The 72,089-nt window shown below is 43.9% G+C and overlaps 1 protein-coding gene across 1 annotated transcript; it reads right to left on the bottom strand.

Moving 5' to 3' along the window:
- Positions 1–28,241: 28,241 nt before the first annotated feature.
- Positions 28,242–57,217, bottom strand: jkamp (jnk1/mapk8 associated membrane protein). Its single transcript, XM_080750688.1, has 7 exons — positions 57,061–57,217; positions 55,297–55,379; positions 51,649–51,803; positions 47,369–47,575; positions 34,415–34,596; positions 32,168–32,244; positions 28,242–28,681 (listed from the first exon to the last, which is right to left on the bottom strand). Exons 1-7 carry the CDS (start codon positions 57,062–57,064, stop codon positions 28,463–28,465), a joined length of 927 nt encoding a protein of 308 aa, XP_080606814.1. The 5' UTR covers positions 57,065–57,217; the 3' UTR covers positions 28,242–28,462.
- Between the last annotated feature and the right edge of the window lie 14,872 nt (positions 57,218–72,089).

Raw genomic sequence — 72,089 nt, 5'->3', positions numbered from 1 at the left:
ATTTTGTGTCAAAATAAAAACTAGACTAAAACGTTATTTTATGTTTGGTTGCTCTCAGGTGTTGCGTGCTGAAAATAGCAGATCTACAAGCTCAAGCGTAGTGAGCTTGTAGATCGGCTATTTTCAGCATGCAACCAAGTGTAAAATCAGCCATTACGATGCCATCAAGGCCTGCCAAAATACAATTCTACAGTAAAATTAGACTAAAACTAAAACTTTTCAGGTGACTAAATTATGACTAAAACTAAAAGACATTTTATTCAAAAAACGATGACTAAAACTAAATCAAAAATTTGCTGTCAAAAACAACACTTGGCGGCCACAACACAGAGCAGGCCTGGAATTTCATCGTTTTAGGGGCCACTTGGCCTTTGGGGTTGTCCATTTTTTTAGTGCACAAAGGCCAAATGCCAGGGCAGGAAGGCCATCAGATAAAACAAGATTTTAGTCCATTGATATAATTAATAGAATTTAAGGATTACATTTAATATGTAGAATATATGCTGTGAAATAAATAAATGGGTCTTTACAATCTGAAGCTCTGCGCCCTGCACAAATCAAAGGCGAAAGGGCCTTTCTGTGTGGAGTTTGCATGTTCTCCCCGTGTCTCCTAGGGTTGATACCCTCACAAAAACATGCAGTAATCCTGGTCTCAATAATGCCTCCCCCTGGCCAGCCGGGGCGCTTGATAGAGGGGAAAGGAACTGGTTGGAATAACGTGTTCCTTCCACGCGTTACTTCCATCCCGCGGAAATCCCCCCTGTCAGGTGAAAAGAAACAACTTGGACTACTCATGCATTGAAGGAAGCATGAGGTCAGTCCGTTGTCTCCCCAGGCGCGGCAGAAGGAGAGCAGAGCCCAGGATTACATAGGCAATTGGCACTGGGTGAAAATGGGTTGCAAAATGACGGGATAAAAATTATAAAGAAAAAAAATAAAAATAAATGGGGACTCAACAAGACACTGGTGTCCACATGACCAGAAAGAGACACTGGTGTCCACATGACCAGAAAGAGACACTGGTGTCTACATGACCAGAAAGAGACAGAGCTGAAAGTGGTCCAGTCAGCTGGGGCATTAAGGCCACTGTGGCCTCAGGTCATGCCATTGGTTTGAGGGGCATTAAGGCCACTGTGGCCTCAGGTCATGCCATTGGTTTGAGGGGCATTAAGACCACTGTGGTCTCAGGTCATGTCATTGGTTTGAGGGGCATTAAGGCCACTGTGGTCTCAGGTCATGTCATTGGTTTGAGGGGCATTAAGGCCACCGTGGTCTCAGGTCATGTCATTGGTTTGAGGGGCATTAAGGCCACTGTGGTCTCAGGTCATGCCATTGGTTTGAGGGGCATTAAGGCCACTGTGGCCTCAGGTCATGCCATTGGTTTGAGGGGCATTAAGGCCACTGTGGTCTCAGGTCATGTCATTGGTTTGAGGGGCATTAAGGCCACTGTGGCCTCAGGTCATGCCATTGGTTTGAGGGGCATTAATGCCACTGTGGTCTCAGGTCATGCCATTGGTTTGAGGGGCATTAAGGCCACTGTGGTCTCAGGTCATGCCATTGGTTTGAGGGGCATTAAGGCCACTGTGGTCTCAGGTCATGTAATTGGTTTGAGGGGCATTAAGGCCACTGTGGCCTCAGGTCATGTCATTGGTTTGAGGGGCATTAAGGCCACTGTGGCCTCAGGTCATGCCATTGGTTTGAGGGGCATTAATGCCACTGTGGTCTCAGGTCATGCCATTGGTTTGAGGGGCATTAAGGCCACTGTGGTCTCAGGTCATGTCATTGGTTTGAGGGGCATTAAGGCCACTGTGGCCTCAGGTCATGTCATTGGTTTGAGGGGCATTAAGGCCACTGTGGTCTCAGGTCATGCCATTGGTTTGAGGGGCATTAAGGCCAAACTGAGGGGCAACGACGGCCATGGCCTTCATGACCTCCATGACATTCCTGACAAGCTATCAAGACAATCAATAGGCAAAGACACTTGCAATTTCCAATTGCATCTTTCTAGTTACTTTACACCACTGCACTGCTTGATGGTGATGTGCTTACTGCTGGCTGTACTACAAACAGCCCTTCTGGGTCATTAAACATAATGCTGCACCTTGAACACTGAAGAGGAGCTTCTATGTGTGTTCTAAGCTGACCCTCTGATGGCCTGGATACAACAACTCTATGATAAATGCATGCACTTCAACTAGATCTAAATATACACTACACCTCTCTGATAGATGCATGTATTTATAGATCTAAATACACTCCCACCGCTTTGAGGACAAACTCCTGCTGCTCTCTTGTTTTCTTGTAAAACTACACTAACAATTGCAGTAGATTAGAGTTTATCATGATTGATTATGTATGACGTTAGATCATGTATTCATTCATTATATTAATATCTAGGTATGATGATACTAATACTTGATAGTTAGGAGTCGAGAAATCTTCAGTGGGCCTCAGTAACTATTGTTTTGGTAAAGCCTATCTTGTTATGGTACAACTCGTTCCAGAGGCCTTGAAGCCACAGTATAACTCTAGTGTTTGACCATTCTTCTTGGCAGAACTCTTTTACCACTGCCCAGAGTATTAATTGTACTTCTGTCCATGATATCATGTTATATATAAACTTGCCCACACCACCACCTAATATGAATTGTCTTGTCTCCTCATTTTCTCATGATTATTGATTGATCTGAATTCCACCACACTCTCCTATTTTGCATTGTGTTTTACAACATTTTTTAATGATATCTTCTTCATAGTACTGAGTTCTATATGTCTGTCATTCAATGTTATGTTAAATGTTAAAAAAGGAAAGCCATAGGCTTTTCTTTTGTTCATCCTTTTAGTTGAACTTGTACCAGTGAACTGTACTGCCATGAAACTGTACCTTTTCCTATGCAAACTGACAATGAAGTCACTACAGAGGGCAACGTGGCCCTCTGGAGTGAGTGTGGAAATATAGTGGTCCTCTCAAACTGTGGGTCGGGACCCCCAGGGGGGTCCCCACATTATTTTGAGGGGTCCCCAGATGATTAACTTAATGTGCAACATTGTTTTCTCACTCAACAGTAAACAAACCAGCTTAATATTTAAGTGTACATTTCTAAAGTTACAAGTGAGGACTTTTTAATCCTCTAATGACAAATTGAACTTTGTGAAAATAGCAGATCTACATGCTCACACCGCCTCGCGTTGCGAGGCGTTGTGAGCATGTAGATCTGCTATTTTCACAATAGTACCGTGTTATACAAAATGTAATGCCTCAATTCTTAGTGCTCGTCTGGGGGGGGGGGGGGGGGGTCCCCAGTTCAAATATGATTATTTTGGGGGTCACGGACTGAAAAGGTTGAGGACCACTGCTCTGGAGTGAGTGTGTAAATATAGTGTCCTAGTGGACGTCTCCATCATCCAAGCTGCCCTCCCCTGATGTGCAGCGCGTGGGTCAGCCTTACCGTCCTGCGCGGACGCGTCGCTGCTGTATCCGTCGTACACGGCGGACAGAGGGCTGTACATGGGCCGGCCGTCCCAGCCGCCGCAGCCGCCCCGCAGGGCGGGGGGCCGGGGGCGGCCCGCCAGCGCCCCCTCCTGGTGGTACTGGCCCACCATCTCCTCCTCGCTGTCCGACGAAGAGCCCTGCAGTTCCGTGTTGGAGCACGACCTCTCCGTCACCACCGAGCCACTCCCTGCCACGCAGAGGAACACCTTTTAGTTGTACGTTAATACCATGCTCCCTGCCACGCAGAGGAACACCTTTTAGTTGTACGTTAATACCATGCTCTATACCAGAGGAAACACCTTTTAGTTGGACGTTAATACCATGCTCCCTGCCACGCAGAGGAACACCTTTTAGTTGTACGTTAATACCATGCTCTATACCAGAAGAAACACCTTTTAGTTGTACGTTAATACCATGCTCCCTGCCACGCAGAGGAACACCTTTTAGTTGTACGTAAATACCATGCTCCCTGCCATGCAGAGGAACACCTTTTAGTTGTACGTTAATACCGTGCTCTATACCAGAGGAAACACCTTTTAGTTGTACGTTAATACCATGCTCCCTGCCACACAGAGGAACACCTTTTAGTTGTACGTTAATACCATGCTCCCTGCCATGCAGAGGAACACCTTTTAGTTGTATGTTAATACCATGCTCCCTGCCACGCAGAAGAACACCTTTTAGTTGTAGGTTAATACCATGCTCTATACCGAGGGAACCCGTTTTAGTTTTACGTTAATACCATGCTCTATACCATAGGAAACACCTTTTAGTTGTACGTTAATACCATGCTCTATACCGGAAGAAACACCTTTTAGTTGTACGTTAACTCATACAGTGCCAAACGACTTTCAGATCAACTATCTCACTATGGACTTCCCTGCCAGACGACTTTTGGCGACTTTTACTTAGGGGGGGAAAAAAATGTCCATCTTTTTTTTTTTGTTTGAAAGCTGTGAACAGCCTGCATGATCTGTGCACTATAAATTACATGGGAGTCTATGGAGATTTTCTGGCAATAATGCCATTAGAAGGCATATTTAATTTGGCAGTAACTGAGTTAATACCATGCTCTATACCGGAGGAAACACCTTTTAGTTGTGTGTTAATACCATGCTCTATACCATAGGAAACACCTTTTAGTTGTGTGTTAATACCATGCTCTATACCATAGGAAACACCTTTTAGTTGTGTGTTAATACCATGCTCTATACCGGAGGAAACACCTTTTATTTGTACGTTAATACCATGCTCTATAACGGAGGAAACACCTTTTAGTTGTGTGTTAATAATACCATGCTCTATACCAGAAGAAACACCTTTTAGTTGTACGTTAATACCATGCTCTATACCGGAGGAAACACCTTTTAGTTGTGTGTTAATACCATGATCTATACCGGAGGAAACACCTTTTAGTTGTGTGTTAATACCATGCTCTATACCATAGGAAACACCTTTTAGTTGTGTGTTAATACCATGCTCTATACCATAGGAAACACCTTTTAGTTGTGTGTTAATACCATGATCTATACCGGAGGAAACACCTTTTAGTTGTGTGTTAATACCATGCTCTATACCATAGGAAACACCTTTTAGTTGTGTGTTAATACCATGCTCTATACCATAGGAAACACCTTTTAGTTGTGTGTTAATACCATGCTCTATACCATAGGAAACACCTTTTAGTTGTGTGTTAATACCATGCTCTATAGCATAGGAAACACCTTTTAGTTGTGCGTTAATACCATGCTCTATAGCATAGGAAACACCTTTTAGTTGTGCGTTAATACCATGCTCTATACCATAGGAAACACCTTTTAGTTGTGTGTTAATACCATGCTCTATAGCATAGGAAACACCTTTTAGTTGTGTGTTAATACCATGCTCTATAGCATAGGAAACACCTTTTAGTTGTGTGTTAATACCATGCTCTATAGCTTAGGAAACACCTTTTAGTTGTGTGTTAATACCATGCTTTATACCAGAGGAAACACCTTTTAGTTGTGTGTTAATACCATGCTCTATACCGGAGGAAACACCTTTTAGTTGTACGTTAATACCATGCTTAGGAAACACCTTTTAGTTGTGTGTTAATACCATGATCCTTACTAGAAGAAACACCTTTTAGTTGTGTGTTAATACCATGCTCTATACCGGAGGAAACACCTTTTAGTTGTACGTTATTACCATGCTCTATACCAGGGGTCCTCAATAGGCGGACCGCGGTCCATGTCCGGACCGCTAGGCACCGCCGACCGGACCCAGGACGAATTATAGTAAAAAAAATTAAAAAAGTGGAAAAATATCTCCACGTTTTGTTTCCACTTCTCGTTGTATTCATTCACTTTCATTGCATGCGCTCATTGCGCTGAGTGTGTGTGTGTGTGAGACAGAGAGAGAGAGAGAGAGAGAGAGAGACAACGACGCGCTGATTGGCTGATGCCGGGCAACATAGTATTATGGGTTGTCATCTCTATGACAACGATGCGCTGATAGGCTGTTAGCACAGACCGCGGAAGTTTTCGGAGCAGCAGCAACAGCAGCAGTAGCTTCAGACACCAACAACGCAACTAGTTATAAATCAGTGGGGTTTCATTCACGCAAAACATCATCAAGGTGCTCACCTGGCTGCTCCTGGGTGCTCCTGAGGGCCGGCAGACTGGCTGATCTCTGCTGGGACAGCTTGTTGTTGAGGTACACGAACAGGACGATCATTAGGACCAGGAGCACGCCAACGGCTGCCAGGAAGCCCAGAGCCTCTTGGGACACTGCAGAGAAGAACACAAATACATAATATGTCTATATATGGACCTGTCTGGCTCTCTATGGGCTTTTAGAACTGCAATTCCCAGAATTCAGTTCAGAGGAAAACCATGGAACTCTAATGTAAAACCAATGATACGATGATGACCTTATCATTCAGCTATGGGTTCCATTTTGTGTTTTAATTTGTAAAACTATTTCTAAACCTAACCCTAACCTCAGTAAAACTATGCCTAAATCTAACCCTAACCTCAGTAAAACTATGCCTAAACCTAACCTCAGTAAAACTATACCTAACCCTAACCATAAACCTAACCCTAACCAACGTCGGAGTAATAAGATGTCATACTTATGGGCAGTGGGACTGCGTTGTGAGGCGTTGTGAGCATGTAGATCTGCTATTTTCACAATTTCTGCCTCTAATATTTGACAATTTGGCCAATGTTTAATTTGTAATTTTTCTTTAGGTATCAAAAAATCCTTAAATTGTCACTATAGAAATGTGCAGATACCCTCTACTTAAACGTTATGTTAGTTTGCTTACTGTTGAGTGAAAAAAACAATGTTTCACATTAAGCTAATCATCTGGGGACCCCCCCAAAATAATTTGAGAACCACTGCCCACTCCAGGGGTGCCTCAGAATACTTTGACAGAAGAAACGTTACGTTCTCTTCTTCGGACAGACACTGTGAAGACAAAAGGAATTCCAAGAGTTTAGCAGCTGGCTTTGATGTGCAATGTTTACTGTCAGAGAAAAGAGTGACTTGGGGCGATTCTTACTGATCGAGAGAGTTTTTTTTTCCTCTGCTAACAGTGCAATAGGTTGCAATGTTACTCTGTACAAAGACTTGCTACAGTATCTGTGCAGACTAGTGCTTGCTCTGCCATCATATTAACTTACTGTATCGTGATTTTTAATCAGGAACAATTTAACAACAACTAGTTAATATGATGGTGGAGCGAGCAATGCACAGATAGCAAGTCTTTGTACAAGGTTGCAACCTAACTTACCTTGAATATCATTATAGTGGATTTAATCAATCCAGTTACTGTAGCCCTTCTATTTAATCCTTTTGGGGGATGTTGATGTTGTCATCTGCCCATTTGTCAATTGGTCAAAAGAAATTGGTTGAACAGAACTCATATTTTGGGACCATCGCTCCATTGTTTACAATGGTTTGTAATGCAGGCTGCCACCCCATATGGTCATGTGATCCAAGATGGCCGCGGTGTGAATAAGGTCTATTCTGACTTGACTTGACTTTCATTATGAAATACATTTAAAAAATCACACCCAATGTGAAGTGAGCGGTGGTCGTGCTTGCATAACATCTTCAGACTAGGATATAGGTCTAGGATGTGATTGGTGATGTAATACAGGCTACACACACACATTGCTATGGCAAATCGCTGAGGAAAAACACATTGCTATGGCAAAACGCTGAGGAAAAAGTGGCTACAGACACACGCACAGCCACTCTATGGAGCGGTTTACCACCGCTCAAAAATTGTGGAAAGAAAGTAATAAATGTATGGCGGTTACATTGGTTGAAAACGTTTGCGAGATTATCCCCAGACAAACACACACACAGAGAGATCATTCTCCTAGACACATTCAGTTTGTTTTTGATTCATTGAGCGACGAAATGCATACAGAAAAAAATCAAACCTCGGTTCGAAGTGAAGCGGTGAACTTTTATTCTATGTGTTCTAGAGTTATGAACTCTGTGATCTATACATTCTTTATATTCTGAATGCATTAATGATTTTATCTGGAGGGCCGAATTGTCATGTGAAGCTTGACCAATCCTCAAAGTATCCAATCATCAGACCGGGACGGACACTACACACGTACGTACGGACGGACGGACGGACGGACGGACGGACGGATGGGCGGACGGACGGGACAGATAAAACCTGTTCATTCTGGACTGATATGACCATATATGGACATGGGACACACATTTTGTTTTTGAAAAACCCTATTCATTCTGGACTGATATTCTGGACATACGGGACAGATAAAACCTGTTCAAAACCAGACATTTTGTTTTTGATAAAAACCTGTTCATTCTGGACTGGGATGACCATATATGGACATGAAACACACATTTTGTTTTTGAAAAAACCTGTTCATTCTGGACTGAAATGACCATATATGGGCGTGGGACACACAAAGCCACTCATTGGAAGCGGCTTTCACCGCTTCAAAAATAAATCAATAAAATGAATTTTTCACATGAATTGCCAACTCAGAAATACTGTTCCTACGAAACAGTGTGGGCTCGCTCATGACTATACTCTGCAACATGCTAACTGTCATGTGATGCTCAACCAATACCCCAGCTAACACCACTCCCAGATGTTCCACACCTCAATTGCACCTCATTGGCTAAGGGCCCTGCCTTTGTACTGTCATGGCGGTACTCGGTAAATAAATAATGAAGATAACATAGTGTTCTCGCCTTTCAGGCGAGCCCACAATAAATAAATAAATAATAAATGAATAATGGGGGTCCGTGGCCTGATGCCCTGGTCCTGGGGACCACCAGGTGTACAAATGAACCCTACTGGAGGTCCGTAACTCTGAGAGTGTACAATGAGGTCCCAGATATTCTAAAGAAAAAGCTAATTGTATCTAAAGGGGGGTCTGGGACCCAATAATAATGCATAAGAAAAACTTCTTTAAGGGGTGCCCTGGAGTTTAAAAAAAGTTAGAAAACCCCTGTTCCGAGATCACTCCTGCTGTTCTAAAGATCTGCGTTCTACTGTTGCTATTCTCAGTCAGAAACATTTCTCTGTGACTAAAGCCTCGATCAGAGTCAGCTCCGCGGTGGAAGGCTATCCACCGTGGTGTAGTCTTTTTGAGTCATGAAACTACAACGTTACGTCATTCCTCGCGGTGAAGAGCTCCCTCCACCGCGAGTCCCGACACATTTCTCTGTTTTTACTATCAGACAGACAGGCACTTTACCCCGTTCACTCATTGGTCGAACTGGACCAGTCAGTCACGGTGAATAGGACTCCACCGTGACGGACTATGATGGTCTTCACTTATTTTCTGACTTGAGGTGGAAAGCTTTCCACCTCAAATTTCACCGCAGACTCTGATCGAGGCTTTAGCCTACCGTATCTCAGGTGGAAAGATGTGCATGTTTACGTTGCGTAACATGATGTAAGATTCTACCCCCTGTTCCTAGATCCTTCCTGGTGTTCTAAACCTCTGGGTTTTTATTGTTCATAGATCAGGGGTCTTCAACATTTTCAGGCCAAGGACTCGTTTTCAGCACAATCATCAGTGTAGTTTGGATTCAAGTCAATACAGTATGTGTTTTCAGATATTTAACCACTTGAACAGTCAAAACTTCATAAACTTGACCTTTCACTCTGTACTTAGTCTGCTCTTTCCCCCCCTCTACACCAAACCTCTTTTCCGAAAATAGCAGATCTACAAGCTCACAATGCCTCGCTCTGTGAGGCACTGCGAGCTTGCAGATCTGCTACTTTTGGCCAAAGTTATCAGAATATGGACGCTAGGGTTCAAGTGGTTGATATAAAAAAGACAAAAATTCAATTACACAAAGATTTGGAGGACCCCCTGTTGAAGACCCTTGTCCTACAGTAGATCATTCCTGGTGTTCTAAAACTCTGGGTTCCCAGATCATAGACATAGAAAGGTAGACGCCTCCTTCGGCTAGGGGCCGTATGCATTGAGCAACTAAGGGAATCTTCGTCACTTCCGTGTTCATTGCTTCCGCGTGCGTCACACATACGGAAGTCGGTAAGCCAATCAGAGGCAGGTAGGGGCTGGTCTTTAAGTATGCAGCCTATAAGAACAGCTGAGCAGCGCAACATCGGAACTGGCTCTGTTGAATTGAATTGTGGTCCTTGGATAAGTCGCGGAAAAGACACGCTGTGATTGGCCAGTAGTCACTTTGACTGACAGCGTTCCCTTCGTTTTTTCAGGAAGTCCGGACTAGAACTTTAGCACATCGCTCCAATTAACTGCAGAGGAGAACGAGGCATCTAGCTCTTTGTATCTGTGTTCCCAGATCAGAGGCGAACGAGGCATCGAGCTCTTTGTATCTGTGTTCCAGATCAGAGGCGAACGAGGCATCGAGCTCTTTGTATCTGTGTTCCAGATCAGAGGCGAACGAGGCATCTAGCTCTTTATATCTGTGTTCCAGATCAGAGGCGAACGAGGCATCTAGCTCTTTGTATCTGTGTTCCCAGATCAGAGGCGAACGAGGCATCTAGCTCTTTGTATCTGTGTTCCCAGATCAGAGGCGAACGAGGCATCTAGCTCTTTGTATCTGTGTTCCCAGATCAGAGGCGAACGAGGCATCTAGCTCTTTGTATCTGTGTTCCAGATCAGAGGCGAACGAGGCATCTAGCTCTTTATATCTGTGTTCCCAGATCAGAGGCGAACGAGGCATCTAGCTCTTTGTATCTGTGATCCCAGATCACTCCTGGTTCTCCTTGAGTTTCCTCTTCAGCTCGTCGTTCTCCGTCTCCAGGGCGATCATTCCCTCCTGGAGGACGATGTTCTCCTCCTCCAGGGCGATGTTCTCCTCCTCCAGGTCGATGTTCTCCATCTCCAGGGCCACGTTCTGCTTGTCCAGGAGGTCCATCTCCTGCTTGAGGGCCGTGTTGTCCTCCTCGTCCGCCATGGATCTCAGTGTGTATGTTTATCTGTGTCTCTCTGGATGCCCAGATGCAGACGGTCTGAACCAAATCAAATTACAAAAGCTCCGACTCGTATGGCGTGTTGCTGCGTAAGTCTATGCACAGCGCAGGTCCAGGTGTGGATTTATAGGGTCAGAGGTTTTCAGGGCGTGACGTAAGCACAAACCCCTCCCTATACCGCCTGCCAGTGTTTGGTTTATGTCCTCCATTGGCCAATGTGACCCTCTGGGCGTACAACAAACATTGAGCATTTTTGAAGCGGTGAAAACCGCTTCCAATGAGTGGCTTTGTGTGTCCCACGCCCATATATGGTCATTTCAGTCCAGAATGAACAGGTTTTATCAAAAACAAAATGTGTGTTTCATGTCCATATATGGTCATTCCAGTCCAGAATGAACAGGTTTTATCTGTCCTGTCCCGTCCGTCCGTCCGTCCGTACCTACGTCCGTACCTACGTACGTATGTGTGTAGTGTCCGTCCTGGTCTGATGATTAGATACTTTGAGGATTGGTCAAGCTTCACATGACAATTCGGCCCTCCAGATAAAATCATAAATTCATTCAGAATATAAAGAATGTATAGATCACAGAGTTCATAACTCTAGAACACATAGAATAAAAGTTCACCGCTTCACTTTTTGTGAAGCGGTCGTTTTTTCTCTAGATGAAGGCCAGATGAAGGCCAGATGTAGGCCAGATGTAGGCCAGATGTAGGCCACGCTTCGGAGCCCGAAACAAAGCCGGTGATGTTGGAGATTAGCTCCGTTCAAGTGCACTGCTTAAAAAGGTGGTGGACCAATGTGTTTCCTTATAGTTTTAGTAGACAAAATCAACACTGCTGCCAGCTCATAGTCCAGCTGGAGCTCATAGTCCAGCTGGAGCTCATAGTCCAGCTGGAGCTCAAGGCAGGGCTGGCAGGAGTGTGGTAGCCTAGCACAGCTAAACAATCCACCCAAGTTAAAACAAGGTGGGCATCTATCCTGCCGTTAGTTAGCTGCATTGGTATTTAGTCTGGCTATGCAAGGCTAGGAGTGTGGGGCAACGGTTTGTTTGTGCTACGTCTGTGCTTACGCCATGTAGGCTACATAACTACGACCAACCATGTAGAATAACTTCATTAACACTCATCTCTAAGCCCGGCCGAGGCATCCACAAACCGCACCGTACCGGCTATTCTAACAGCATAGACACAATCTAATTAGATTTTTGGTAGATATACATTATAGACGTTCCGTATTTTCTATACTATTTTAAAAGATATATACCGAGATCAAACGATCACAGAGCTCCAATGCACGACGGAACCGAGCAGCACCTGGAGAGGACCCTGGAGGAGCTGATCAGCGCCCTGGAGGAGGAGGACTCTGCGCTGGACCGAGACAACGGCAGCCTGGAGGAGCTCATCGCCTCCATCGAGGAGCGCAACCACGCCCTCGACCAGGCCAACAGCGCCGTGGAGGAGCGCTGCGCCGCACTGGTGGGCGAACGCTACGCCGCGCTGGAGGAGGCCAACGCCGCCCTGGAGCGGAAGTACAGCGCTCTGGAAGAAGCCAACGCCTCCCTGGAGCAGAGGTACATCGCGCTGGAAGAGGCCAACGCCGCCCTGGAGCGGAAGTACAGCGCTCTGGAGGAGGCCAACGCCGTCCTGGAGCAGAGGTACGGCAGCGTGGAGCAGGAGAACGCAGCCCTGCGGAGGGAGATCTGCAGCCTCAGGGAGAGGCTGGAGGAGAGAGGGAGGAAAGACCCGGAGGAGGACCACGAGGTTCTGCTGGACCTCCAGAACCTCTATGTCTACAGCAAGCCCAGAGCTCTGGCCAAAGATCTTTAACTTTAACTAGAAATACTGATAATGAAGATAACAGAATCACTCCCTAGCTTCCATTAGAACTACAGACTCCATAGCTTCACTTAGAAAGTTCTAAGTGAAGCTAGGGAGTGAGTCTGTTGTTCTACGCACTCCCTAGATTCCGCCATGGTCTGAAGACTCACCTCTTCAGACTCCACCTTAGCCCATAGCACTTATTGTAGCTCTCGCCTTCCCTCAATGACCATACATGCAAGCTAGATACAATTATTTAGGTTTTATATAAAGTGTTTTACTGATTAGGTGCTTGGTCTACCTACGTTATTTTGCCTAGATTGATATTTCTATGCATTTGATGCATTGATGTTGATCAGCATAGCTTCTCCTTTTATTTAGTTAGTGTGGTTGCCTACAGGGCCAGCTTTGTTATTATTATTTCATCTAAAGTAAACCCCAAAAGTCCTTTGAGTTCAGTGGACTTTTATCTGTAACCTTTTCTATAACCTTTTATCTGTAACCTTTTCTATAACCTTTTATCTGTAACCTTTTCTATAACCTTTTATCTGTAACCTTTTCTATAACCTTTTATCTGTAACCTTTTCTATAACCTTTTATCTGTAACCTTTTCTATAACCCCAAAACCCAAAAGACAAGGTCATGGATTTGAGGAATGAGGATATAGTCAACAACATCCCAGAATGCACCTTTCTAGTTGTTATTTAGTTTTCCTCAGTGAGAAAAGGTTGTTGACGAAACATTGGTTTTTAGTCGACAAAATCCAGTGTTGGGGAAGTATGTAACTGAGTCACGTAACTAAGTTACATTTTGCTGTAACTTGCTGGTAACTGAGTTACATTCATATTTTCAGTAACTGAGATACTTTTTGGGACACTTTTGGCCCAAGTTACAAGTTACATGCGAAGTTATAATTTTCGATTTAAGTTTTGTTAAGATGGACGATCAAATGTTCTCAACAGATCATAATCTTCTTTTTTGAGCAGTGGTAAACCGCTCCATAGAGTGGCTGTGTGTGTGTGTCTGTAGCCATTTTGGAAGCTATTTCTAGACTTATATCCTAGTCTGAAGACGTTATGCAAGCACGACCACCGCTCACTTCACATTGGGTGTGATTTTTTTACTTTATTTTAGGAACACAGATGTTTACTAAAGAAGATGTCAACCTTTTTGAAATAAAACATAAAACTCAGTTGAGAGGCATATTTCTTCTGGCATGTGACCTTTTTTGTAGGATATAATATTTTGTTTCATGTACACCAAATGTACATTCTCAATTTAACGCTGGAAAAAAAAAGCAACTCAAGTTACTTTTTGAAGCGGTGAAAGCCGCTTCCAAGGTGTGGCTTCGTGTGTCCCGTACCTGTCCCGTGCATCTCTGCGCTGTGATTGGTTAGTTTTGTCTGTCCCGTGCATGTCCAGAATGAAGAATTGAGGATTGGCCAAGCTTCAAATGACAATTTGGCCCCCCAGACAAAATCATTCATTCATTCAGAACTAGAACTAAAGCACATAGAAGGTAGAGATCACAGAATGTATAGATCTAGAACACATAGAATACAAATTCACCGCTTCACTTCGAACCGAGGTTTGATTTTTTTTCTATGTAACTTGAAACTTTATAAGTTACATTTCTCCAGGGGTATACAGTAACTTTAACTTGATCAAGTTACTGCCATGGTGAGTTACTTTCAAAGTAACTTCCCAACACTGACAAAATCAACCCTGATCCCAAAGCTCACTTTGCAAACTTTTGGACCAACAGCAGGGACGTGCTGGCCATTGGGAAAAGCGGGACAACTCCCGAACGGCCGGTTCATTCCAGGCCAGACAGTAGGAAAAAAATAAAAATAAAATGTCGGCCTTCGTTCCATTTTGGGGGCTGGGAGGCCAACAAAGTAAATCGTCACTGTCGGGCAGAAACCTTGTATCTCCAAGTTTCAAATGTGTACATTTTTTTCGCAAAGCAGAGCCCTACAACCACACAACGCCTCGCACTAACAACCACACAATGCCTCGCAGTGCGAGGCGTTGTGTGCTTGTAGATCGGCTGTTTTCACTAGTTTAAATCATTTTTAAATGATAAATACAAAACAAACGGTTTTGGACATACAAGGTTTCCACCCGACAACAAAATATAACTCATGTAAATGGCAAATCTTTGAGTAGCAGCAGCAGCGCTATAGAGATAGATCTCTCTCTATAGCGCGCAATGAGGGCCTCTCCAACTCTTTTTCCCGGGCTGAATCAGGGGCCCAGCACGTCCCTGACCAACAGTAGTTCTGGTCCAGAGTGTCAGCTGCACTGACACTCTGACAGGCAGCTGGCTAAAAGAACTATGGTTTAGTGATGACGAGTCATCACTTTTCACAGTTTTGTGGGGGAAGATTTAGCCCTTTTTCCGATAATGACATCTCGTATGGCCCATGGACTGATACATGGCCACCTGGACAGAGTGCAGTCGAGTACGTATTGCGTTCGTGTCCTACCTTTTCTGACACAGATCAGCTCGTTGACGCCACAGTTACGCTCGCCTCCTGCAAACACACAACACCAGGAAGTTACACACTGCAAACACACAACATCAGGTAGTTACACACTGCAAACACACATCATCAGGAAGTTACACACTGCAAACACACAACACCAGGAAGTTACACACTGCAAACACACAACACCAGGAAGTTACACACTGCAAACACACAACATCAGGAAGTTACACACTGCAAACACACAACACCAGGAAGTTACACACTGCAAACACACAACACTTGGAAGTTACACACATGCACCAAACACACAACATCAGGAAGTTACACACACCATCTGGAAGTTACACACACACCAAATACGTGGCCAAATACATACCAGTAAAACTCCCTAATCGGGAGATAGCGACCGTCAGGTCGCATACACAAACTTTAGAAGGTAATGGTAGCCAATCAGGAGGGAATATGGGAAATGGGACAGATCCATGTTGATGACATAACTTTAGATATACTGTGTACCAATTTGCAAGATTTTAGGGCAAAATCTGTAGGAGCAGTGTCCAAAAATGTGTTTTAAAAAAATCGTCCAGATGGTGGCGCTAAATGGGACAGATGCTTTTTGATGACATGACTGTAGAGATACTGTGTACCGTTTTGCGTGATTTTAGGGCAAAATCTGTAGGAGCAGTGTCCAAAAATGTGTTTAGCAAGAATCTGCCTCATGGTGGCGCTAGGAGATGGCCATGTGAGAAAATGAGGACAGCCAAGGAGTGTGTGTGCAATCATGGGTTGGGGCAACGTAGCGGAGATATGAGTAGGGCAAAAGTGTGACAGACGTGACGGACAGCCGGTGGAGGTTTTGATAGTAACTGCGACCTGACGGCCGCAACAACTCTAGGGTCCTTGACATGAAAAGGTTTGAGAATGAGAACCACCACACAGAAACATGTGCTTAGAATCCTTAGAAGGATTTAGAAAACATTTATAGACATCTATACTCTCTCTCTCTCTCTCTCTCTCCTTCTCTCCCTCCCTCCCTCCCTCTCTCCCTCTCTCTCTCTCTCTCTCTCTCTCGCACCCACCTGCATGTGAGAGAGGGAGAGAAACCCTTAAAGCAACGAGCGAGCAAGAGAAAGGAATGGGATACCTACTGTCTATTTTATTCTATAATTAAGTATTTATAATATAAAATACAATATAATAAGTACCCTTAAATACATTTTGATGACAATACTTTTGTACTTTTACTCAAGTACATTTTGAATTCCTAACTTTTCCTTGCAGTATTGATAGTTTTCCCAGCCCTGGTTTGCAGTAAGTCAGTGTACAGTAACAGCCTGTTCCCTCACAGAGGCCAGGTCCGTGTTTTTCAGGGTTCGTCCCAGTTTCCCTTCAACAGTCTGCAGACTCCAGCCCAGCCCCGCTAAATCCAGGCCACCAGAGTTTGCTGCGTTACCATTGTAGGATTTAGTGAGAGAAACAAGCAAACACGTCTACGAAAACAAGCCCCAAAAAAGTGACTATAATAGGCCGCTAAAAATCTATTTAACTCTATTTACTGTACATCGGCTATTACAATCTCTCAATGGGTCGCGTCTGGTTGTGAGCTTGTAGATCTATTTGAAAAACACAAATCTTATATGCATGTCCCACAACATATTCCCAGATGGGGTCCGACTCCACAGCCAAGTACACATTAATCTGGGGGTCCTTGACATGAAAATGTTGGAGAATCACAGGTTTAAAGTGCCTCTGTAGCAGCCTGGGTAGCAGCCTGCTGCATGCGCTTGATGTTCAAATGATTCAAAATGTCTGTCTTCCATTAAGTACTAGTGTTGTTGCTATAGACAACCAGACTGTTGTCTCCTAAAGCAAACCTGTTTGTTTTCAGTTAATATTTTGTGTTCACCCGTTTTCATAACACAATGTCAACCCAGACAGGATTGGTCATCACATTATATAATATAATAAACTGTAAGACGGAATTCATTTCCCAGTGGATTCCTGGCGACTCGCGTCAGTGCAACCACACTTGCTATTTCCCAGAATTGCACCTTATGAACTTGCCAAACAATGTTACAAAGTACATTAACAAGACCTACTGTACCAGTAAGACTCCCTAAATCGGGAGATAAGCGACCGTCACGTCGCATACACAAACTTTAGAAGGCAATGGTAGCCAATCAGGAGGGAAGATGGGAAATGGGACAGATCCATGTTGATTTTAGAGATAGTGTGTACCACTTCGCGTGATTTTAGAGCAAAATCTGTAGGAGCAGTGTCCAAAAATGTGTTTAGCAAAAATCAGCCTGATGGTGGCGCTAGATGGGACAGATCCATGTTGCTGACATGAGTGTAGAGATACTGTGTACCTCTTTGCGTGATTTTAGGACAAAATCTGTAGGAGCAGTGTCCAAAAATGTGTTTTGAAAAAATCGCCCTGATGGTGACGCTATCTCGGACAGATCCATGTTGATGACATGAGTGTAGACATACAGTGTACCGATTTGCGTGATTTTAGGGAGAATATTGTATTAGTGTGTATCACAAAATAATAATAATAAAACTAGAAATACTGTTCCTACGAAACAGTGTGGGCTCGATCGTGACTATACTCTGCAGCATGCAAGCTCAACCAATACTCCAGCTAACACCACTCCCAGATTGTTTTTTCCACCAATTGCGCCTCATTGGCTAAGGGCCCTGCCTTTGTACTGTCTGCGGCGGAAATATGCGGCGGAACTCAATATATATAAATAATGAGGATAACATAGTGTTCTCACCTTTCAGACAAGCCCACAATAAGGACATGGTGTCATAGTTGTGTACAGATGTATTGCTATTGCTCTACTATTGTATCCTTATGGGGGAGTTTTGCTTCAAGTTCCCTGATGTTGCTTAGTAATCATGTGTACAACATTCAGGGAACATCTCAGAACGCAGAGCCATTTAACGCCAACTGTATTCCATTTGTTGCAATAAATGGTTGAATCTACTTTGACGTGAGTGTTCCTGACTAGATTACAATTACCGGTTGTAATTGTAATAATGTAATCAGTCAGCAGTTCTATTACATTCAGTGGATGAAATACAGCAGCAGCTCAACCATCTACATGTGGTGGGGAAAAGTACTCACGTGTTTTACTTGAGTAAAAGTATCAATATAGAAATACTCTGACAATGCAAGTCAAATTCCATTATTAAAAATGTACTTGAGTAAAGTATTCAAAATGTACTAAAGAGTACCAAAAGTAGAATGTACTCATTCAGAATGTATGCCTATAAGTAAAAGTATTATATATGGATTTGAGATGTAGTGGAGTAGAAGTAAAAGTATTGGAAATTGGAAATACTAAAAAGACTTAACTAATAAAGTATTCAATCATTCAATCAATCAACATGTCACAATGTCATCAAATATTGTACTTTTACTCCACTACATTTATTTGAAAACTTAAAGTAACTAGTTACTTTGTAGATTATGCATTAACGGTTAACCAGTTCAGCCCTATATACATTTCGGCAATTTGAAAATTGCAGATCTACAAGCTTACAATGAAACGCATTGTAAGCTGAGATGTAGTGGAGTAGAAGTAAAAAGTATTGGAAATTGGAAATACTCAAGTAAAATACAAATACCGCAAACGTGTACTCAAGTATTAGTAGGCTACTTATAAGTAAATGTAGGCCTACTTGGTTACTTTACACCACTGGTCATCATCAAAACACATTTAATCATGTCATATCCGTCATCAAACGATAAAACCAGGGAAAACAACATGATGACCACTCATAGGAGAGCATTGATCTTAACGATCTACACTCCACTGTCATGCCTTACATGGATGTCGCTTGCCGAAAACCAACGGCCCTCGATCCTCTCCACCCACAAAACAAACAAACAAACAACGTGTGATGTCAGATCATCATGTTTTCGGCTAGTTAAATCATAAACCTCTATATCAGGGGTCTTCAACAGGGGGGTCCTTCAAATCTTTGTGTGATAGTTTTCTTTTTTATATTCACCACTTGAACTATAGCGTCGATCGATATTCTGAGAGAACTTTAGCCAAAAATAGCAAGCTCACAACCCCTCGCGCTGCGAGTCGTTGAGAGCTTGTAGATCGGCTATTTTCGGCAAAGAGCTTTGGTGTAGAGGGGGGAAAGAACAGACTAAGTACAGAGTGAAAGGTCAAGTTTATTAAGTATTGACGGTTCAAGTGGTTAAATATCTGAAAACACGAACTGACATGAATCCAAAATACACTGATGATTGTGCTGTCAAACAATGAACCTATATGGTATCTATATGAACAGGTTGTGGGGGTCCCTGCTTCATCTCTCTCTCTCAACTAAGGGGTCCTTGGCCTGAGAACGTTGAGGACCTCTGCTCCATATCTCAGGCTGTAATAACAGATGGATTCATTTTATTTACTCTTGTCCTGGTCTTATAGAAAGGTGTCGCGCAGCGCGGCGCCGAAAATAGCCGGCTGTCTGCGTGCACGGAGCGTGCGTGTATATAGGCTATGCACGCGACTCCAAAACAATGCTGCCAGAGGAACATTTGATAATTTGATAATTAGGCTTAAACTCCCATATAATTAGGCTTAATTCTAAATATAGAAACATAGGACAATTATTATTTATGTATTCATCACGTCTGCACCCATTTCAATAACAATGACAATAACCAAAATAAAAACTGTGAAAACAGCAGATCTACAAGCTCACAACGTGTCACCAGCTGAGCTTGCAGAGCTTCTATTGTCAGCTTGTAGATCTGCTAATTGTCACTGTTCTGGACATGTTTGAGGGGAGGAGGTCTGAATTCTACAGCCAAGAGCGAGCGTGCGCGTGTCGCTTTCCTTTCAGCACCATGCGCGCACACACACACACACACACACACACACACACACACACACACACACACACACACACACACACAGAGCACTCCTAAAAACCTGTCTGTCTGTCTGTCTGTCTGTCTGTCTGTCTGTCTGTCTGTCTGTCTGTCTGTCTGTCTGTCTGTCTGTCTGTCAGCATGTTGTTATTGTTAATGATGATGAGAATAAAGGTCCTCTCTTACTCACCCTCCATCGCCATCATGCTCTCTCTCTCTCTCTCTCTCTCTCTCTCTCTCTCTCTCTCTCTCTCTCTCTCTCTCTCTGTGTGTCTGTTGTGTTATTTTTGTTGGATTGAACCAAAGCAGCCTCTCAGCACAGGGTGAGTCCCCACCACATGGTACAGTCCGGCTCTCACTTCAACATGGTACAGTCCAGATAGTTTCCCCCACAAAACGGTGGCTCCCGGTCCCTCGATGGGTCGCGGACCAATATGTAGGGGGTCCGGAATATATACTATATAGAGGGGCTAAATATTTATAGGTTTTTGTTCATAACATTCCCCTAATCCTTTTTTCTTCAAAAACCTAAAATAAATAAATCTAAACTGTTCAAACAATGAAACAGTGAACCATTGTCAGCTTGATCGCCTATTTTTCACTTAATTATTTGCTGGGGGGGGGGGGGGGGGGGGGAACAGACAGAGAGAGGAGGGGGGGGGGGGGCAGTGAAGGACAAGATGCTGTTAATGAGAGATGGCAGCGAACAGCCCCACCCTCCCTGTGTGTGTGTGTGTGTGTGTGTGTGTGTGTGTGTGTGTGTGTGTGTGTGTGTGTGTGTGTGTGTGTGTGTGTGTGTGTGTGTGTGTGTGTGTGTGTGTGTGTGCGTGCGTGCGTGCGTGCGTGCGTGCGTGCGTGTGTGTGCGTGGGTACAGAGATAGCAAGGGGCCAGTTTCCATAGGAACAGGCTCCTACATGTAACACATTACAAACACACACACACACACACACACACACACACACACACACACACACACACACACACACACACACACCAGTGTCACTGTGTAATTCCATAGCTGGGTGAGTCTGGCTTGTTGTAAATACGGCTGACATATTCATCCATTTCTCCACATTAATACTAGTAAGACGCCTCAGGGCGACAAACGACCTCGCCACAGTGATGTGGACATCAGGGATGTGGACACATTAGGGATCTCTATATACGGGCATAAATGGGATTTGTTCCCCTGGCATCACACTAGGGATCTCATCAGGGAACTCCATATATGGGCATACAAGGGATTCTGTTAGTGTGACATCACAGTGAAGCCACGTGTACACATTAATGGAATCCCACCGTCTGTGAGAGAAGCTCTCTGTCTATCAGTTCCATGGAGAGCTCCTACCAACATAACTCTGTCTATCAGTACCATGGAGAGCTCCTACCAACATAACTGTCTATCAGTACCATGGAGAGCTCCTACCAACATAACTGTCTCTCAGTAAACCTGTAGTGTACTGTATACATAATCTGACTATCAATTTACCGGATGTCTGTCTGTCTGTCCGGCTAGATCGGCCATTTTCAAATAGCCGAGGTATGAAATAGGGCTAAAGTTGTTTAATATTTGTTTTATAATATAATCATTTATATCTGCAGTAAGTAACTAGTAACTAAAGTAAAAAAAAAAAATTTGTGCATAAAAGTACAATATTTGGATCCGAGATGTAGTGGAGTAGAAGTAAAAGTAACCCAAACTGCACATAATTCAGAGCACATTATGTTGGAACGGGGCAAGGACTAGTACTACCTCAGTGGTGGAAAAAATACTCACATGTTTTACTTAGGTAGATGTAGTATCAATACCGCAATGCAGAAATACTGGCCGGTGAATTCAAGACTTTACTTGAGTACAGAAAGTATGGGCATCAAAATGTTAAAGTACCCGAGGGGCGACACAAAGCAGGTGCAGTCCTTTGTAACTCATCCTCCAGTAGAACTAAGAGTCTCTACGGACACAGAGACACATTGATCCACTTTCACAGAGTGCTGTTTGTTCCATGTTGTCTGGAGCGGAGATGAAAGCAGCCTTTCCTCCCTTCACGGTTCACTCCTGGAGTGATAAAGCATATTTATTTATTTATTAACATCACTTCCTTTATAGGTCGACTAAAGCATTGGTTCACAAAGTGGGGTCTGGGGACCCCCAGGGGTCCTTGAGGGAGTTCCAGCTAAATGATAGTTAGGAACCAAATGGACCCTTATGGGTATGTAACTCAGAGTGTACACTCTCTGAGTGAAATTAATAAAAAACATATTTTACAATATATATTGGGGTCTCAGAGATTGAAATGAAATGGGGGTCTGCAGCCTAAAATGCATGTCAAATTGGGGGTGCTAGAAATTTAAATGGTTGAGAATCACTGCTAGAGCCGTAAAAACCTTCTCTAATGGGGGTCCCTGGCATCTCTTTTCAAATGGGGGTACACGGGCTGAGAAGTATCAATGTGGGCCATTGTGGGGGTCCTTGACATGAAAAGGTTTGAGAAGCACTATACTAAAGCAATAGTCCATCATCACCATCATCACAGGACAATGCATAGGAGGTAAATAGAAATCTCAATAAGAGACAGTAAATTCTGTGCAAAGCTTGACTCATAGGAGTAATGAACCAGACGTGGTGGATCTCTCAGCCCATCCATTAGCAGCAATAAGTGGTGTTGAACCTGTCCATTAGAAAGGAGGCAAAAACATGTTCAAATGTTACATAACAGATAAACCACACACACACACACGCGCACACACGCACACGCACACGCACACACACACACACACACACACACACACAACACTCTGTGTTGGGGTCCGTTACTCAGAAAAGTAATACATTACACATTACTTTTGAAAAAGGTTAACACCTTACTTTACTTGATTACGCTCTGGAGAAAGTAATTAGTTACACTACTTACATTACTTTTGTGTTACTCCATAAACTCGCCTGTCACTTAACTTATATTGTAATATTTAACATAACCTTACGTATGACAACATATTAGCACAAATCCTTATCCTACTAAGGAGGACATCGGGGGGGGGGGCTCATAGTAACGCAAGTAACGCCTAAAGCGTTTGACCAGTAACTGTAATGTGATAACTCAATTTAGGAGGAGTAGCGTCGTTACATTACTTGTTACCAAAAAAGGTTATCTGATTGCATTAACTCCATTACAGTAATCGTGTTACCCAACTCTGCATACAATGTACACGGTATAGACCAGGGTTCCCCAATTAGTTTTCCCCAAGGGCCGAATCATGTCTAGGGTACCAAGCTGAGGGCCACAACATTGAATCATGTCTAGGGTACCAAGCTGAGGGCCACAACATTGAATCATGTCTAGGGTACCAAGCTGAGGGTCACAACATTGAATCATGTCTAGGGTACCAAGCTGAGGGCCACAACATTGAATCATGTCTAGGGTACCAAGCTGAGGGCCACAACATTGAATCATGTCTAGGGTACCAAGCTGAGGGCCACAACATTGAATCATGTCTAGGGTACCAAGCTGAGGGTCACAACATTGAATCATGTCTAGGGTACCAAGCTGAGGGCCACAACATTGAATCATGTCTAGGGTACCAAGCTGAGGGCCACAACATTGAATCATGTCTAGGGTACCAAGCTGAGGGTCACAACATTGAATCATGTCTAGGGTACCAAGCTGAGGGCCACAACATTGAATCATGTCTAGGGTACCAAAAGCCGAGGGTCACAACATTGAATCATGTCTAGGGTACCAAGCTGAGGGTCACAACATTGAATCATGTCTAGGGTACCAAGCTGAGGGTCACAACATTGAATCATGTCTAGGGTACCAAAAGCCGAGGGCCACAACATTGCAGGGGGCGACGGTGGCGTTCCCGCTACTCCAGTGACAGTTCAGATATCGTCGTTGTCAGGTGAAAATCTTGTATGTCCAAAACCGTTCGTTTTGCATTTATCATTTTGAAAATGTTTTAAACTAGTGAAAACAGCCGATCTACAAGCACACAACGCCTCGCACAGCAAGGCGTTGTGTGCTTGTAGATCTGCTGTTTTCACTACTTTTGTGAGACGGCCTTGAATGATGAAGAAGGGCTTTACTTTGCGAAAGAATGTACAAATTTGGAGATACGAGGTTTCCACCTGACAACGACGATATACTAGTGTTGTTGCTGCTCTTATACCACCATTATTACTGGGGTTGGTGGGGGCCTGACAGTAGCCCCCCGCGGGCAGCAAATGGCCCGCGGGCCGCCTATTGGGGAACCCTGCTATAGACACACATATACATATGGTGCATTCCTGTAATGAGCAACACAGCTAAATGTGTGTGTAGGTAGAGCAGTAGAGCTCCACACTAATTTGCCCAAATCCCCTGCACTATAATTCTGTTGGCATTCACTGTTCTTCTGAGCTTCAAGTGTGTTCATGTCACCTTTGTTCCTTCAGGATAGGGCCTGTGGGGCAATATATACAGACCCATCTAAAAAACAATAGAACATTGTGTAATTGTGTAGCTGGCTGTGTTGCTCATTACACTAACAGTCCTTACAAGTTGAATCTTGTTACTGAACGGGAGAAATAATCAACTAAAATAACGTTTCTGAACTATTTAAGCAATAATACTGTACATGAGTCCATGGTGTGTTGTTATTCTATCACTCAGCATGCTATAGGAGGATCCTGGAGGATGAATGAATGCTGCTCCATCATTTCTTTATCACATCATACATTATATTTATTTACAAAGACAACAAGAATACAGCAATAGATGTGTAACAATAGAACTACAGTATGTACATGCACACGTGTGTGTCTTGGGCGACCAAACATCAAAATCTCAGTCCTTTAGTCCTTAATGCAGTGTTAACTTTGACAGCAAAGCTGCAGGATCGCGCCACGGTGGAGACAACAAACACAATCGTTCTGTGAGTAAACGCCTGGCGGTGTTTCACAAAGATCACCACAATCCAGCTCTTGCTGCCCGCGAGCGCATGCACGAAGGAGCACGTGCACATTAAAACCTGGGGGGAAAAAATCTGTGTAATAAATAAAAAGTAGATCTGCTGTTTCTGAAGATTCTTAAAACAATATATATATAATAAATAAATCTAAAAGGGGGCGGGGGGGTCGGTCCCTTGTCCCTGGCACAAACACATTTTCAGATGGGGGTAAAATATCATTGTCATTTGGGGGGTCGTCTGGGGGTCGCCCTTGGCATGAATAACGTTTGAGAGCCACTGGTTTAGAGGGTCCCTGATCAAGACATGTTTGGCACTGGAGCCAGGGATAGAGGCTTTAAACGGGAAAAGAAAATATGTTCCTTTAACTCTGGGAGAGCCGAAATGTAACCAAATGGACCCGTTGAGGGTGCATTTGGTTAAATCTGTGCGCTGTCAACGTTTAAAAGAACACTGTGGATTCTACGGTGCAAACATTGATTCAATCGTGTACATCACCTGATATTTACATATTTATAATATATTTACAGTTTAATAAACAACAGTTACTGTAAAGAAGCAAGATGAATGTGTAAAACCAGTGGTCTGGGGACCACCAGTGGTCCTTGAGGGGGCTCCAGGTGGTCCCCAGCTAAATGGAGAGTTGGAGAAGAGTAACTTCATTTAGAAGTCTACACAATCAGAGAATTTAGAAGAATTGTTATTTTGATAAATGTTTGCCTGTTATCTCTCCTATGGTACCAACATCAATACAGCATGGAATTGTGGACAAAAATCGGATCTAAATGACAACAAAATATTCTGCATCTTGGGTCTGAGAGGCTAAATGTCATCAAACTGTGGTTCTGTGGCTGCAATAAATAATGGACCTTGGTATGAAAAGGGTTGAAAAGCACCGTTCTGAGACAGCAGGGTGAATAAAACACCTTGGATGACCTGGTTGAGTCTCTGCCTTGATATCAACGTATGGTATCTTATCAAGTGTCTGTTTCTAAAGCAAGGGTCTTCAACAAGGGGTCCTCAGAGTTACTACAGGGGGTCCTCCAAATCTTTGTGTGATAGAAACGTTTTTCTTTATATTAACCACTTGAACCCTTAAGTGTCTGTCCTTATTCGGGGAACTTTAGACAAAAATAGCAGATCTACAAGCTCACAACGCCTCGCGCTGAGCTTGTAGATCAGCTGTTTTTGGCAAAGAGCTTTGGTGTAGAGGGGAAAAAGAACACAGTGAAAGGTCAAGTTTATTAAGTATTGACGGTTCAAGTGGTTAAATATCTGAAACACAAATTGACATGAATCCAAAATACACTGATGATTGTGCTGTCAAACAATGAAACTATATGGAATCTATGAAAAGGTTGTGGGGGTCCCTGCTTCATCTCTCTCAGCTAGGGGGTCCTTGGCCTGAAAACATTGAAGACCCCTGTTCTAAAGGATTATAGGTATAGTAGATAAGTGATATTGCACTATTTTTTACAGTTCTTGTTGTTTTAATACCCTAAAACTAAGATGGCTGATTTGACCCTTTCTTAAATTTTACAGTATAAAGTTAAAGGGTTTTCTGATTGGTCCTGTCTAATGCTCGAGATAATATATGGTACCGTTCTTGTCTCTTTATCGGGCCGGTAATTTTCGTCATTTTAGGGGCAAGGCCACTTGCTATTGTCCATTGTTTTAAGGGCACAAAGGCCAGATGCCAAGACAGGAAGGCCATCAAATAAAACAAGATTTTAGTCCATTGAAAGAATGAATTGAATTTAAGGGGTTTCAAATGTTATAAGTAGACTATCTGCTGTGCAATAAATACATTTCAATCTGATCCATGCTCAGCCCTGCACCAATCAAAGTCACTGGATTGGATTAAAGATGGGGACTCGGGGGGGGTTAAGAATTCAGAATCTCAACAAAAGACACTGGTGTCTACTGTCTACATACTGACTAGAAAGAGACAGAGCAGAAAGTGGTACAGTCAGCTGGGGCATTAAGGCCACTGTGGTCTCAGGTCATGCCATTTTTAAGAGGGGCACAACAAGGCCAAACTGAGGGGCAACGACGGCCATGGCTTTCATGAACTTCCTGAACTTCCTGCCCTGCTCGTTAAGTGTCTCAGAGGAGGGCTGTGCAGGCTAAAAGGTACAAAGATCGCAGCAGTCAACCCCGAAAGATATACCATTTTTTAACAGCAGTTTAAATGAGTTGAGACCGGGAACGCATCTGTGTCACATGACCACTTTAACCATTATTGTTTTTAATACTTTGGCTATTCAAACATAGCAGATCTACAAGCTTATAGCGAGCTTGTAGATCTGCTATTTCTGAAAGACCATGCAAATGTGTGCAAATCTTTGAATATACACTGTACCTTCTTTTAAAGAGAACATTTTTAACTAAAATCTTTGCTTTTTTTGGGGGGGGGGGGGGGGTCCCTAGAACAAAACATTTTGAGATGGGGGGGTCCACGGTCAGGTACATATCATTCTAGAGGGTCCTTGACATTAAAAACTTTGAGCAGCACAGATAAAGAAACGTAGGTTTTTCCGAAAACCATTAAGATTTAGAAGACATGTTTAGGTATTATTCAGGTCAAAAGCATGTGACTGTTCTCCCCTGTAACTGTAAACTGACATGCACAAAGCAGCAGGGAGCCCAGGTTGAAGATATACAGCAACAATATACATTTTATACACAGAGGCATTTATTGTGTGCATGTGTGTGTATTTGCGTGTGCGTGTGTTTGTGTGTATGGCTGTCACGATTATGACATTTCACATAACGATTAATTGTCACTCAAATAATTGCGATTAACGATTTTTAATTGTGTTTTTATCGTTGACAATTACATTCCTGTTTGGCTTTGAAGTTGCACACGGCAGATATGACACATCACCTAAATAATTATACAAAGAAATGACTGACATATTCGGCAACTTTATACCTTAGGAAATAACATCGATAGTGGAAATAGCAGATCTACAAGCTCACAACGCGTCGCATCGCGACGCGTTCTGAGCTGGTAGATCTGCTATTTCCACTATTTTTGAAAATGTTTGAAAATATATGAACATTTTTCAACTTGGAAACGATTATGACGATTATGACAATATGATTGCGATTGGACGATTATGTCATAATTGTGACAGGCCTGTGTGTGCGTGTGTGTGTGTGCGCGTATGCGTATGTGTATGTGTGTGTGTGTGTGTGTGTGTGTGTGTGTATGTATGTATGTGTGTGTGTGCGTGTGCGCGCGTGTATGTGTGTATGTGTGTGTGTGTGTGTGTGTGTGTGTGTGTGTGTATGTGTGTGTGTGTGTGTGTGTGTGTGTGTGTGTGCGTGCGTGTGTGTATGCATGTATGTGTGTGCGTGCCCCTCAGTGCCCGTTGCCCCCCTCAGACAGGATGCGGCTGGGCTCGGTGAACTTGGCTGTTGCCAGGTAGAAGAGGGCGGGGCACGGCACCAGGGCCAATAGCGGCAGGTCCTGCTCCAGCTTGTCCAATCGGGAGATGGAGATGATGCCGTAGGCGTGCAGCAGCCAATGGCTGAAGAGCACCACCAGACGCTTCTTCTTCAGCACCAGACTCTGGAAGGACTGATGGATGGAGGGAGGGATGGAGAGAGAGAGAGAGAGAACAAGAATGGAGAGAATATGAATTCATAGAAGTCACACAACATTAGGGATGGAGCCCTAAACAAGGGTAGCTCCATAACCTGATAACAGATTTATTGAGTACCCGGTATCAATACGCTTTGGGCTTATCAAGCTTGTTATCCAGCATAGCGGCCCAATCAAGACAAGAGGTGATCAAGAAATGATTACAGTATTATCCATAATATAAAGCCATTTAACACTTATTGCACACTAATGAATGATTGTTTTGGTGATATTTAATACTTTTGTCAGTTGTCATCTTCATGGATGGAGCAACAAACTCACATTCGCAACAACTGGCCAATAAAAAAAGATTATTATCCTTTGTTTTGAATTTGTGGTCTCACATCTTTCCACAAAATATTATAAAAGGCTCAACAGTGGGCTGATAAAAGCCCAGATCAATAAGTGGGATCAATAAGGTGCTCTTTATCAATACAAATTAACGAGCTCCATCCCTACTCAAAAGTACAAATGAATTCCGAGGTACATTGTGTCTTTAACACTTAACATTTTTGTTGCCAAGCATTAAAATCTTCAATGTCTTCCATCACCAGAATCTTTAGATTCTTACCTTTTAATGTGCACAGTGTGCACGCATAATGCACGCCATTCACAGCTTCCAAACAAAATAATCCACTTGGAAATTCATTCAGGCATTCAAAAGATATAGGCTATAGTGTTTTCTTCAAATGTAAACAAACATGGCTGCCATGGGCTTCTCTGGGAGTCAAACATGCATTTCGCGATGGCGATCATGACGAAACCGGAGTAGGGAGAGCCTTGTTTTCCCCTTCTACTCCACAGATTATTCGCTTTGCAAATTCACCCCCAGTGTGTAGAGACCTTTAGACGTAGCCATAGTTTTGCCAGAACAAATAGATTACTGCTTTTCCTATTGTATTTACTTGATTTTCGGGGGCTCCGTGCAGGCAGCGCGTTCTTATTGTGAGCACAGGTTTAGAAGAGCTGATTAAAAACTAAGATGACCAAATATATTGACAATGTCGTCAACAAATAAAAACTAGACTAAAATGTCAGGGAGGGACTGCATGGTGGAGAAGAGATCCAGTAGAACTAAAAGACAAGTCATTTTATGTTTGGTTGAGCTGGGGTGTTGCGCTGCAGATCTACAAGCTCACAATCACCACTGCAAGAGACAGAGAACTTGAATCCATACTTATTGGCATCAAACAGCAGACCAGCTCCTGGACACTGGAGACACAGGAGGGCCATCAAAGCATATTAAACCTCATTAACCCATTTAGGCCGAGAATTATCGAATGCTTTAACCAGTGAAAAATAGCAGATATACAAGCTCACAGCGCGGCACCGAGTGCCGCGCTGCGAGCTTATAGATCTGCTATTTTTGAAAAAAGTTGTGAAAATGTACAAATCTTTGAATATATGTATTTACGTTTGTAACTCAAAGTTTGCTTCTGGGGGGTCCCTGGAACTAGATATTTTGAGATGGGGGTCCGTGGCCAAATAAATATCATTTTGGGGGTCCTTCACATGAAAACGTTTGAGAACCACTGACATAGTAGTCTCTCAAGAACAGACTAACTGAGCTCCAGTTAAGTAAAAAGGACCTTTTCTTTGACGATGGCTGGCCAGATTGCTGACATAGAAACGCAGGTTTTTCAAAAAATCTTAGGATTCAAAGATCTTAGAAGGATTATAGAATCGGGTCAAAATTCGAATTTTCACGATTTTTCAAAAATAGCAGATCTACAAGCTTGCAGCGCGACACTCGGTGCCACGCTGTGAGCTTGTATATCTGCTATTTTTCAATAGTTAAAGCATAAAATAATGATACACAATAATGTGTACCCGTTCTAAATGGGTTAAATAGAAATAAAACACAATAAAATAATGTTGCACTGATGATGATGACGATGATGTTTTTAATCATCGTTGATGGCTCTCTGGTGTCTCAGTCTAGGATCTGTGTCTGCTGCTGATGGCAGGAGATCAGTGAAATAAATAACACAACATGAACTCATAACAGGATAAATGTGGGTGGTTTTCACTTCACACCATTAGTGTTTGGTATTTTGTATGTTGTTTTCCGAGGTTATAGTTCAGGGGTGCCCACACTTTTTTGACGTGAGATCTACTTTTAAAATGACTATCTCAACATGATCTACCCATCCACAATGTTTTAGCTGAGGGCCTGAGGGGGGCTTTGGAATAGCAGCACTGGTGTTATATTTTAGACAAACACACTTTCTGTAAGGGGGAAATACATGGGAAATACTGGGGGAAATGTCTTCATCCCATTCTACAGAATGGCAGTGGTAGGTTTTGGGGTTCTTTGTAATGCTACTGACTCTTGAACAAAGTATTGCATTGGAGGTTAGCCTACTTTAGAAGCCACGAAGGGAGATTCTTGATGTCATATTGACATATTCTTTTTATATTTTAATTATATATTTTTATATATTTTTTTTATATATTATATTTTTATATATTTTATCATGTGGTCTACATGCACACCCTTGGTGATCTACTGGTAGATCACGATCTACCTTTTGGGCAGCCCTGTTTAATATAGTTGATATTGTCTGCCATGATGGCTATACTCCGCTTTAGTGCAGAAAATGGCAGATCTACAAGCGAGCGCGAGGCTGTCAGAGTTAACGGCACAAATGATTTTGACGCATGATTAAAGGTCTTTGAACACTGCTGTGTTTTTCGGGCCGAATATCGGAGTGAATTTCGGAGCGAGTGAAGAAAAAAACCAACCTCATGTTATGTCAATCACGTTTGCACACTGCCGCCCGTTTCATATTTATTTTCGGACCAGGGTTGATTTTTTCAGATTTTCGCAACTGTCAACACTGAGTCCTTTGCTCCTTTGCTCTCTCTTCTCTCTCTCCTTGGCCTGAAAAATGCTTTCGAGGATTTCGGATTTCCAAAACGCAACGAAAACACGCAGTGCAACCAGCTTAACGCAGTGATGTTTGAGCCTTGGTCCACTCCGTAGTTTGAGATGCCGCTAGTCGTACAGACAACCAGAGAGCCAAAGAAACTAGATCTGCACTCACTGGAGAGACTGTTGGACACTCAGTAATCACTGTCACCTCGGGGGTCACAGCGCAGTATGTTGACGGGGAGCGGGGACTTGGTTCCAACGCGCTGACTGGTATGAAGACGGAGGAGAGGAACTCTGCACTGTGTTAACGGAGTGAAGTCTGAGTCTAGGGTTGTATTTAGAGTGAACTAAAAACGGATGCTTCCCACTCAAACACACCAGCCTCAATGTTTTATTTATCTGACACGGAGAGTCAGGAAGCATTAGTGTCAACCTGTACGCACGCACGCACGCGCACACACACACACACACACACACACACACACACACACACACACACACACACACACACACACACACACACACACACACACACACACACACAGTACCTCTATCTGGGAGGCAGACATGTACACAGCCAAGGTGACCAGAGACAGAACCAGGATGATGAATGGGAAGGCATAATCTGGAGGAGGAAGCAAAACATCATAAATACACTGTTCTATCAATAAACTGATAAGCAGTGGAATCAGTCACTGGCAATAAAATTGTCACTTACACATGCATCAACCAACTGTACTATTTACAATGTAGACATTTAGCAGACGCGACCGAGTATTTCCCGGTGAACCTGATCGCAACGGTGGGGGCTTGGGAGTGTGGGGAACACGCACCACTGACTATTGCTGATGATGGAGAGGTTATATAGCTTAGCCTTTATGTATTGAGAATGAGAGGCACTCTTGCCGATTTAGTAAGAGACTTGTCGCCAATTGCAAGATATTTAAAAGTTATTTAAAAGTGATGATATCCTTTTCTTCCCACAACTAGACTAAGGATTTATATTGTCTGTGTTATTGTTTACAACCACCATTATTCACGTGTGGCAAGATCGCGGTTCACTAGTTTTTAGTAGGCTATAGTGTAAGCTTAGAAGCCTTTTCATGTTTTCCATTTAATGATTTCCTTTATCCTCATCTAATCATGTGCTAATGCACGCAACTGTTTTTGCCATGTTTTAAGGTCTTAATTTAGTTGTTTCTCATAAGCTCGCAACCCTCCTTGCACATCGGCCCCCACCTTTGCGCACAGGTTCACCGGGAAATACGCGGTCGCTTAGCAGACGCTCTTAATACATCAATATATTAATATCAATACATCAAATGCATAGAATTAGAAATAGTTATCTAAGAAAAAAAAACAGTGTTGGTTTGATTATTATTTCACGTTCCATGTTGTGTTAAAGATCGTTCCAACTTACATCACAGCACAATGAGTGCATCGTTGGAGCGACGCGTTCCCGTTATCCATTGTATCTAAACTTACTGCTTTATTAAAATTAGACTATAGAATAAAATAAGTAGGAACCATTAATTTGATCCTGCAAGAGTGCATTTCTCTGCACCCGTGGCTGGCGCATAGGCAACTAAAAGGTCTTCCTACCCACAGAGGCTGTCTCCCCCTACCGCCTGAATAAGAAGTACAACTAAAGGTTTCTCTACTCAGAGCAGCCCTCCCCCCACAGCCTGAATAAGAAGTACAACTAAAGGTTTCTCTACTCACAGAGCAGCCCTCCCCCCACCACCTGAATAAGAAGTACAACTAAAGGTTTCTCTACCCACAGAGGAGGCCTCCCCCCACGGCCTGAATATGAAGTACAACTAAAGGTTTCTATACTCACAGAGCAGCCCTCCCCCCACGGCCTGAATAAGAAGTACAACTAAAGGTTTCTCTACTCACGGCCTGAATAAGAAGTACAACTAAAGGTGTCTCTACTCACAGAGGAGGCCTCCCCCCACGGCCTGAATAAGAAGTACAACTAAAAGGCTCTACTCACAGAGCAGCCCTCCCCCACGGCCTGAATAAGAAGTACAACTAAAGGTGTCTCTACTCACAGAGCAGCCCTCCCCCCACGGCCTGAATAAGAAGTACAACTAAAGGTGTCTCTACTCACAGAGCAGCCCTCCCCCACGGCCTGAATAAGAAGTACAACTAAAGGTGTCTCTACTCACAGAGCAGCCCTCCCCCCACGGCCTGAATAAGAAGTACAACTAAAGGTGTCTCTACTCACAGAGCAGCCCTCCCCCCACCGTACAACTAAAGGTGTCTCTACTCACAGAGCAGCCCTCCCCCCACGGCCTGAATAAGAAGTACAACTAAAGGTTTCTCTACTCACAGAGCAGCCCTCCCCCCCACGGCCTGAATAAGAAGTACAACTAAAGGTTTCTCTACTCACAGAGCAGCCCTCCCCCCACCGTACAACTAAAGGTGTCTCTACTCACAGAGCAGCCCTCCCCCCACGGCCTGAATAAGAAGTACAACTAAAGGTGTCTCTACTCACAGAGCAGCCCTCCCCCCACGGCCTGAATAAGAAGCACAACTAAAGGTTTCTCTACTCACAGAGCAGCCCTCCCCCCACGGCCTGAATAAGAAGTACAACTAAAAGTTTCTCTACTCACAGAGCAGCCCTCCCCCCACGGCCTGAATAAGAAGCACAACTAAAGGTTTCTCTACTCACAGAGCAGCCCTCCCCCCACGGCCTGAATAAGAAGTACAACTAAAGGTTTCTCTACTCACAGAGCAGCCCTCCCCCCACGGCCTGAATAAGAAGTACAACTAAAGGTTTCTCTACTCACAGAGCAGCCCTCCCCCCACGGCCTGCAGCACGGTGAGGATGGGGAAGAAGTAGAGCGCTGCGTAGATGCTCTTGAAGCGCTCCGACTTCCCCAGGCCGCAGGCGATCCTCTTCACCAGCAGAGGGCGCAGCATCATCATCAGCACCAAGCACAGAGCGTAGTAGATCAACACTATGGTGTAGCTGGAACACGAACACACACACACACACACACACACACACACACACACACACACACACACACAACACACAACACACAACACACAACACACAACACACACACACACACACAGTTATTACGCTTTTATTTTATTTCTTACTTTCATTTGGTGGTCAGACTGGTCACAAGTCAAGACCACCTGCCTTACCTTACCCATCAAAAATGGCTAAAGTGGCTAAAAAAAGAAAAGTCAATGCAGAATGCCAGGTTTTCAAAAAAGAAATTGAACTACTAGGTATTTTTATTTTCTGAAGTCAGAGGTAAAGCTGTGTGTTTAGGTTGCGGGGAGCACTTCTTGCGGGGAGCACTGCCTTTTGGCCCAGCGGCCCTCCACAATATTTTCTGGAGAAGAATAACTGCCCACCCCTGGTCTAAACAGTAAGGCCTCGCAGTGTGAAGTGAGCTCTCTGAAATGGCCTCTGCTGATGTGTGTCCGATGACCAAATACCTGCTGTCACCACAATAAGTCTATTCTGGGCTGCTATGAAATCCCAAGAGAAGACAGACTGTTCACCCTCTGCAAAATGTAGTGAAACAGAGCTACACTTTCTAACCACCTGCACACTATGACTCTACCAAGATATCAGAGACACATACTGGCCACAGATTACACACACCCAAAGTGAGTATGAAACAAAAGAACTCCATAGCTACTAGGGAGAAATACAACAATGTGTGAACACAGCAGCAGGATCTGTGAACTGTTGCGATAAAAGAAGGCTAAGAGAATGGAATTAAACCACCCTAAGGACTACACACCATTGAGTGGTAAATGGCACATTTCTATAGAGCTGTTATCCAAGGCGCTTTACATAGATTGTGCATTCACACACATTCACACACATTCATACACCGATGGCAGAGGAAACCATGCAAGGCACCAACCTGCTCACCGGGAGCAACTAGGGGTTCAGAGTCTTGCTCAAGGACTCTTCCACATTAACTCTGGGGGAGCCCGGGATCGTGTGCATCTCTCCACTCACACATGTCTCCATTCCGACACTAACCCTATCTCGAACCCTAACCCTAAACCTTAGGCCCATGGGAGTGTCGCCACTCCGACAATAAGAAGTCAATTTCGGAGTGGCGACATGTCGGAATGGAGAGAGCCTCCCCCCGGGATCAAACTGGGAACCCTTTGGGAACCCTCCGTGTTCTAATGACGGCAACTCTACCGCAGAGCCATGCCGCCCCTAGGAGCAGTAGGAGGTACTTACAGAGGATACACGTAGGAGGTACTTACAGAGGGTACACTGCCTCCTGGGTACTGTGCAGTGTAGTAACGTAGTCAGGACTGGGGTTGTACAGCATAGTGTACCAGTATATTATACTTACAGAGGATACACATCATGGTGTACCAGTATATTATACTTACAGAGGATACACATCATGGTGTACCAGTATATTATACTTACAGAGGGTACACATCATGGTGTACCAGTATATTATACTTACAGAGGATACACATCATGGTGTACCAGTATATTATACTTACAGAGGATACACATCATGGTGTACCAGTATATTATACTTACAGAGGATACACATCATGGTGTACCAGTATATTATACTTACAGAGGGTATACATCATGGTGTACCAGTATATTATACTTACAGAGGATACACATCATGGTGTACCAGTATATTATACTTACAGAGGATACACATCATGGTGTACCAGTATATTATACTTACAGAGGATACACATCATGGTGTACCAGTATATTATACTTACAGAGGATACACATCATGGTGTACCAGTATATTATACTTACAGAGGATACACATCATGGTGTACCAGTATATTATACTTACAGAGGATACACATCATGGTGTACCAGTATATTATACTTACAGAGGATACACATCATGGTGTACCAGTATATTATACTTACAGAGGATACACATCATGGTGTACCAGTATATTATACTTACAGAGGATACACATCATGGTGTACCAGTATATTATACTTACAGAGGATACACATCATGGTGTACCAGTATATTATACTTACAGAGGATACACATCATGGTGTACCAGTATATTATACTTACAGAGGATACACATCATGGTGTACCAGTATATTATACTTACAGAGGATACACATCATGGTGTACCAGTATATTATACTTACAGAGGATACACATCATGGTGTACCAGTATATTATACTTACAGAGGATACACATCATGGTGTACCAGTATATTATACTTACAGAGGATACACATCATGGTGTACCAGTATATTATACTTACAGAGGATACACATCATGGTGTACCAGTATATTATACTTACAGAGGATACACATCATGGTGTACCAGTATATTATACTTACAGAGGATACACATCATGGTGTACCAGTATATTATACTTACAGAGGATACACATCATGGTGTACCAGTATATTATACTTACAGAGGATACACATCATGGTGTACCAGTATATTATACTTACAGAGGGTAAACAGCCTCCTGGGTACAGTGTAGTGTAGTAACGTAGTCAGGACTGGGGTTGTACAGCATGGTGTACCAGTATATTATACTTACAGAGGGTAAACAGCCTCCTGGGTACAGTGTAGTGTAGTAACGTAGTCAGGACTAGGGTTGTACAGCATGGTGTACCAGTATATTATACTTACAGAGGGTAAACAGCCTCCTGCGTACAGTGTAGTGTAGTAACGTAGTCAGGACTGGGGTTGTACAGCATGGTGTACCAGTATATTATACTTACAGAGGATAGACAGCCTCCTGGGTACAGTGCAGTGTAGTAACGTAGTCAGGACTGGGGTTGTACAGCATGGTGTACCAGTATATTATACTTACAGAGGGTACACAGCCTCCTGCGTACAGTGTAGTGTGGTAACGTAGTCAGGACTAGGGTTGTACAGCATGGTGTACCAGTATATTATACTTACAGAGGGTAAACAGCCTCCTGGGTACAGTGTAGTGTAGTAACGTAGTCAGGACTAGGGTTGTACAGCATGGTGTACCAGTATATTATACTTACAGAGGGTAGACAGCCTCCTGCGTACAGTGTAGTGTAGTAACGTAGTCAGGACTAGGGTTGTACATCATGGTGTACCAGTATATTATACTTACAGAGGGTAGACAGCCTCCTGCGTACAGTGTAGTGTAGTAACGTAGTCAGGACTAGGGTTGTACAGCATGGTGTACCAGTATATTATACTTACAGAGGGTAGACATCATGGTGTACCAGTATATTATACTTACAGAGGATAGACAGCCTTCTGGGTACAGTGTAAGGTGGTAACGTAGTCAGGACTGGGGTTGTACATCATGGTGTACCAGTATATTATACTTACAGAGGATAGACAGCCTCCTGGGTACAGTGTAAGGTGGTAACGTAGTCAGGACTGGGGTTATACAGCATGGTGTACCAGTATATTATACTTACAGAGGGTAAACAGCCTCCTGGGTACAGTGTAAGGTGGTAACGTAGTCAGGACTGGGGTTATACAGCATGGTGTACCAGTATATTATACTTACAGAGGATAGACAGCCTCCTGGGTACAGTGTAAGGTGGTAACGTAGTCAGGACTGGGGTTGTACATCATGGTGTACCAGTATATTATACTTACAGAGGATAGACAGCCTCCTGGGTACAGTGTAAGGTGGTAACGTAGTCAGGACTGGGGTTATACAGCATGGTGTACCAGTATATTATACTTACAGAGGGTAAACAGCCTCCTGGGTACAGTGTAAGGTGGTAACGTAGTCAGGACTGGGGTTATACAGCATGGTGTACCAGTATATTATACTTACAGAGGGTAAACAGCCTCCTGGGTACAGTGTAAGGTGGTAACGTAGTCAGGACTGGGGTTATACAGCATGGTGTACCAGTATATTATACTTACAGAGGGTAGACATCATGGTGTACCAGTATATTATACTTACAGAGGATAGACAGCCTCCTGGGTACAGTGTAAGGTGGTAACGTAGTCAGGACTGGGGTTATACAGCATGGTGTACCAGTATATTATACTTACAGAGGGTAAACAGCCTCCTGGGTACAGTGTAAGGTGGTAACGTAGTCAGGACTGGGGTTATACAGCATGGTGTACCAGTATATTATACTTACAGAGGGTAAACAGCCTCCTGGGTACAGTGTAGTGTGGTAACGTAGTCAGGACTAGGGTTGTACAGCATGGTGTACCAGTATATTATACTTACAGAGGGTAAACAGCCTCCTGGGTACAGTGTAGTGTGGTAACGTAGTCAGGACTAGGGTTGTACAGCATGGTGTACCAGTATATTATACTTACAGAGGATACACAGCCTCCTGGGTACAGTGTAGTGTAGTAACGTAGTCAGGACTGGGGTTGTACATCATGGTGTACCAGTATATTATACTTACAGAGGATAGACAGCCTCCTGGGTACAGTGTAGTGTAGTAACGTAGTCAGGACTGGGGTTGTACAGCATGGTGTACCAGTATATTATACTTACAGAGGATACACAGCCTCCTGGGTACAGTGTAGTGTAGTAACGTAGTCAGGACTAGGGTTGTACAGCATGGTGTACCAGTATATTATACTTACAGAGGGTAAACAGCCTCCTGGGTACAGTGTAAGGTGGTAACGTAGTCAGGACTAGGGTTGTACAGCATGGTGTACCAGTATATTATACTTACAGAGGGTAGACAGCCTCCTGGGTACAGTGTAAGGTGGTAACGTAGTCAGGACTAGGGTTGTACAGCATGGTGTACCAGTATATTATACTTACAGAGGGTAAACAGCCTCCTGGGTACAGTGTAGTGTGGTAACGTAGTCAGGACTAGGGTTGTACAGCATGGTGTACGAGTATATTATACTTACAGAGGGTAAACAGCCTCCTGGGTACAGTGTAAGGTGGTAACGTAGTCAGGACTAGGGTTGTACAGCATGGTGTACCAGTATATTATACTTACAGAGGGTAGACAGCCTCCTGGGTACAGTGTAGTGTAGTAACGTAGTCAGGACTGGGGTTGTACAGCATGGTGTACCAGTATATTATACTTACAGAGGGTAAACAGCCTCCTGGGTACAGTGTAAGGTGGTAACGTAGTCAGGACTAGGGTTGTACAGCATGGTGTACCAGTATATTATACTTACAGAGGGTAGACAGCCTCCTGGGTACAGTGTAGTGTAGTAACGTAGTCAGGACTAGGGTTGTACAGCATGGTGTACCAGTATATTATACTTACAGAGGGTAAACAGCCTCCTGGGTACAGTGTAAGGTGGTAACGTAGTCAGGACTAGGGTTGTACAGCATGGTGTACCAGTATATTATACTTACAGAGGGTAAACAGCCTCCTGGGTACAGTGTAGTGTAGTAACGTAGTCAGGACTGGGGTTGTACAGCATGGTGTACCAGTATATTATACTTACAGAGGGTAAACAGCCTCCTGGGTACAGTGTAAGGTAGTAACGTAGTCAGGACTAGGGTTGTACAGCATGGTGTACCAGTATATTATACTTACAGAGGGTACACATCATGGTGTACCAGTATATTATACTTACAGAGGGTACACATCATGGTGTACCAGTATATTATACTTACAGAGGGTACACATCATGGTGTACCAGTATATTATACTTACAGAGGGTAAACAGCCTCCTGGGTACAGTGTAGGGTGGTAACGTAGTCAGGACTAGGGTTGTACAGCATGGTGTACCAGTATATTATACTTACAGAGGGTAAACAGCCTCCTGGGTACAGTGTAGTGTAGTAACATAGTCAGGACTAGGGTTGTACAGCATGGTGTACCAGTATATTATACTTACAGAGGGTAAACAGCCTCCTGGGTACAGTGTAAGGTAGTAACGTAGTCAGGACTAGGGTTGTACAGCATGGTGTACCAGTATATTATACTTACAGAGGGTACACATCATGGTGTACCAGTATATTATACTTACAGAGGGTACACATCATGGTGTACCAGTATATTATACTTACAGAGGGTACACATCATGGTGTACCAGTATATTATACTTACAGAGGGTACACATCATGGTGTACCAGTATATTATACTTACAGAGGGTACACATCATGGTGTACCAGTATATTATACTTACAGAGGGTAAACAGCCTCCTGGGTACAGTGTAGTGTAGTAACGTAGTCAGGACTAGGGTTGTACATCATGGTGTACCAGTATATTATACTTACAGAGGGTAAACAGCCTCCTGGGTACAGTGTAGTGTAGTAACGTAGTCAGGACTGGGGTTGTACAGCATGGTGTACCAGTATATTATACTTACAGAGGGTAAACAGCCTCCTGGGTACAGTGTAGTGTAGTAACGTAGTCAGGACTGGGGTTGTACAGCATGGTGTACCAGTATATTATACTTACAGAGGGTACACATCATGGTGTACCAGTATATTATACTTACAGAGGGTACACATCATGGTGTACCAGTATATTATACTTACAGAGGGTACACATCATGGTGTACCAGTATATTATACTTACAGAGGGTACACATCATGGTGTACCAGTATATTATACTTACAGAGGGTAAACAGCCTCCTGGGTACAGTGTAGTGTAGTAACGTAGTCAGGACTAGGGTTGTACATCATGGTGTACCAGTATATTATACTTACAGAGGGTAAACAGCCTCCTGGGTACAGTGTAGTGTAGTAACGTAGTCAGGACTGGGGTTGTACAGCATGGTGTACCAGTATATTATACTTACAGAGGGTAAACAGCCTCCTGGGTACAGTGTAGTGTAGTAACGTAGTCAGGACTAGGGTTGTACAGCATGGTGTACCAGTATATTATACTTACAGAGGGTAAACAGCCTCCTGGGTACAGTGTAAGGTGGTAACGTAGTCAGGACTAGGGTTGTACAGCATGGTGTACCAGTATATTATACTTACAGAGGGTAAACAGCCTCCTGGGTACAGTGTAAGGTGGTAACGTAGTCAGGACTAGGGTTGTACAGCATGGTGTACCAGTATATTATACTTACAGAGGGTAAACAGCCTCCTGGGTACAGTGTAGTGTGGTAACGTAGTCAGGACTAGGGTTGTACAGCATGGTGTACCAGTATATTATACTTACAGAGGGTAAACAGCCTCCTGGGTACAGTGTAAGGTGGTAACGTAGTCAGGACTAGGGTTGTACAGCATGGTGTACCAGTATATTATACTTACAGAGGGTAAACAGCCTCCTGGGTACAGTGTAAGGTGGTAACGTAGTCAGGACTAGGGTTGTACAGCATGGTGTACCAGTATATTATACTTACAGAGGGTAAACAGCCTCCTGGGTACAGTGTAAGGTGGTAACGTAGTCAGGACTAGGGTTGTACAGCATGGTGTACCAGTATATTATACTTACAGAGGGTAAACAGCCTCCTGGGTACAGTGTAGTGTGGTAACGTAGTCAGGACTAGGGTTGTACAGCATGGTGTACCAGTATATTATACTTACAGAGGGTAAACAGCCTCCTGGGTACAGTGTAAGGTGGTAACGTAGTCAGGACTAGGGTTGTACAGCATGGTGTACCAGTATATTATACTTACAGAGGGTAAACAGCCTCCTGGGTACAGTGTAAGGTGGTAACGTAGTCAGGACTAGGGTTGTACAGCATGGTGTACCAGTATATTATACTTACAGAGGGTAAACAGCCTCCTGGGTACAGTGTAGTGTAGTAACGTAGTCAGGACTGGGGTTGTACAGCATGGTGTACCAGTATATTATACTTACAGAGGGTAAACAGCCTCCTGGGTACAGTGTAGTGTGGTAACGTAGTCAGGACTGGGGTTGTACAGCATGGTGTACCAGTATATTATACTTACAGAGGGTAAACAGCCTCCTGGGTACAGTGTAGTGTAGTAACGTAGTCAGGACTAGGGTTGTACAGCATGGTGTACCAGTATATTATACTTACAGAGGGTAAACAGCCTCCTGGGTACAGTGTAGTGTGGTAACGTAGTCAGGACTAGGGTTGTACAGCATGGTGTACCAGTATATTATACTTACAGAGGGTAAACAGCCTCCTGGGTACAGTGTAGTGTAGTAACGTAGTCAGGACTAGGGTTGTACAGCATGGTGTACCAGTATATTATACTTACAGAGGGTAGACAGCCTCCTGGGTACAGTGTAGTGTAGTAACGTAGTCAGGACTGGGGTTGTACAGCATGGTGTACCAGTATATTATACTTACAGAGGGTAAACAGCCTCCTGGGTACAGTGTAAGGTGGTAACGTAGTCAGGACTAGGGTTGTACAGCATGGTGTACCAGTATATTATACTTACAGAGGGTAGACAGCCTCCTGGGTACAGTGTAGTGTAGTAACGTAGTCAGGACTAGGGTTGTACAGCATGGTGTACCAGTATATTATACTTACAGAGGGTAAACAGCCTCCTGGGTACAGTGTAAGGTGGTAACGTAGTCAGGACTAGGGTTGTACAGCATGGTGTACCAGTATATTATACTTACAGAGGGTAAACAGCCTCCTGGGTACAGTGTAGTGTAGTAACGTAGTCAGGACTGGGGTTGTACAGCATGGTGTACCAGTATATTATACTTACAGAGGGTAAACAGCCTCCTGGGTACAGTGTAAGGTAGTAACGTAGTCAGGACTAGGGTTGTACAGCATGGTGTACCAGTATATTATACTTACAGAGGGTACACATCATGGTGTACCAGTATATTATACTTACAGAGGGTACACATCATGGTGTACCAGTATATTATACTTACAGAGGGTACACATCATGGTGTACCAGTATATTATACTTACAGAGGGTAAACAGCCTCCTGGGTACAGTGTAGGGTGGTAACGTAGTCAGGACTAGGGTTGTACAGCATGGTGTACCAGTATATTATACTTACAGAGGGTAAACAGCCTCCTGGGTACAGTGTAGTGTAGTAACATAGTCAGGACTAGGGTTGTACAGCATGGTGTACCAGTATATTATACTTACAGAGGGTAAACAGCCTCCTGGGTACAGTGTAAGGTAGTAACGTAGTCAGGACTAGGGTTGTACAGCATGGTGTACCAGTATATTATACTTACAGAGGGTACACATCATGGTGTACCAGTATATTATACTTACAGAGGGTACACATCATGGTGTACCAGTATATTATACTTACAGAGGGTACACATCATGGTGTACCAGTATATTATACTTACAGAGGGTACACATCATGGTGTACCAGTATATTATACTTACAGAGGGTACACATCATGGTGTACCAGTATATTATACTTACAGAGGGTAAACAGCCTCCTGGGTACAGTGTAGTGTAGTAACGTAGTCAGGACTAGGGTTGTACATCATGGTGTACCAGTATATTATACTTACAGAGGGTAAACAGCCTCCTGGGTACAGTGTAGTGTAGTAACGTAGTCAGGACTGGGGTTGTACAGCATGGTGTACCAGTATATTATACTTACAGAGGGTAAACAGCCTCCTGGGTACAGTGTAGTGTAGTAACGTAGTCAGGACTGGGGTTGTACAGCATGGTGTACCAGTATATTATACTTACAGAGGGTACACATCATGGTGTACCAGTATATTATACTTACAGAGGGTACACATCATGGTGTACCAGTATATTATACTTACAGAGGGTACACATCATGGTGTACCAGTATATTATACTTACAGAGGGTACACATCATGGTGTACCAGTATATTATACTTACAGAGGGTACACATCATGGTGTACCAGTATATTATACTTACAGAGGGTAAACAGCCTCCTGGGTACAGTGTAGTGTAGTAACGTAGTCAGGACTAGGGTTGTACATCATGGTGTACCAGTATATTATACTTACAGAGGGTAAACAGCCTCCTGGGTACAGTGTAGTGTAGTAACGTAGTCAGGACTAGGGTTGTACAGCATGGTGTACCAGTATATTATACTTACAGAGGGTAAACAGCCTCCTGGGTACAGTGTAAGGTGGTAACGTAGTCAGGACTAGGGTTGTACAGCATGGTGTACCAGTATATTATACTTACAGAGGGTAAACAGCCTCCTGGGTACAGTGTAAGGTGGTAACGTAGTCAGGACTAGGGTTGTACAGCATGGTGTACCAGTATATTATACTTACAGAGGGTAAACAGCCTCCTGGGTACAGTGTAGTGTGGTAACGTAGTCAGGACTAGGGTTGTACAGCATGGTGTACCAGTATATTATACTTACAGAGGGTAAACAGCCTCCTGGGTACAGTGTAAGGTGGTAACGTAGTCAGGACTAGGGTTGTACAGCATGGTGTACCAGTATATTATACTTACAGAGGGTAAACAGCCTCCTGGGTACAGTGTAAGGTGGTAACGTAGTCAGGACTAGGGTTGTACAGCATGGTGTACCAGTATATTATACTTACAGAGGGTAAACAGCCTCCTGGGTACAGTGTAAGGTGGTAACGTAGTCAGGACTAGGGTTGTACAGCATGGTGTACCAGTATATTATACTTACAGAGGGTAAACAGCCTCCTGGGTACAGTGTAGTGTGGTAACGTAGTCAGGACTAGGGTTGTACAGCATGGTGTACCAGTATATTATACTTACAGAGGGTAAACAGCCTCCTGGGTACAGTGTAAGGTGGTAACGTAGTCAGGACTAGGGTTGTACAGCATGGTGTACCAGTATATTATACTTACAGAGGGTAAACAGCCTCCTGGGTACAGTGTAAGGTGGTAACGTAGTCAGGACTAGGGTTGTACAGCATGGTGTACCAGTATATTATACTTACAGAGGGTAAACAGCCTCCTGGGTACAGTGTAGTGTAGTAACGTAGTCAGGACTGGGGTTGTACAGCATGGTGTACCAGTATATTATACTTACAGAGGGTAAACAGCCTCCTGGGTACAGTGTAGTGTGGTAACGTAGTCAGGACTGGGGTTGTACAGCATGGTGTACCAGTATATTATACTTACAGAGGGTAAACAGCCTCCTGGGTACAGTGTAGTGTAGTAACGTAGTCAGGACTAGGGTTGTACAGCATGGTGTACCAGTATATTATACTTACAGAGGGTAAACAGCCTCCTGGGTACAGTGTAGTGTAGTAACGTAGTCAGGACTAGGGTTGTACAGCATGGTGTACCAGTATATTATACTTACAGAGGGTAAACAGCCTCCTGGGTACAGTGTAAGGTGGTAACGTAGTCAGGACTAGGGTTGTACAGCATGGTGTACCAGTATATTATACTTACAGAGGGTAAACAGCCTCCTGGGTACAGTGTAGTGTAGTAACGTAGTCAGGACTGGGGTTGTACAGCATGGTGTACCAGTATATTATACTTACAGAGGGTAAACAGCCTCCTGGGTACAGTGTAGTGTGGTAACGTAGTCAGGACTGGGGTTGTACAGCATGGTGTACCAGTATATTATACTTACAGAGGGTAAACAGCCTCCTGGGTACAGTGTAGTGTAGTAACGTAGTCAGGACTAGGGTTGTACAGCATGGTGTACCAGTATATTATACTTACAGAGGGTAAACAGCCTCCTGGGTACAGTGTAGTGTAGTAACGTAGTCAGGACTGGGGTTGTACAGCATGGTGTACCAGTATATTATACTTACAGAGGGTAAACAGCCTCCTGGGTACAGTGTAGTGTAGTAACGTAGTCAGGACTAGGGTTGTACAGCATGGTGTACCAGTATATTATACTTACAGAGGGTAAACAGCCTCCTGGGTACAGTGTAGTGTAGTAACGTAGTCAGGACTAGGGTTGTACAGCATGGTGTACCAGTATATTATACTTACAGAGGGTAAACAGCCTCCTGGGTACAGTGTAAGGTGGTAACGTAGTCAGGACTGGGGTTGTACAGCATGGTGTACCAGTATATTATACTTACAGAGGGTAAACAGCCTCCTGGTTACAGTGTAAGGTGGTAACGTAGTCAGGACTGGGGTTGTACAGCATGGTGTACCAGTATATTATACTTACAGAGGGTAAACAGCCTCCTGGGTACAGTGTAGTGTAGTAACGTAGTCAGGACTAGGGTTGTACAGCATGGTGTACCAGTATATTATACTTACAGAGGGTAAACAGCCTCCTGGGTACAGTGTAGTGTAGTAACGTAGTCAGGACTAGGGTTGTACAGCATGGTGTACCAGTATATTATACTTACAGAGGGTACACAGCCTCCTGGGTACAGTGTAGTGTAGTAACGTAGTCAGGACTGGGGTTGTACAGCATGGTGTACCAGTATATTATACTTACAGAGGATAGACAGCCTCCTGGGTACAGTGTAGTGTAGTAACGTAGTCAGGACTGGGGTTGTACAGCATGGTGTACCAGTATATTATACTTACAGAGGGTAAACAGCCTCCTGGGTACAGTGTAGTGTAGTAACGTAGTCAGGACTAGGGTTGTACAGCATGGTGTACCAGTATATTATACTTACAGAGGGTAAACAGCCTCCTGGGTACAGTGTAGTGTAGTAACGTAGTCAGGACTAGGGTTGTACAGCATGGTGTACCAGTATATTATACTTACAGAGGGTAAACAGCCTCCTGGGTACAGTGTAGTGTAGTAACGTAGTCAGGACTGGGGTTGTACAGCATGGTGTACCAGTATATTATACTTACAGAGGGTAAACAGCCTCCTGGGTACAGTGTAGTGTAGTAACGTAGTCAGGACTAGGGTTGTACAGCATGGTGTACCAGTATATTATACTTACAGAGGGTAAACAGCCTCCTGGGTACAGTGTAGTGTAGTAACGTAGTCAGGACTAGGGTTGTACAGCATGGTGTACCAGTATATTATACTTACAGAGGGTAAACAGCCTCCTGGGTACAGTGTAGTGTAGTAACGTAGTCAGGACTGGGGTTGTACAGCATGGTGTACCAGTCAGACAGCATGTGGACGCGACAGGAGCGGATGCTCAGCTGTCCCAGAGGCTCGCTGATGAGCAGCGTCACCACGGCCGCCGCACCGCACTCCAGCATGGCTGTGATGTGCTGGAGTAGAGCACTGGAGCTGTGAGGAGACAAGAGGGGATGGTGTTTTCTGCTGGTGTTTCAGTCCGAGTGTATCAAAGGGGGTGCGTTCGGAAATGCGCACCGGGTGTGTGCTCAGTGTAATGAGTGCCTAAACCTAACCCTAATCCGAACCCTAACCTCAGTAAAACTATGCCTAAACCTAACCATAACCCCTAACCACAAACGGGGAGCATTTACGAACGCACCCTTTCATACACACTGACTGAATCACCAGCAGAAAACACTCTCCCGAGACAAGAGACAGTGTCATGTTATGTGACCAGAGTGGAGGGACATTCTGAGGGCTTGTTGTGTACTCCACTTAGAGCTGGGATCGGGCCTATTTACCGCACGAATCAACGTCCGACCGAATCGCTGCAGCCCGACACCGTGGCTTCAATTATGAAAGCAAAAATTACAAAGGTTTTTACATCCTGCAAGTTTACGCGTCTGGAGAAGAGCCGATCTGCAAGCTCACAACGTGGCACGGATGCAACGCGTTGTGAGCTTGTACATCAGGGAAACCATAGACGAATGCTTTTAAAATGTGGCAACACATTAACTGTGTACTTCAGTCTCAGTGTGTTCCACACAATAGGAAACCACTCACACTAACCCACGCATTAAAAGCTCTCTAATGAATGACCAAGCTGGCAGTCTGTGATGGATGTGTGGACATTACAGCTCCTACATCTACCCATTAGCTGTGTCACCTTAAACACAGCCTCTGCTGTCTTTGTGAAAGGCTTTCAGTGCGTCTGGATGGGGTGTGTGTGTGTGTGTGTGTGTGTGTGTGTGTGTGTGTGTGTGTGTGTGTGTGTGTGTGTGTGTGTGTGTGTGTGTGTGTGTGTGTGTGTGTGTGTGTTGTTTTTATATCTGGCAGCCTATAGGACATACCCATAGACTGTTCGTTAGAGGGTTTCAACAACATGGTATGCCCAAAAAGTATTGTGCTGTGTCTGCCATAATTGGCAGCCGCCACATATTACTATATGGTGGAGATGCCGTTACTGATACCCATAGAGCACTGAGTGACATGCTGTTGTATCATGGTAAATGGTAAATGGTGCATTTATATAGCGCTTTTATCCAAAGCGCTTTACAATGTGCATTACATTCACCCATTCACACATACATTCATACACCGGTGGCGGTGGAAACCATGCAAGGCACCAACCTGCTCACCGGGAGCAACTTGGGGTTCAGTGTCTTGCCCAAGGACACACTAGACAGGAGAAGCTGGGATTTGAACCGCCGACCCATGGATCATTGGCCAACCCACTCTACCTCCTGAGCTACAGCCGCCTCCATATGAAAACGTATGCCATGATTTAGTGAATGTATTCTTGCTGCCTCGATAATATTTGTGTCCCTGTATGTTTCTCCCTTATGTGGACATGAATAAATAAAGTAAGTGTGTGTGCGTGTGCATGTGTGTGTCCTCCCTCCGCGGGGAGGGAGGACTGGGTGTGCAGAATATTGAATGGATCTACACGGCCACCAGAAGCCACCACCTCCTCAACATGCTCAACAGCGATGACACAACTGTTAGAGCAGGGCTGCCCAAAAGGTAGATCGTGATCTACCTTTTAGCCCTAAAAATATATAAGCTATAATGAAACTTGATCTATTGACATCAAGAAGGGTGTGTCATCTCCCTTTGTGGCTTCTAAAGTAGGCAAACCCCCAATGCAATGCTTTGTTTTCGAGAGTTAGTAGCATTACACCCGAAAACCTACCACTTCCATACAGAATGGGTAGAATACTTTTTTCTTCACTATTTCCCCTACTATTTAAGTGTGTTTGACTTGCCGCTATTCCAAAGCCCCCTCAGGTAAAGTGTTTTGGGTGGGTAGATCATGTTGAGCTGGTCATTTTAAAAGTAGATCTCAAGTCAAAAAAGCGTGGGCATCCCTGTGTTAGAGAAATGGACCGACAGTCTCTCCTCATGCACCTGCGGCGACGCAAAATACCACCCGCGGAGGAGAATGACTCGCAATTTCTCGGATTTAAAATAAAAGAAAATGGAAAACTGGACATCAGATCCCCGGGGTTCAGTGTACGCTCCGACTGGATAGACCTAAATGACCTAAATGTCACCGCTCTGGATTACAGCTCAAGTGGGCGATTCGCGACCTACGCGCTGGATGACGGTGCGCAAACAAGAGCTGTCCGTCAAAACTGCGAGAGCCTCAATACTGAGAATGAAGCGATCTCAGAGTGCCCAGCATTGGACTAGCTTAAGCCTGCAAGGAAAGCTGATCACTCTTTGTCACATTCCATCCTCTCAAACACCACCATTGGAGAGGACATTCTCATATTCACCGTCAAGGCCCGCTTACAGGTTCTACCCACTAAATACAACCTGGCAACCTGGTACCCATCTCAACATGAACCACACTGTATCCTCCATACACATCCAACCCCAAGTAATAAAGAGACAGTGGCTCATATCCTCAACGGCTGCAGCTTTTACAGAGGACTGTACATTGCCAGGCATGATGGGCTGGTGGATCTAATCTCTAGTGACATCAGAGAGGTACAGGACATAACATCTCACATGTATTTGCACAGCACTGTTAATTTAGACTAGTCTAACCTAACGCGGCACATTCTATGCTGCCCGGCAGATCTCGCCGGGTCCTCCGACGTCTCGAAATGACGTGGAGGGTGACATGACTACTGCTGCTGTCCTCTTTGAGTAAATGAGGAAGTGATCCGCGGTGGAAAACCAGTGATAAATCATGGCGTTTTTATCATTATAATGGATAATCCTAAACAAACCAGTTCACATGAACAATACTGATCTAAAATAAGATATCTGAACGGCTACATTTATTTAATACAATTTAAATATCATGAACCAGCACAGTTATAGGGGGGCTTGCCGCTTGCCCAGGATTATTTTTCTTCCGATCGCCAAAATAAGCCTGGGTTTCCGAGGCTAATTTAGACTGGTTTGAACACAATTCCACCGATGACAATATGTTTTGTAATATTCCAAATGCTCCAGATATTATTTTCATTCACGAAACAAGTAAATCAGTTGTCATCTTTGAAATAGGTTGTTCTTTCCATCTGTATATGGACACTTGCTTCATATCCAAACTTATGAAATATCAGCCCTTTGGTAGAGCGCATCAAGTCACTTGGTTATAATTGCCAGTTCATTGTGCTGGTGTTTGGAGGTCTGGGGCATGTTGTCCTGTTGTCCACAGACTTGTGCTCCGTGGACTGCAACTCGGAGGACTGCAGAAGATTGCTGCAAAAAGACTGGCCAAGAACTGCTCAGTCTCTGCAGCGATCGGCAGTCTCTCTAAAGACTGGCCAAGAACTGCTCAGTCTCTGCAACGATCAGGAGTCTCTCTAAAGACTGGCCAAGAACTGCTCAGTCTCTGCAGCGATCTGCAGTCTCTCTATCTGGAAGAGGCGATGCTTTGTCTATCCTTGAGTGGACATTTTCTTAGATAGAATATAATCATTGCATTCCACATTATTATTCTGTATGTTAAACATACTGCACACTGCGTCTGGTTTTGACATCATTTGAAGCCCTCTTCAAAAATGTTTGGATCTGGCATGCTAATAATTGTTAGATCCAAATAAAAGTATTCAAGTGTGTGTGTGTGTGTGTGTGTGTGTGTGTGTGTGTGTGTGTGTGCTCTAACCTCTTCTTCCCAGAGTACCACTCTATGAAGAACCAGTGTGTGTGTGTGTGTGTGTGTGTGTGTGTGTGTGTGTGTGTGTGCGTGCGTGCGCGTGCGTGTGTGTGTGTGCGTGTGCTCTAACCTCTTCTTCCCAGAGTACCACTCTATGAAGAACCAGTGTGTGTGTGCGTGCGTGCGTGCGTGCGTGCGTGCGTGCGTGCGTGCGTGCGTGCGTGCGTGCGTGCGCGTGTGTGTGTGTGTGTGTGTGTGTGTGTGTGTGTGCGTGTGTGCGCGTGCTCTAACCTCTTCTTCCCAGAGTACCACTCTATGAAGAACCAGTGTGTGCGTGCGTGCGTGCGTGCGTGCGTGCGTGCGTTCGTTCGTGCGTGCGTGCGTGCGTGTGTGTGTGTGCGTGCGCTCTAACCTCTTCTTCCCAGAGTACCACTCTATGAAGAACCAGTGCAGCACCAGAGGCAGCATGGCCATGAAGCCCAGGTAGAGCCAGTCGTAGAGGTCTGGGGTCTCTGTGCAGCGCTCACACACCTTCTGCAGGTTGCTGCGCTCCCCCCGCGGACACACCTGAGTGGGAGGGGGAGAAATACTCTGTTACAGGTACGCTTCTGTACACTGTTACACTGTATGGTAGGGTTCCCCAATAGGCGGCCCGCGGGGGGCTACTGTCTGGCCCACACCAACCCCAGTAATAATGGTGGTATAGTGTGTGCCAGCGGCTACGTCACGTTATTGTAGTCCTTAGCGGCCATCTTTTGGGACAAAACACAGGCGTTTCAATTGTTTGATTGCATAGAACTAATACTTTACTCCAATCAGAACACCTGTGTAAGGCTTTGTTTACCCAAGAAATGGCCGCTCTTAGAACTACATTTGGCACACCCTATAAGAGCAGCAACAACACTAGTATATCATCGTCGTAGTCGGGTGGAAATCTCGTATCTCCAAATTTGTATGTTCTTTCGCAAATCATACAAGGCCGTCGCAGAAAAGTAGTGAAAACAGCAGATCTACAAGCACACAACGCCTCGCGGAGATCGGCTGTTTTCACTCGTTTATATCATTTTTTTAAAACGATAAATTCAAAACAAACAGTTTTGGACATTTTCTACAACGACGAAAACTGTCGCTGGAGTAGTGGGAACGCCACCGTCGCCCCCTGCAATGCTGTGGCCCTCAGCTTGGCACCCTAGACATACTGGGATTGGGGTCGGTAATTGTATATTTATGTCTGTTGCTGTGTGGCCTACATGGTATGTAGGCCTACATGGTATGTAGGTCTACACTGCTGTGTGGCCTACATGGTGATGATGATGATCACACAGTGTGGTGGAGCAGAGAGTATAGACGTTGGATAATCATCATAATAATAAACATTATAGGCTATTGTCGGCTATTTTCCACAGTAACGAGTGTAGCCTACTAAAGCAGTCATTAAACTCTCAGTAGCCCAACTGTTACAGATGCGACCGGCCAGGGGTGCGTTCCAGAGTATCGAAACGAGGTATCGTAAGGATATGACCAAGAAAGCACATGGCTTGTTTACATTGAGATCCTTTTTTTTTTTAACTCATATAACATTGAATGACAAATAGAACACAGTAATATGCAGAAAAAAGAAAAAGAATGTTGTGAAAAACTAAGATATATGGTGGTATTTACAATAGAAGGGTCAGGGGGAGTCGAGGTCTGGCTAAGTTTAATGTTACCAGTTTGGAGTGGCAGCCGCCTGAATGTGGCTTTTCAGAGCAGTTTAAAGGAAAGTAGGAATTTACACTCCTTTAAAGCCTTCGGTAGGGCGTTCCACATTTTAGCAGCACAGCAGGAGAGACGAATCTGAAGTCTTAACCTTTGCTATATTTTCGAGGCGATAGCCTACTGACTGTGAGAGAGAGAGAGAGAGAGAGAGAGAGAGAGAGAGAGAGAGAGAGAGAGAGAGAGAGAGAGAGAGAGACTTTTTTGACTTTTAACATCTCCTTTATTCACAAAATTGGTTACTACATTAATCAGTCGATCACAGCCCTCACTCTAAAACCACAACAAATAATTTAGAGCAACACATCAACAACATTGATTCCCATTTCATTCACATTAAAGATAAAACATTCATAGTCCCAAATATTTTTAAACACATCCAAGTCTTCCATTTTAAAGTACTCACGCTTTGACTAAGTTCTTAATAGCTAGTAAACAGTCACACCTGTGCCATGCCATCCATCATTTTTTTCTTTTCTGGTTAGGTATATTGCTAGCTTTGCCTGTCCAAACAGGAAGTTAACCAATCTAGAATCTACCCTTTTTCTTGTTCTTTTTCCCATAGCTAAAACCAAAAATAAACATCTGTTTAGAAAAAAAAACTCCCCAACAGATATCAACAAGTGAAGTCACTGAGTGCTTTAACTCATTCCCTGCCAGGCCCGATAGTCCCGAGATTATTCCAATGTCTTTCCCCGCCAGGCCCGATAGTCCCAAGAATTAAAAAAAAAAAAAGAAATCAAAATCTTTTTTTTTTTCAAAAAAAATTTTGACCCCCAAAAATGGAGTAGGCATGATAGCAATCGCGAAATTGCATGTTTAACCCCCATAGCAACCCCATCTTTCAAGCATGGCAGCCATTTTGGCAGCCATCTTTGTTAAACATAGTGGCTGTTATCTCATGAATGCCTGAACGGATTTCCATTCAGATTTTTTTGTTTGAAAGCTGTGAGCAATGTGGACACACGTGGTGCATTATCTAGGCATGGGTGTGCATGATCCGTGCACACCCAATTACATGGAAGTCTATGGAGACGAATGGCAGGTGGGAGTACGGAGGTATGTTAAAATGGCGGTCAATGTGTTAATTAAGGGAACCAATCTATAGCACTGGTCAAAACAGTGGTATACTGTTTCATCTGCTCTACAGAGAGAGAGAGACAGAGAGAGAGAGAGAGAGAGAGAGAGAGAGATGGAGGTGTAGAGAAGCCAGACAGCCAGAAGCAGTGACACACAGAGGCAGAATGCTGTGTCAGCGTTGCTATTTTAATGCAGGATAAAAAGTTATTTTCTGTTGCTCCCGTTTCCCTCCTCCAGTCTGTTCTCTTTTCCCAAAGCTCTGGGGAGAAACAGCTTTAAGCACACCAAACCCAGCGACCCCTGCTCTATTTTCTTCTACTGTGAGCTTGTAGATCTGCTATTCGTGATTGGCTCCTCAGCCCACACAGAACTTCAGTCCCAACGGCAATGATAGGTGAGGCCTTTTGGTCTGTAGATGTGTTTATGTGTGAATGAATGAAACACTTTACCCAAATAGTAGTAATAGATTACTCACCCCATGGAGACTTGAATTCATAGATATATATTTTGTCGCAATATAGTTTTTTGTCGCATTCTTAAGCCAATAATTTGATAAACAGCAGTGGTTCCCTATGGAGACAAAAAAAGTCTCCTCAAATTATTTTCGACAAAAACTCTCCATGGAGTAATCGATAGGGGATAAAAAAAAAAAGAGTCATTTTGCATTTTAGGGGTGAACTATCCCTTTAATACTGACAACAAAATGAAAGAAACCTTCCTGGTCTCACATTAGCCGCAAATTTCAACACTAGATTATTTTTTAAACTGTTGAATCTAGGGTTGCAATATCTCCCATTGACAGCCAAAGCATCCAAAAAGTTTTTATTTTTTTGCTATGTAATTGTATTAACAAAAGGTATTGCAACCCTAGATTTAACTAATATTAAAAGAAATCTAGTGTTGAAATTTGCGGCTCACTTTAGTCTCACTTTATCAGACGATAAAGAGATCTCTGCATACTGAGGAAATCTAAATCCAATAAACGAGTTTGGACTCCAGAGAAAACCAGCAGTAACAAAACCTACACCCTTCACTCCACATGGAGAACCAGTCCTGATCACATCCCTATTAGATGAACCCAATCCGGTTACAAAAAGATCCGGTTTAGCGGCCGAAATCTCAATCTTTGTGTGGCTGCCAGCCCCAATCGCACAACAAAATGTGCCATTAGAAACAGATCCATATTGGTGTAGCCGGTGCCTTAATGTAAACGTGTTCTACTCACCCCACATTGTGATCCGTCTATGGTTCCGTTGATCATCACTCTGCCACAGTACAGCCCTGGACAGGTGGAGCTCATCGCTACCGCTAGACCATAAGACAAGAGAACAGATAGTTTAGGACAGGTCATCGCTACAGCTAAAGCATAAGGGAAACACTTAGTTTAGCATGGAGTTAATGTTGTCGATTCATACTCCACTTTTAAAGCCTAATTTATTTCGGTTCGGTGCTGTCTAAACTACGATATTGCGTCATCCAGAGCCGAATTCATGACGCCCCCCCCCCAATCCTCTGAATGACTCCATATCATAGACAGAGCCGTAATTAAATAAATTAGGCTCTAAAAGTGAAGTATGAATCGACCCTAAGACTAAAAGACTAAAATACGTTTGTAGATTCTTAATCTTTTTCTAACAGACAGTAGAAGAAACGTCTAACACTAATCCCAAAAGACTAAGACTAAAATGTTTTGATATTTAGTGGACTAAGACTAGACTAGACTAAAACAATTTCAGAAGACTAAAACATGACTAAGACTAAATGGTGTTTTATTCAAAAGACTAAGACTAAATCTGCAGAAAAGATTAATACTGGTTTAGCAGCACAGCCTTATGATTATATTAGTGGAGAAACATCACAAAAACATAATGATCATTTAGTAGTGGTGGTGATAGCATTGTTGTGGAGCAGAAATAGTCGATCTACAAGCTTGTAGATCAGCCATTTCAGAACCTTTAGTTACTGTAATATTCCACTCCTCCACATGACATTCATTCATTCAACATTCATATGAAATTCATAGGGAGACCCTCATTTACAATGATGTCAACATTGTCGAGAGCTAAGAAACAACCAAAGAACGATTAAATTAAAATGTGTTAACAACAATCAGTCAACACAGGTGAGGAGTAAACCCCTAAAACACCCAACAGTTTCTCAGGTATTCAGTTTACGGTCAAAGAGGCCCCAGACACCTGGACCTGGTGCTGAAAGCCAGGCATTAAAGACCAGCATCATTTATCACAGCCTTTCCTGTCCAATGACCTGTGGCTTTGACTTTACACACACAACCCCAAAGCACACACACACACACACACAATACATGCAATGCAGCAACACACTCACGCATGCACGCACACACGCACACGCGCACACACACAGGGTGTAAACGGGCAGGAGGACAGTGTATCCTCCTCCTTGCTCAGATCTAGTTTAATAACTATGAATGAAAATATATGTTTTTGTAATTTTTTGGATATACAGCATAGTTAAACAGTTCACCTATGATGTGTATCTAGTGTGTGAACACACAAACACTGCTGTTTAAATACATTATAATAATAAACCTTGGAATCCTGTGTAAGCAACTGTGTTACATTAGAATCATATTATATATCTATGACAGATTCTAATGTAATCTAGTAAAACTGCTGTACTGAAGTGCAACTGAAGTACATAATATCATATACAGTGTCCTACCCGACCATCATGATGCTCATTTTAACATTTTAATTCCACAAGAATAAATTCAATAAACAAAAAGCTACGTTTAGCAAAGCACCATGATTAGCATCATGCTAACACTGATTCACGTTCACAACCAATGGATCCAAACAGACACACTGCTAGCCATTAGCCAGAGAGCTACAGTATTACAGCTGTTGACAGAACAACACGTTAACCTACAATAAATAAGTGATAAAACATCTTAATGTTTAATATAAAAGTAAACAGCAGAATTATCAGATAAATAAATAAATCAACTCACCCATGATATTTACACTGAATGAACACACCGCCTCCTGCAGGACGGGTTGAGAACTACACACACACACAGATTAATTTAAAATAAACGCGTTTAAAACAAAACTCTGTTGTTTAAATGAACGAATATCATTTCTCAGATCTATAGAACACGTGCGCTGTGATATTTACCCCGCGGAAAGCCTTGCAAATCTGATAAAAATCACTTTTAAACCAACGAGGTCTTGGTTCAGCGCTGTGCTCTGTTTACGCCGCCATTTTGGATCTCGTTCACGTTCCGCAGCGTCACGTGGTACAGCCCACTCTCGCGGGACTTTGGCGCTCAGAAAAAAAAAAACAGCAGATCTACAAGCTCACAACGCGTCGCGTCCGCGACGCGTTGTGAGCTTGTAGATCGGCTGTTTTCGTCACCCGACACCTTCGCACGACGAAGCACAAATTGGGCATAGCTTTAAAATAATATTAAATCTAAAATAAATTCGCTGCTTTCTAATATTGTCAGTAGTAAATTGTTTTGTTGTTGTATTAAAAATATATAAATATATATTGGTAAAGGCATGGAATGGCAAAATTGTAATACCTTTAGATAATAAAATGTTTACAGAATCTTTTTCTGACATAAAATTACATTTCTATGCGCTTCTATTCGTGGCGTTACGCTACGGGTAGTTGGTGCGGCCAAAACAGACGAGAATCGCATTTTCAGCAGTGTGTTGGTTGCTATGGAAACTGTAAACTCTGTTGGCCTGGAGGAGTTTAATGGAGAGAAGCTGCACAGATCAATGTGGGATTGTTTTTATTTCACATGTAAACACCTTCCACTGATCATCAATCAATCTGTAAGTATAAGAAGTTTAAAGGTTATTATCATCTAAATAGATTCATCTAGTAACCATAACCACTTGAACCCTGTCTGACAACATGCTATTATGCATTAATATTAGTTTGTTATTAACATTTTACAATGAAACAGCCATAAAACTAAAGCCTATACTGTATCTTGGAGTGCCTAATCACTTGATGAACTAAAGTTTAAAGTCACATTTTCTTTTCTTTAGAAATAGGCTGTGACAAGTAAGTTAGGTGTTCAACATTTACAAAAGTATTGAAAAATATACCAAAAGTAAAAGAGGTCATTATGCACAATGTTCCATTTCCAATGTTCCAGTTTCCAAATGTTTAAAAACGGAGCGGAACTTGATCAGCCATGAAGACAAACAGATGAGGAGTTTGTTGTACACTCTTTACAAGTTATTTTGAATTCTGAGGCTGGGTTCAAACAATGTATGCTCATGTATACATCAAACGGGGCTTGAGCCCCTGCTCTTTTACCCGTCTGTAAAAAGTGCCCTCTCCAGACCATGATTTTTTCTCTTTTTTTTTCTTCTTCTTCTTTTTTTTACTATGGTGAAAGAAATGCAAATGCCCCTCTTTCCATACCTGAAGGCAGCATTCAAGAGAATGAATTGCCTTGTCCAAACTCTCCTGAACTTGAATGCAGCATCTTATGTTGAAAGAATTGCCCTCTCTGTGTAGAAATCCATGCTGTTACGCCACATTGTATTGACTTGATTACGGTGCTTAGTTCAGTGTGGTATCAAGCACTGAAAATAGCAGACCTCCAAGCTCACAGCTTGAAGGTCTGCTATTTTCGATATTTCCACCAAAAGGTCCTTTTAGAAATGTCAGCCCCTTCCTTTCTAACATTCTCTGCACGTCCCTGCTGTGGCTTTAGGAAAGCTTAGAGCAAGATTGCCTCGTCAAAACATGTGACTTCCATAGGGAATGAATTGAACGCTGCTTTACCCCCGGTTGTAGGCCTGTAGGTAGTCTGTAGGTTGTAGGCCTGTAGGTAGTCTGTAGGTAGGTTGTAGGCCTGTAGGTAGTCTTGTAGGCTAGGTAGGTTGTAGGCCTGTAGGTAGTCTCGCGAGGCCAGACTGTTGCCCCTGCGATTTGGGCGAATGCTCCCGGCATACAGTCTGGCAAACGGAAATAGAAACGATGAGTGCGAGATAAAGCGGATGTGACACAACCGCTCCCTTGGTGCAGTAGCAATAACATGTCCTACTGGAAGCGTTACGTCTCCTTTTAATATTTCTGGGGGCGTTATTTCGTCTTTCTCTGGTGTTATTGGTGTTACCTCTAGGATGTCTTCAAACGTTTTCTTAAACTATACACCCATAACAAGAATAGGCCGCTCCAATGACTTTGTCTGAGCTATTGTGTTTCTGTTATGTTTCCAATGGGACTACAGTTCCGTGCAGCAGCGGCTACTTCCGATACTCGCCGTTCGGGAGCTGCCGTTCTCTATATAGCATTCGGAGATTGTGGAATAGTTGTCTGGCTACGCGAGACAAACCCCTAGGTAAAGCATGTGCCTTAGTGTGTGAACCCAACTACAATATGTGAACCCTTTATTGTCTCCCCCCATGCAGACTCGCTGGGCTCAGTGGCCTGTTCCCTTCAGAATGACTGACAGGCACCCCAGCCGCCCTGCAGTTAGTGACCGGGCCATGGGGGACCCCAGCCCCCCTTCCAGGGACCCCAGCCCCCCTGCAGTGAGGGACCGGACCACCAGGGACCCCAGCCCCCCTTCCAGGGACCCCAGCCCCCCTGCAGTGAGGGACAGGACCAGGGACCCCAGCCCCCCTACAGTGAGGGACAGGACCAGGGACCCCTGCCCCCCTACAGTGAGGGACAGGACCAGGGACCCCAGCCCCCCTACAGTGAGCGCCCAGGCCAGAGGGTTCTTCAGCAGTGCAGAGGAGGTGGTCTCCGCGGGTCTCAGCAGACCTCCAGACATCATCACGGTGGTCCAGAACAACCCTCACCTGGGCTTCCTCTACGTCACCCCCGCCGTGCCCAAGACCTCCGTCCACTACGACGCCTACAACCTCAGGTAACCTCACCCTGCAGGGGTCACCGATACGTCCGTACACGTGGCGAGACCTGTCCTCGTCCACGGCAAATTCTAGATTTTAATTCTCCTACTGAATGTCCCCGAGGACCGAGGTTTCTGAAATCATAACTCTGGTCCATTTGGTCCCATGTGTTCGCTCTTCACAGTTATAGACCTGTCATTCTGGTAACATTAGTGTCCGCTCATTTGCAGGTCCATGGCAAAAAATATATATATTTTGACATAAGACATCTGCAGCTCTTACATAAACCATAGTGCGGTGCGATGTGTTGCGATACTAGCCACTAGTGTTGTAGTACTCGTCTCGAGTCAATAACTAGTCTCGATTCTGGTCTTGAGTCCGAATATCATTGACTCATTCTCGTCTCGCCCATGATTTTACACGGTCTTGACTCGGCCCCCACCGAGTCCACTCCAGTCAAGAGTCACTACAATGCAATGAATGAGGGCCATGTGAGAAATGAGGGGTGGAGTTTGTGATTTGCCATCCAAGGAGTATGTGTGCAAAGTTTGGCATTGATAGGGCCAACGATGGCGGAGATATGCTAGGGCAAAAGTGTGACGTGACATGACTGACGTGAATGAATTAATAGATAATGTGTGTAAACCTGGATTTCTACCACTTTTTGTGGTCACATGGTCAGATACTGGATTCTGATTGGCTTAAAACAGTGGTAAATCAGTCAACAACCTTGAGTTGGCTCATGGACCCCGCCCACTGTTGTGTTGCAGTTGTAACTAAATAACCTTGCAAGTTACAACTGTGTTTTCTTTCATTTATATGGTAGAAGTGGTAGAAAAGCAATTTACCATTCGAGGGTTGAGGGTTGGTTGCTGTTTCAGAAACAGTGGTAAATCAGCCAACAACCCACTCCCTCTCTTGGTAAATGGCTTAAGAGAGTCTTCTGAATGCTTAAATTGTAAATTGGAAACTCATACAATTGTGTCGCACACCAAATATTTTGTCACACTGTTTGTGTGTGTGTGTGTGTGTGTGTGTGTGTGTGTGTGTGTGTGTGTGTGTGTGTGTGTGTGTGTGTGTGTGTGTGTGTGCATGTGTGCGTGTGCATGTGTGTGTGTGCATGTGTTGTGTGCGTGTGCGTGTGCGTGTGTGTGTGTGCATGTGCATGTGTATGTGCGTTTGTGTGTGCAGGGTGGTGACGTTCCAGGACGTAGACATTAAGGACTACTCCACGGTGAGTCCTGAAGGTGTGATGAGTGTGTGTGAGGAGGCCAGTGTCCTGGTCCCTCTGGAGCGCTGGCGGTGGGAGCACCGTTGTCACCGCGCGCTGCGCCGCCTCCCCCTGTTCCGCCTCCACAGGAAGTGGAAGGCCTTCGCCATCTGGCGCGCCCACGTGCGCTCCTGCAAGATCCACACCGACAGGAAGTCGCTGCAGGAACGCCTGTTCATCCTCAACGACGTACGTGCGAACTAAGGCCGGGCAATGGACGGGTTTCTGGTCCACGTTACACTGATAAGAAGTAGATGCGTGCGCAGGTCGGTACCAAAATTAGCCAATGAAACCAGCGCTCCCCAAAACAACAGGTTTGGGGATTGGTGGGAATTGATTACATGATACATTCAGCTGTGCATTTAGTCTCAATGTTTGTAAACAAGAAACCCGTCTATACTGACGATATTAGTCAAAACAATTGCATTATATTGTTTTTAATGTTTTTCTGCTTTTAGGTCCACTGCCTGCCCAACCCAGATAATGAATAGCATATCCATGCATGCACACTGCACAGTACACATAGAATAAATAAATGTTGTAGCTTTTGTGCATGTGCTACGTGCATGCATAGTGTGTCTGTTAATTAATTTGACACATACACCAATACCTCATTTCGAGCCATCTTCATCGATATGTTAGCCTAGTAAACTGACTCCTCCTGCCTGTGTATACCTCACATGTTAATACCTCCATGAAGGTATGTTTTCAATAAGATAGATAGATAGATAGATAGATAGATAGATCTATAGATAGATAGATAGATAGATAGATAGATAGATAGATAGATAGATAGATAGATAGATAGATAGATAGATAGATAGATAGATAGATAGATAGATAGATAGATAGATAGATAGATAGATAGATAGATCTATAGATAGATAGATAGATAGATAGATAGATAGATAGATAAGTTACAGAGAAGTAAGAAAAAGAAAAAGAGTACTGTAGTGTAGCAGACCCAGCTGACCATAAAAGGGTGAAGACTGACTGATGATTTTGACGATGCTTTATTTTGTAATCAACGTAGAACTAGGATAGAAAGGCATACAATACAACAGGTCAATGATCAAATACAATAATCCTTAAACACTTGTCAAACCTTAAAGCACCATAAGTCTACATTTGTCCATAAAACCCATAACTATACAGTACATTGCTCAAATTACAATACATAAACCTTCTATAAGTACAAGTCTAACCATTAATAAAACCCAACAATAAGACCAAACAATATACAATATCCCAAGAAAAACCTTTAAAGAAAAGTACCTTGTCCCCCTTTCAGCTGGGCGCTAAAGTGGCTATAGTGCTTTTTGTACAGCCGTTCCATTAACCATCCGCCCGGTGCATGTGGTTCTTAAACAACATTATTAAACTTTTGAGCGGCCATTCTGTAGGCCTACTCTGTTGACTGCTTCTTCCATGGCCTCTTGCTCAATCTGAGGCAGCATTTATGCCCCAGCGCCACAGCTGTGCTGGGTCCCAATCAACTGATTCTGTCCAGCCTGTACAATTACCAAATTAAAGGACTTCCTGTCTAACACCAAAAAGGTACACAATCAAAACATAAAAGCATGGACTGTGGGTCCGTTACATGTAGTGCAAACGTACCCCGTTGAAACTGGGAAAGCGTCTGTGTCATTAAAAAAAATTAAAATGCAAAAAAAAAGCATTATGTTCTACTTTTGGCTATCCACCAGGGCCGTTCAGAGAGCACTGAGTGGGCAGGAGCTCAAACCTCACAAAAGGGTACTACTTCTGCGCGCTCGCCGATTTTTGGGGTGGTGTTTTTGTGAGGGTCACTCATGCCATATCACACCAGAAATTGAGTGAACAGTGAACTTAGAATGCTTTCTGGCCGTCTCAAAGACACTTGTTTGCAGCTGCTTTCTTGACCCACAAATGTGTGTCTGTGTGCATGCGTGTGTGACTGCGTGTGTGATGCGTGTGTGTGTGTGTGTGTGTGTGTGTGTGTGTGTGTGTGTGTGCGTGTGTGACTGCGTCTGTGTCCCCTCCAGGCCCTGCGTCCAGCTCTGGTGGACATCCAACAGATGTGCTCCAGACTCAGTGAGCTCGGTCTGTGTTGTGTTCAGACTGACCACATGTACACTCTGGAGGAGTTCAGAGAGGCCCAGTACACACAGCTACAGGAGGTATGGACTGCAGTATGTACTATGTATGTACAGGTATGTAGTATGTAGTATGTATGCAGTATATACTGTGCTAGAGTATGTACTATGTATAGGAACTGTGTCCAGACTGACCACATGTACACTCTGGAGGAGTTCAGAGACGCTCAGTACACTCAGCTACAGGAGGTAGGAGATACTACTTCATTTATACTGTAGTTAACTTTATGAAGTAGCATGATTCAATTAAAATGGATCATATAGACTTGGAACAACTGGAATTGAGGGCACGGTGACCCCGTCGGCTCACAGCTAGAATGTCCTGGGTTCGATTCACCTGTCAGGGGATGAGAAGCGGCCTGCTCACTCCTCGTGCACTGAAGGAAGCATGAGCTCAGTTCGGGGCTCTCCCCAGGTTGGCAGAGGGAGAGCAGAGACCAGGATTACAGCGTAGGCGAATTGGCACCGGGTGAAAAATGGGTTACAAAATTGTGAGATAAAAATGTAGAATCTGGAATATATCAGTGTTTCATATCAGTGTTTTATATCTGTTGTACCAGTGTCTGATGATTTGTAGATCTGTTGTCCAGGTGTCTGATGATTTGTAGATCTGTTGTCCAGGTGTCTGATGTCTGATGATTTGTAGATCTGTTGTCCAGGTGTCTGATGTCTGATGATTTGTAGATCTGTTGTCCAGGTGTCTGATGATTTGTAGATCTGTTGTCCAGGTGTCTGATGATTTGTAGATCTGTTGTCCAGGTGTCTGATGTCTGATGATTTGTAGATCTGTTGTCAAGGTGTCTGATGATATGTAGATCTGTTGTCCAGGTGTCTGATGATTTGTAGATCTGTTGTCCAGGTGTCTGATGATTTGTAGATCTGTTGTCCAGGTGTCTGATGTCTGATGATTTGTAGATCTGTTGTCCAGGTGTCTGATGTCTGATGATTTGTAGATCTGTTGTCCAGGTGTCTGATGTCTGATGATTTGTAGATCTGTTGTCCAGGTGTCTGATGTCTGATGATTTGTAGATCTGTTGTCCAGGTGTCAGTCCGCCTGCAGGAGTTTAGAGATCTGGTGAAGGAAGTGACATTGAGCGCCTGTCGCACTGCTCTGCTGGAGACTGGACACCAAGTACACTACCCTCCCCCCATAGACACAAGTACTGTATGCACACACACACACACACACACACACACACACACACACACACACACACACACACACACACACACACACACACACACACACACACACACACACACACACACACACACACACACACACACATCCTCAAGCTCTGAGCTTGTAGATCGGCTATTTTCAGGCGGAGAGGTTTGGTGTCAAGGGGAGGAAAGAGCAGACCAAGTACACAGCCAAAGGTTATGATTATAATAATCTGAAAATAAATACACATGAATCCAACACTGTGGATGGATCAAGTATATGAAGCAATCTATGAAACCTGGGCTGTGTGTATGTGTGTGTTCACATGCTGTGTGTGTGTGTGTGTGTGTGTGTGTGTGTGTGTGTGTGTGTGTGTGTGTGTGTGTGTGTGTGTGTGTGTGTGTGTGTGTGTGTGTGTGTGTGTGGTGTGTTCACAGAGAGACAGCATAAAATGACATACATCGAACAGATCAACAAGAGATACCACTGTAGCCGTCTGACCTGGTGAGCTGTCTGTAACAATAACACGTCTGACCTGGTGAGCTGTCTGTAACAATAACACGTGACTAACATTACATCCATGCACCATCCATGCACCATGACCTGGTGAGCTGTCTGTAACAATAACACGTCTGACCTGGTGAGCTGTCTGTAACAATAACACGTCTGACCTGGTGAGCTGTCTGTAACAATAACACATGACTAACATTACATCCATGCACCATCCATGCACCATGACCTGGTGAGCTGTCTGTAACAATAACACGTGACTAACATTACATCCATGCACCATCCATGCACCATGACCTGGTGAGCTGTCTGTAACAATAACACGTCTGACCTGGTGAGCTGTCTGTAACAATAACACGTCTGACCTGGTGAGCTGTCTGTAACAATAACACATGACTAACATTACATCCATGCACCATCCATGCACCATGACCTGGTGAGCTGTCTGTAACAATAACACGTCTGACCTGGTGAGCTGTCTGTAACAATAACACATGACTAACATTACATCCATGCACCATCCATGCACCATGACCTGGTGAGCTGTCTGTAACAATAACACGTGACTAACATTACATCCATGCACCATCCATGCACCATGACCTGGTGAGCTGTCTGTAACAATAACACGTCTGACCTGGTGAGCTGTCTGTAACAATAACACGTGACTAACATTACATCCATGCACCATGACCTGGTGAGCTGCCTGTAACAATAACACGTGACTAACATTACATCCATGCACCATGACCTGGTGAGCTGTCTGTAACAATAACACGTGACTAACATTACATCTGACCTGGTGAGCTGCCTGTAACAATAACACGTGACTAACATTACATCCATGCACCATCCATGCACCATGACCGGCCATGATGCTCACCATGGGTGCCAAAACTCGCACTGGAAGTGCAATGAAACACATGACAGAGAATGGAGCAAACACTATTTATTATGAACGACTGAGACCATTGTCATATAATCTGTTCAGGAATATAACAAAAAAATATATATCACAGGTATTTTTTACAATCACTTGTTTTTCGATGTGCACAGTACATAATTAAATAATAATAATAACAGTAAATAATAATAGTTTCTGCCCACGGAAGTATGCCTATCGTGAGATTTGGTCGCCAGACAGGAAACGGTGGACAGTCTCGCGATACTTGGCATGTTTAGAAACATACTTTTTGCTCTTTAGATACCTCTGTAAATGACACGGTGCACACATCAAAAATCAACACAGCAGAAAAGAATGTGTGGCATGCCTTCTTTTATTTTAGTTTGTTTGTTATAAAGGTCTCAATCATTCAGAAATAGTGTTTGTTCATGAGCTGCTCCACAGGCTTCCACTGACTCTACTGAACTTCCACTGACTCCAGTGCATTCTACTGAACTTCCACTGACTCCAGTGCATTCTACTGAACCTCCACTGACTCCAGTGCATTCTACTGAACCTCCACTGACTCCAGTGCATTCTACTGAACTTCCACTGACTCCAGTGCATTCTACTGAACTTCCACTGACTCCAGTGCATTCTACTGAACCTCCACTGACTCCAGTGCATTCTACTGAACCTCCACTGACTCCAGTGCATTCTACTGAACCTCCACTGACTCCAGTGCATTCTACTGAACCTCCACTGACTCCAGTGCATTCTACTGAACTTCCACTGACTCCAGTGCGTTCTACTGAACTTCCACTGACTCCAGTGCATTCTACTGAACTTCCACTGACTCCAGTGCATTCTACTGAACCTCCACTGACTCCAGTGCATTCTACTGAACCTCCACTGACTCCAGTGCATTCTACTGAACCTCCACTGACTCCAGTGCATTCTACTGAACCTCCACTGACTCCAGTGCATTCTACTGAACCTCCACTGACTCCAGTGCATTCTACTGAACTTCCACTGACTCCAGTGCATTCTACTGAACCTCCACTGACTCCAGTGCATTCTACTGAACCTCCACTGACTCCAGTGCATTCTACTGAACTTCCACTGACTCCAGTGCATTCTACTGAACCTCCACTGACTCCAGTGCATTCTACTGAACTTCCACTGACTCCAGTACATTCTACTGAACTTCCACTGACTCCAGTGCATTCTACTGAACCTCCACTGACTCCAGTGCATTCTACTGAACTTCCACTGACTCCAGTGCATTCTACTGAACCTCCACTGACTCCAGTGCATTCTACTGAACTTCCACTGACTCCAGTGCATTCTACTGAACTTCCACTGACTCCAGTGCATTCTACTGAACTTCCACTGACTCCAGTGCGTTCTACTGAACTTCCACTGACTCCAGTGCATTCTACTGAACTTCCACTGACTCCAGTGCATTCTACTGAACTTCCACTGACTCCAGTGCATTCTACTGAACTTCCACTGACTCCAGTGCATTCTACTGAACTTCCACTGACTCCAGTGCATTCTACTGAACTTCCGGCTGCAGTTTGGCACCCGTGGTGCAACAAATCTGACGGTTGGAATTAGCAGAAATAGCATAAATGACGTCGATGTCTTTTCCTCCAATTCTCCTTGCCTGTAGTTTCATCCGTCTGGTGGACTACCTGCTGATCAACACCATGCACCTCCTGATGGTCAACTCTGCGTCCACTCTGCTGGCCGCGCTGCAGGAGAAGATGACCAGCAGCACCACAGCACCCCCTGCAGGGGAGGAGGAGGAACAGCAGCACCGTGAGGAGGACGATGATGACAAGGTACTGCATGATGAAGATGATGATGATGAAGTATCAGCTGGGGGTCTGTGATTTAATGCGCATAAAATTGGTAGTCCTTAAAAAGTAACAAGGTGGAGAATTACTGAGTGTGTGTGTGTGTGTGTGTGTGTGTGTGTGTGTGTGTGTGTGTGTGTGTGTGTGTGTGTGTGTGTGTGTGCGTGCGTGCGTGCGTGCGTGCGTGCGTGCGTGCGTGCGTGCGTGTGTGTGTGTCAGTCAGTGGTATCAGACACTCCAGAGGCTGCTGTCATCTCCTCCATGTTCATCACTGAACTGATGCTGGACCAACATCACACTCTGACCTTCCAACCATCTGAGGACCACTTCCAGGTAGACCACCCCCTCACCTGGCCAACTGACATACCCTGGCTATTAGTCAGGGAATTTTAATAAAACCCTGGGAATAAATTCCTTACCAAACAATTTCTTCACCACGCAAAACATTCTTTGGCCCAAAAATGGACCCCATACACCTTGTGAAAAGTGATGACTCATCACTAAACCATAGTTCTTTTGGGTCTGTTTTTAGCCCAAATAATGTTTTTCGTGCAAAACAAATGCTTGCAATGGATTCAGAATAATTAAAAACACCTAGTTAGACCCCTCACATCCCACTTAAAGCATATTTTTGGGAGTGATTTTTTCCCTTTTAGTACATTGTATAGTAAGTGAATGAGACCCAGAATTACCCTAGCTGTCAAACATTTTGCTACAGATGTTTAATTTCAATCTTTGTTAGATATGTTACTAGACACCTTTACCAACATATTGGTGAAGAAATCGTTTGGTAAGGAATTTATTCCCAGATTTGACAGGATTCACTCACACCTTCCTCCGTGGCGTCAGTGTGGACTTCGGCCCATAGGGAGCGACTATGAGAAATGAGAAAATGAGCGGGCCAATCAGTATCTGCGTTTCAAATCATCCACGACATCAGTCTGGCTAATACCAGGCTACAACTGTCCTAGTGTTTACATCAACCCTTTGAGATCTGAAGAAATACCTTAAAAGGTGTGTGTAAAAGAAAGTGACCCAGATGCACTTCATAACAAGGCACTCACACACAGAGAAACCCTAGAGAGATGCCCCCTCAGCCAACTGGTCCGGGAACTCTGTACACAAACACAAGCAGAGCCACCAGACAGACAATTCACTGGACTAAACCAAATTATAAAACAGCAGAAAGAAAGCTACCTGACACATTGGAGAGAAGCAACCCAAAAGCAGAGCAAACTAGAATGCTATTTGGCCCTAAACAGAGAATACACCATGGCAGAATACCTGGGCAAGGTGGCCGACCCAAAACAAAGAAAAATCTTGACTAGGTACAGACTCAGTGAGCACAGTCTTGCAATCGAGAAAGGACGTCACAGGCATACCTGGCTCCCTAGAGAAAACAGACTTTGCACCCACTGCACACAAAATGAAGTGGAAACTGAGCTACACTTTCTAACCACCTGTCCGCTGTACCAAGACATCTGTACCAAGACATCAGAGACACATACTTCCCACAGATCATAACCACCCAAGGAGAGTTTCAAAATATGACCAATGATGAAAAACTCCCATACCTGCTGGGGGAAGTAAAACAATGTGCAAACACAGCAGCAAGATTCGTGAGCTGCTGTGATAAGAGAAGGATATCAAATGGAACCCAACCACCTTAAAAACCATTGTATATATCACTGCTCTGCCTGCACGTTACCGTGATGCATGAAAACTGTTTTCACCTGTACATATTTTGTTCTGATTGTATTGTATTGTGTACACTTCTGCTTTGGCAATGTAAACGTATGTTTTCTCATGCCAATAAAGCCCTTTGAATTGAAAAATTGAAATTGAATTGTGTGTGTGTGTGTGTGTGTGTGTGTGTGTGTGTGTGTGTGTGTGTGTGTGTGTGTGTGTGTGTGTGTGTGTGTGTGTGTGTGATTGACAGGAGACTCTCTCAGAGATCATTGGTCGGTTCCAGCAGACGGTGTTGTCGGTTGGTTCTCTGCTGGCCGACCCCCAGTTCTCCTCCTTCACCCAACCTCTCATCTATGACAAGGTACTGACCCCACGTTACCATGGTTACATAACACCCAACCTCTCATCTATGACAAGGTACTGACCCCACGTTACCATGGTTACATAACACCCAACCTCTCATCTATGACAAGGTACTGACCCCATGTTACCATGGTTACATAACACCCAACCTCTCATCTATGACAAGGTACTGACCCCATGTTACCATGGTTACATAACACCCAACCTCTCATCTATGACAAGGTACTGCCCCCCCGTCACCATGGTTACAGACTGACAGTTATTTTTATATTAATATAAATTGTTGAGCGTTGCTCCTGGAAGAGAAGCTATAGCTCCAACATCAGGCTTTGTCCGAATGTCCATTCCAAAATGTCCAGAGCTTCTGTTAACTGAAGCGTGGTTACAATGTCCCACCTGCATCCTGGCACAAGGAGTGCAGGTGGTAAGTAAGTGTGTGTGTCTCTCTCTCCAGGTAGAGCAGAGGTCCTGTGGGGACCCCCCCTCTCTACAGTCCATGCAGAAGGAGGACCAGCATCTTCAGAACATCATCCACAACATCAAGGTCAGTGGATGGGATCAACATACTGTAACTGCACACCAAGGACAATCTCTCAACCTCTGTTACTACAGCTGCTTGGAAACATTTACTCTAGAGACAGTACGTTTACATCTTAAGCCCTACTGAAAACACAAATGCATGGGTTTCATTTGTAGTCCTACACCGGCCATGTTGAGGACCAACACATGGTGTTCTGATTGACATAGAACATTGGTTCTATGTCAATCAGACAAATTGAACACCTGTGTTGGTCCTCACTATGGCCATTTAGGACTACAAATGAAACCCATGAATTGACTATCTACAACCTATAGCTAGTAGATCGGCCATTTCTGCTCTTTTGGTAAAGAAAGGTAAAAATAAAAAAGAACAAAAAAGTGTGAGAACTGAGTAGCTGTAGGATTATCTTAGAACACAGACACATGGAGTATCTGACACTCTGTCTGGAAGTTTTACCACAACATGACGCTGAGAAACAATCAGGCAGAGAGCAGGCTCTATGCACAGCAGCCATACTGGAAAGACACAGACATAGGGTTGCTTATTCGGATCCAAGACGAGCAGAGCTATGCTAAATGCAAGCCGTATTTAAAGGAGCCTCCCTTACCGAGCGAGAGCTCTGATTGGATTAGACAGTGTGATGTAATGATCAGCAGATTGAGGAATAGGAAAGGATGTGACTGACAGCTGATTACAGCTGAGGCGGTCCAGACTCAGGTGTCCTGCATAAACTAACACTGTGCTTCATTTCTGCTCCCTCAGCATTCGCTACAGTTGGGTTTCGAGGCGGCCAACGAGTACGCAGAGAGCTTTGAGCGCTTCAGGCTCTTCTACAACCACAACCAGACTCTGGACCTGGACGCACTGATGCTGCAGGACCATGGTACTGATGCTGTTACAAACAAAACACTGATGACACAGGACCATGGTACTGATGCTGTTACAAACAAAACACTGATGACACAGGACCACGGTACTGATGCTGTTACAAACAAAACAGAGCCCTGTGCTGTTTCGTTCCCTCTGGGGGCATCTCCCAATAGACAGACAACGTCACCCTGATAAGAACCAGTATGCGTGCCCAGATTGGCACCAAGCGAACCCCACCGCTCATGAGATGCAATGGATATATGGATGTGTGTAAAAATGCATTCCATCAAACCTTCAGTTGCTGTTTTTCTCCCGGTGTGGAGGAAGAATGCTTAGGATTTTTACAGTGATTTCTCACTCATGATATACTGTATATGTAATCCTTGGTTTCTGTTAATTGTAAACAACAAACAACAATAATAAATCAAAACAGTTGTCCTTCAAACCCCACCTCCATTCACCGTCATCAGAACGGAGGAAGCCCCCCTCATGTCATGATCACATGATCTGCTCATCACAGAGCTGCTCTCTCTCGTACAGCTGTAGCTCATCAAGCCTAATGTGTGCTCTGTCCCATGATGGTGGCGCGTGTAGAGAACAGCCGAGTATAGCAGACCTCCAAGCTCACAACGGTCGCATCCGTGTCCCCAGCTAAATGATGGGGAGCAGGCACGCGCACATATAGCTATCAAAGGGGGCTTGAGCCCCTGCCCTTTTATCCGTCTGTAAAAAAGTGCCCTCTCCAGACCATGAATGCAGTTTTCACTATGGTGAAAGAAATGAAAATACCCGAAGGCAGCATTCAAGAGAATTGCCTTGTCCAAACTCTCCTGAACTTGAACGCAGCATTTTATGTGGAAAGA

This window comes from Nannobrachium achirus, assembly GCF_963921795.1.
Source record: "Nannobrachium achirus genome assembly, chromosome: 20".
NCBI lineage: Eukaryota > Metazoa > Chordata > Actinopteri > Myctophiformes > Myctophidae > Nannobrachium > Nannobrachium achirus.
Note: the sequence above shows the minus strand (reverse complement) of the source record. Positions and strands in the feature narration are given on the sequence as shown.

Excerpts from the sequence above, each read along its gene's own strand:
- jkamp (XM_080750688.1), bottom strand. Across the intron at positions 51,804-55,296 it reads TAGACGGATCACAATGTGGG|GTGTGTCCGCGGGGGGAGCG; the intron begins GTGAGTAGAACA and ends CCTCCCACTCAG. Across the intron at positions 28,682-32,167 it reads TGTCTGCCTCCCAGATAGAG|TCCTTCCAGAGTCTGGTGCT; the intron begins GTACTGTGTGTG and ends TCCATCCATCAG.